Source organism: Lithobates pipiens, unplaced genomic scaffold (assembly GCF_037356315.1).
Source record: "Lithobates pipiens isolate NorthernLeopardFrog02 unplaced genomic scaffold, aLitPip1_a1.2 Scaffold_25, whole genome shotgun sequence".
In the NCBI taxonomy this organism is placed as follows: Eukaryota; Metazoa; Chordata; class Amphibia; order Anura; family Ranidae; genus Lithobates; species Lithobates pipiens.
In genome coordinates, this window is record NW_027507787.1 from 144985009 (window position 1) to 145057097 (window position 72089).

At 44.7% G+C, this 72089-nt stretch overlaps 1 protein-coding gene across 1 annotated transcript; it reads right to left on the reverse strand.

The window, feature by feature from the left end:
• Positions 1-30933: 30933 nt before the first annotated feature.
• On the reverse strand, positions 30934-59192 carry LOC143930546 (pancreatic triacylglycerol lipase-like). The gene is made up of 11 exons (XM_077454928.1): positions 59148-59192; positions 59013-59061; positions 55649-55803; positions 55246-55371; positions 51961-52095; positions 50521-50629; positions 40543-40662; positions 39801-39923; positions 38247-38365; positions 34339-34459; positions 30934-31017 (listed from the first exon to the last, which is right to left on the reverse strand). The coding sequence occupies exons 1-10, from the start codon at positions 59190-59192 to the stop codon at positions 34349-34351; spliced, it is 1092 nt and encodes a 363-aa protein (XP_077311054.1). The 3' UTR covers positions 30934-31017; positions 34339-34348.
• Positions 59193-72089: the final 12897 nt, after the last annotated feature.

Here is a 72089-nt window from a genome sequence, read left to right on the forward strand (position 1 = left end):
CCACCTTCCATTTGAGGATGCCCACAGATGCTCAATAGGGTTTAGGTCTGGAGACATGCTTGGTCAGTCCATCACCTTTACCCTCAGCTTCATTTGCAAGGCAGTGGTCATCTTGGAGATGTGTTTGGGGTTGTTATCGTGTTGGAATACTGCCCTGCGGCCCAGTCTGGTATTCATGGTTCCCTCAATGAACTGTAGCTCCCCAGTGTCAGCAGCACTCATGCAGCCCCAGACCATGACACTCCCACCACCATGCTTAACTGTAGGCAAGACACATTTGTCTTTGAACTCGTCACCTGGTTGTTGCCATGCATGCTTGACACCATCTGAACCAAATAAGTTTATCCTCATCAGACCACAGGGCATGGTTCCAGTAGTTCATGTCCTTAGTCTGCTTGTGTTCAGAAAACTGTTTGCAGCCTTTCTTGTGCATCTTTAGAAGAGGCTTCCTTCTGGGACGACAGCCACGCAGGCCAACTTGATGCAGTGTGCGGTGTATGATCGTAGACCACTGCTCTGCCTCTGTTGGAAACGGTCGTGGGGGCCCAGCGGACATCTGGCCTGCTGGACCCGCTGATTAGCTCTCAGTGTTTCCAATCACAGTAGCAGCGCGTCAAACAGCATGGAGACCCGCAAGTGCAGAGACAAGTACCTGTACGCGATTCTGCTCACAGGAGATGCAGCCCACAGTAAATGTGGTTAATGTGAGTTTATTTTTCTTTATTTTCTTAACCCTTTAAAAATTCTGTGACCAATGCATGTAATGTAGCAGTGCAATGTAAACGCGGGGCTTTGTGAGGGTGTGGCTTGTGTGTGGGTGTGTGGGGACAAAGGGTGGCCCATGATCCCCTATTGCCCCATGAGTTGTCGGTCTGCCCCTGGCTGTGTGTTGAGTTATTTTGAGAGGACAGCAAATTGACACTGTTATACAAGCTGTACACTTACTACTTTATAGTGTAGCAAAGTGTCATTTCTTCAGTGTTGTCACATGAAAAGATATAGTAAAATATTTACAAAAATGTGAGGGGTGTACCTACTTTTGTGAGATAATATATGTGGCTGGCCAGGTGAACCCGGCAAGGTGAGGGTGAAAAAAAATATATTCTTAAAATCAGCATAACTGGCTGTGCAGTGAGGTAAACAAAAAGGAAAAATGTCACCTTGGTTGGGTGTCTCATTTATATATAGTACAACCAGTACTGTGATTGGGGGGCGGGCAAAGCATATACCATGTGTGTATGTTGTCATGTTTGTATCACAAAAGTTGCTTTCTGTTCGCTCCAGGATTGGATAGGAAATGATCCAATGCACCATCAAAGGATCAAAATAAATAATAACTTGCCCATATTTTATCATACATCTACCATGCTAGATGTCTAAGAACTTTTGCAGAGTTTTATGATTGGAAGTTGTAGATTTGTACCCTTTTTAATTAATTTTTTCAAGATTAAACTTATTAAAAACTGTTTATAAGACCCTTTTCACACTGGGGCGGTTTCCAGGCACTTTATCTCTGGAAATAGCCTCTGCTAAGCGCCTGAAAACCATCTTCCATTCATTCACGTGTGACTTTACACACTGGGGCGGTGCGCATGCAGGACATTCCAAAAAGTCCTGCAAGCAGCATCTTTGGGGTGGGTTGGGAGCGCTGTATTTTGAGCTTTCAAAACGCCCTGCCCATTGGAAAGAATAGGCAGCGCTTCTGAACCGCCTGAAAAGTACTTGGGAAGCTTGGCAACACAGGAGTTTGTAGCCCCTTCTTTGTGGTTAAAAGTGCCCTCCTAGAGAGCTTAAAGCGCTGCTTAACCACTTCAGCCCCGGAAGAATTTGCCCCCATCCTAACCAGAGCAATTTTTGAGATTCGGCACTGCGTCGCTTTAACTAACAATTGTGTGGTCATGCAACGTTATACCCAAATAAAATTTACGTCCTTTTTTCCCCACAAATATAGCTTTCTTTTGGTGGTATTTGATCACCTCTATGGTTTTTATTTTTTGCGCTATAAACAAAAAAAGTGAAAATTTTGAAAAAAAAAGCATTATTTTTTACTTTTTGCTATAATAAATATCCCCCAAAAATATATAAAAAAAATGTTTTTCCTCAGTTCAGGCCAATACGTATTCTTCTACAAATTTTTGGTAAAAATAGTTGCAATAAGTGATTATTGATTGGTTTGCACAAAAGTTATAGCATTTACAAAAAGGGGATAGTTTTATGACATTTTTATTACATTTTTTTTTAAATGGCGGCGATCAGCGATTTTTATTGTGACTGCATCATTATGGCGGACACATCGGACATTTTTGGGACCACTGCCATTTATACAGCAATCAGTGCTATACAAATGCGCTGATTCCTGTGTAAATGACACTGGCAGTGAATGGGGTTAACCTCTAGGTGGCAGTGTAGGGGTTAAGTGTGTCCTAGGGGCGTGTTGCTAACTGTGGGGGCGTGGCTATGTTTTACAGATCACTGATCTCTGATCCAATCACAGGGAGCAGAGATCAGTGTCACTTGTTGCTAGGCAGAACGGGGAGATACGGTTTACAATGGCATCTCCCTGTTCTTCCTCTCCATGAGGCGATCGCGGGTATCCCCACAGCGATCGAGTCCGCAGGACCCATGACTGCCACTGCTGCCTCTTAAAGGGCAACGTACTTTTGCATGTACGTGCCCTTCTGCCGACGTATATAGGCGTGAGTTGGTCGGGAAGTGGTTAAACTGCGGTAAAGCGCGGCTGCTGCCCCAGTGTGAAAGGGGTCTTATAGGAAAGCAGAGGGACTGGCAGGAATACCAGGGAATTCACACAAAGGAAGCAATACAAAGAAGAACAGGATTTGTTTTCATACAAGTACAAGCAGGCACATATCAATAATATGAAATGTTAAGCCGCGTACACACGTGGCGGACTGTCTGGCCAACTTAGTCCGTCAGACAATCCGACGGACAGTCCGTCATACTTTCGAATGAACGGACTTGCCCACACACGGCACTTTTTGAGCGGACTAATACGGCGGACTAAGTCCGCCATACTATCCGCCCTACTTTTGAAATGAACGGACTCGCCCACACACGCGGAGGAAAGTCCGCTCATTTCAAGCGCGTCTCCAGGTAGGCGGGGCCCGCGAAGGAGACGTCGCTGACCCCGCCGCCTGGTATGGACTTAAAGGGGAACCCCAACGCCGAAAAAAATCGGCGTGGGGGTCCCCCCCAAGTCCACAACAGACCCTTGTCCGAGCACGCCCCCCCCCTCCTGAGCCATACCAGGCCGCGTGCCCACAACATGGGGGGGGTGCCTCGGGGAAGGGGGGGCCGCGCGGCCCCCCACCCCAAAGCACCTTGTCCCCATGTTGATGAGGACAAGGGCCCCTTCCCGACAACCCTGGCCGTTGGTTGTCGGGGTCTGCGGGCGGGGGGCTTATCGGAATCCGGGAGCCCCCTTTAATAAGGGGGCCCCCGGATACCGGCCCCCCACCCTATGTGAATGAGTATGGGGTACAATGTACCCCTACCCATTCACCTGTGAAAAAAAGTACAAAAAAAACACAACACAAGGTTAAAATATTTTATTGCACAGCTCCGGGGGTCTTCCGTCTTCGGGGGTCTTCTCGCCGGACTCCTCTGCTATCTTCTTGTAGCTCTTTTGCTAGCGGAGGAGTCCGGCTTTCTTCCTCACCGCCGGCCTCTTCTCCCGACTTTGGGGGTCTTGTCCCCCTCTTCGGTTCTTCTGCCGGGCCACCGCGCCTTCTTATAGCTCTTTTACAGGCGATGGCCCGATCTTCTGTCGCCGCCGCCGCCGCCCGTTCTTCTTCTTCTTCTTCTTCTCCAGGAGATGTTGACACGACGCTCTCTCCGGCCACAATGCCAGGGCCGTGCTCCGCTGCCACTTATATAGGGACAAGGGGCGGTGTCACATGGCTTTATGTCACATGGGTTGGTGTCACATGGTGACCCCGCCCCCTTACGATGTCATAGTCCCCATGTGACATCAACCCATGTGACCAACCCATGTGACATAAAGCCATGTGACACCGCCCCTTGTCCCTATATAAGTGGCCGCGCAGCGCGGCCCTGGCATTCCGGCCGGAGAGATCGTCGTGTCAACATCTCCTGGAGAAGAAGAAGGAGAAGAAGAAGAAGAAGAAGAACGGGCGGTGGCGGCGGCGGCGACAGAAGACCGGGCCACCGCCTGTAAAAGAGCTAGAAGAAGGTGCGGTGGCCCGGCAGAAGAACCGAAGAGGGGGACAAGACCCCTGAAGTCGGGAGAAGAGGCCGGCGGGGAGGAAGAAAGCCGGACTCCTCTGCTAGCAAAAGAGCTACAAGAAGATAGCGGGGGAGTCCGGCGAGAAGACCCCCGAAGACGGAAGACCCCCGGAGCTGTGCAATAAAATATTTTAACCTTGTGTTGTGTTTTTTCTGTACTTTTTTTCACAGGTGAATGGGTAGGGGTACATTGTACCCCATACTCACTCACATAGGGTGGGGGGCCGGTATCCGGGGGCCCCCTTATTAAAGGGGGCTCCCGGATTCCGATAAGCCCCCCGCCCGCAGACCCCGACAACCAACGGCCAGGGTTGTCGGGAAGAGGCCCTTGTCCTCATCAACATGGGAACAAGGTGCTTTGGGGTGGGGGGGCCGCGCGGCCTGGTACGGCTCAGGAGGGGGGGCGCTCGCTCGCCCCCCCTTTCCTGGTCGGCCGGGTAGCGTGCTCGGACAAGGGTCTGTTGTGGACTTGGGGGGGACCCCCACGCCGATTTTTTTCGGCGTTGGGGTTCCCCTTTAAGTCCATACCAGGCGGCGGGGCCAGCGACGTCTCCTTCGCGGGCCCCGCCTACCTGGAGACCCGCTCGAAATGAGCAGACTTTTCTCCGGGCGGGAAAAGTCTGCTCATTTCAAAAGTACGGCGGACTGGCACACACACGGGCGGATTGTCCGCCGAAATGCGGGTCCAGCGGACAGTATTTCCAACATTCCGAAATACTTAGTCCGCCAGACTGCACGCTGAAAAAGTCCGCTGAAGCCCACACACGAGCGGACTGTCCGCTGAAATGTGTTTCGGCAGACTAAGTAGGCCAGACAGTCCGCCCGTGTGTACGCGGCTTAACGGTTACAAATGTATTTTTTTATTTTATTTTTTCTACATTGGGTTAGGTTTCCTTTGATTATAAAAAAAATAATGGCCACTAAATGGTGACCCGTTTTGTCCTGGAAAAAAAACATGTTATAATTTGATATTTGGTATAGCCTGAATGTACTAAGTAGCTGTAAATGTACACTATTTTAGCAAAAGTATTTGGACACCTGTCTTAACAAGCACGTGACCTTTAATGGCATCCCAGTCTTAGTCTGTAGGGTTCAATATTGAGTTGGCACACCCTTTGCAGCTATAACAGCTTCAACTCTTCTGGAAAGGCTGTCCACAAGGTTTAGGAGTGTTTAACCATTCTACCAGAAGTGCATTTGTGCCAGTCAAGTTCCTCTACTCCAAACTCGCTCATCCATGTCTTTATGGACCTTGCTTTGTGCACTGGCCGAAATCATTTGGTGGAGGGGGGGGATTATACCGTGGGGTTGTTTGTCAGGGGTTGAGATGCACAGAATCCTGACCTCAACCAAATAGAACACATTTGGGATGAATTAAAGTGGTGACTGTCAGCCAGGCCTTCTCATCCTCATCAGTACCTGACCTCACAAATGGGCTTCTGGAAGAATGCTCAAACATTCCCATAGGTACACTCGTAAACCTTGTGGACAGCCTTCACAGAAGAGTTGAAGCTGTTTTAGCTGCGAAGGGTGGGCCAACTCAATATTGAACTTTATGGACTAAGACTGGGATGCCATTAAAATTCATGTGCTTGTAAAGGCAGGTGTCCCAATACTTTTGCTAATATAGTGTATATATGGTGGCACAAACACATGTAATGTTGCAAAACTCCAAAGTTCCCTTTCTCACTAATCAGTTTTTGATGCACTTTTGGTGTAAAAACCAGAACAAAAACACATAAAAAATATTTCTCTTTAAATTCTATGGAACTCTGCACACCAATGCGCGGTGGGTGCAGAGCATTTTTAAGGCTGCTTTCACACTGCTTTCACAGGTACATGCTGGGAGTCAGGCAATCAGAAAACACACCAAAAAACACAAACACATATATATGTGTTATTACCGCATGATTTTCCAGTGGAGCAGTAATTCCAGGTATGGATATTTATACATACTTAAATTTTTCAGCTTGGACAATGTAACTATGTATAGACCATTCCTAGAAGCTGCAAACCACTGTAGTAGACACCACTACACCAGTGATCTCCACTAGCTTATTGGTCTTGTGCCGAGCTGCTGCATTGTGAATACAGGTCACTCTTTCAGCACAGACAACCTTCAGGCAATACTTTGCATTTGCTCAATGAATGCAGCGCTAATTAGACAAGGTGGAGATTGTGACATCACTGCCCTCCTCCCCACCTTGTCCAATTGGAGAATGACTTGCATTGATTGAGAAAATGCAAAGAGTTCTCTGAATGGTCCCTGTGCCTCCTGTGTTCACAATGCAGCAAGGCAGTCTCTTGGCACAGGACCTGGAAGCTAGCAGCAATCACTTCAGTAGAGATCATCTTTTCTAGCATGTCTTCCTGTACCAATAGTAGTTTTTTTTATGTATTGTTCATTTCTTATGCTGTTTCTTATGTATATATTCATTGTTATTTTATGTAAATTCAATGAAATAACACACATTATATTGATTTAAATGCTCCTTTATTATGTTTTATTATCCCTGATGGACCCACAAAACACGTTGGATCTTCATTTGATCTTCTGGCTTTACGTGGAATAATATAATATCCGGACTGGGGCTTCCATCTCAGATCGACAGGAACAAAAACATGACAGGGGTTCTAACCCTTCACTACTCCATCCAAAACAAAGATACTGTTTGTGTTAGGACTAGCAGTAAATGGTCCTACTTAAAATTTCCGAAGATTGACCTCATATGTAGTCCATACATTTTATATCCAATTTTTTGTGATCTTATCAATCAATCTGAGAAATGGAGCCTGAAGTTCTGTCCTCTCACAGGCTTCTTCTCTTCATAGATACACAGCAACATAGTCAGGTTGAAAAAGGACACAAGTCCTTCTAGTTTAGGGATGAGCTTCGTGTTCGAGTCAAACATACGTTCGACTCGAACATCGGCTGTTTGCCCGTTCGGCGAAGTCCGAACATTTTGGTCCGTTCGCGCCAAATTCGTGTGGCGCTCACGGCCCACAATGCACTGCGATGGCGCAGTGCATTGCTGGCTCATGATTGGCCAAGCATGCACTGTGACCCCGCATGCTTGTCCAATCGCAGCACCAGCAGCGAGGAGAGCCATGATTGGCCACAGGCAGGATGCCTGTGGCCAATCATAGCTCAGGCTGTGTAGTGCACGCCCCACACTATATAAGGCCGCCAGCACGGCGGCCTTGTGTAGTGTGTTGGCGTCTGAAGCAGTTAGTGGGTGTTCTGTGTACCTTCAACACAGTACACACCGATCGTTTTCGGCCGATTTTCGATCTTGCTGTTGTGTAGTGGTTGTTGTCTGCATGCCCTGACCGCAGTATACACCGCTATATTCACCTCACCTATATAGCTAGTGATCTATCTTTTATAATAGAGCTTGCAGTCAGTAGTGTTAGGAGCTTGTGCGTGCTGTCTGCGTGCTCTGTACCCAGTACATACCGCTATATCCACCTACATAGCTCTTCTCTATTTGAGCCCACTTGCCATCTGCAGGAGTTATTGGAAGTTGTGTGTGCCTACAGCACAGCACAGTATACATCTGTATATTCCCCTTTATCTCTGGTGTTCTATAATAAAGGTATCTGCAGGAGTTAGTGGGTGTTTTGTGCCTCCAGCACAATATGCACCTGTATCTACCCTTTATTGCTGTTCTCTAATAGAGCCATCTGCAGGGCTTAGTGTGTGTTGTGTGACTCCATTACAGTATACCCCTTTATCTCTGGTGTTCTATAATAAAGGCATCTGCAGGAGTTAGTGGGTGTTGTGTGCCTCTAGCACAATATACACTACCCAACTGCTTTTTTACCCAACTCCCTTCAGGCCATTACCATGTCTGGAAGGCCAGCAAGGAGAGGCAGACAGGCGCGAGCCGATAAAAGAGGGCAAGCAGGCTCTGTGTCTAGAGACAACAGTGCTGGTCGTGGACGCGGTGCATTGTCATCAGCACATGGCAATGGGACACCCTTGTACTTCTTTTCGGCAGCTGAACATGTTGAGCCGCAACATGCCAATGACTTGGTAGAGTGGATGACCAAGCCCTCTTCATCCTCCTCATCCTCTCTCACCCAGTCTCAGGGTACTAGCAAAGCAGCTGCCAACGCATCGTCTTCCCTCGTCTCAATGTCATCATCAGTGACTCCTTCCCTAGACCCACCACGTCCTCCTGAGGAGTCTCCTGAACTCTTTGAGCACAGTGTTGGGTACATGCTCCAGGAGGATGCCCAGTGTTTTGTAGCCTCTGATGATGACACTCAGCTAGAGGAAGGCAGTAGCGTGAATGGAGAGAGAGGGGATGCTCAAGAAGGACAGCAATCTGGCAGTCATGTTCCACAAGCTGCAGCATACTGCCAGGTTTGCTACAGCGATGAAGAGGGAGGGGATGATGAGGGCACTGACTCCACGTGGGTGCCTGGTAGGAGAGAGGAGGAGGAGGAGGCACATGTCCAACGAGGCAGGATGCCCTCCGGGGGCCAGCTTAGGGGCAGCACACCGACTGAATCACACCGCAGAGCTCCGCCTGTGCAGGGCGCTGCCTCTGCACGTTATTCTAAAAGTTCTTTGGTGTGGGCCTTTTTTGAGACGAGTGCATCAGATTGCACCGCTGCTATTTGCAACATATGTCTCAAGCGTATCTCGCGTGGCCAAAACATCAGCCGCTTGGGTACCACATGCTTGACCAGACATATGTTGACCTGCCATGCAGCTCGTTGGCAAGCGTACCTCAAAGACCCACACCAAAGAACAAAGCGGACCTCTCCTTGCTCCTCATCAGCTGGCATCTCCAACCCCACTAGACCTTCAGTCCTCTCTGAAACCTGCTCTGAGAGGAATGAAGGTGTAGAATTAGGTGTGTCACAGCCAAGTGTTTCCGGTCACTCTGCTAGCAGTACACCCACATCCGATTATAGCAGGCAAATGTCCCTGCCCCAGCTGCTGGACCGGCGAAAGAAGTTCACTCCCAGCCATCCACATGGCCAGCGGTTGAATGCTAGCTTGGCTAAATTGCTAGCACTTCAACTGCTGCCTTTTCAGTTGGTAGACTCGGCCCCCTTCCGTGAGTTTGTACGATGTGCGGTTCCTCAGTGGCAGGTCCCCAAACGCCACTTTTTCTCACGGAAGGCGATTCCGGCTCTCTACCGGCATGTGGAAGGCAATGTCCTTGCCTCGCTGGACAGGGCGGTCAGCGGTAAGGTGCATATTACTGCTGACTTATGGTCCAGCAGGCATGGACAGGGACGTTACCTGTCTTTCACGGCCCATTGGGTCACTCTTCTGGCAGCTGGGAAGGATGCAGGACAAGGTGCAGTAGTGTTGGAGGTTGTTCCGCCACCACGCCTCCAAAATGCTGCTATTGGTTGTGACACACCTCTCTCCTCAACCCCCTCCTCTTCTTCTTCCTCCATGGCCTCTTCCAGTGCTCTGTCCTCAGAACCAGCGGTGCTCTGTAGGCGTTCCAGGGGCTACGCAAGTACGCAGGCAAAACGATGCCATGCCATGCTTGCGCTGGTTTGTTTGGGGGACAGGAGCCACACTGTGGCGGATGTTTTGTCAGCTCTGCAGGGGCAGGCCGAGAGGTGGTTGACGCCACGCCAGCTTAAGCCAGGAATGGTAGTTTGCGACAATGGCACCAACCTCCTCTCCGCCCTCCGACAGGGACAACTGACCCATGTGCCCTGTGTAGCTCACGTCCTTAATCTGGTGGTGCAGCGGTTCTTGGGCAGGTACCCCGGCTTACAGGATGTCCTGAAGCAGGCCAGGAAAGTCTGTGTGCATTTCCGCCGATCATTTAATGCCTGTGCTTGGCTGGCTGAGCTCCAAAAGGAGTTGAACCTGCCCAAGAACCGCCTTATATGTGACATGCCCACCAGGTGGAACTCAACGTTGGCCATGCTGCAGCAGCTGCACACGCAGCAGAAGGCCATCAATGAGTACCTGTGCGACTACGGCACCAGGACAGGGTCAGGGGAGCTCGGTTTTTTCTCACCACGCCAGTGGGGCATGATCAGGGATGCATGCACTGTCCTGTCACCGTTTGAGGAGGCCACAAGGATGGTGAGCAGTGACAGTGCATGCATCAGTGACACTGTACCTCTTGTCCACCTCTTGGAGCATACGCTGCGTGGAATAATGGACATGGCACTTGAGGCAGAACAGAGGCAGGAAGAGGAGGACTTCCTTGCCTCTCAAGGCCCCCTTTATCCAGACAGTGTTCCTGCTGTGCCACCCATCACACAGGAAGAGGATGAGGAGGAGGAAGAGGAGGAGGAGGATGATTGTGTCAGTATGGAGGTGGAGGCTGGCACTCAGCATCAGCAGCAGCAGCAGCAGTCTTGTAGGGATGATTTACAGTCCCAAGAAACACGTGGACTTGTACGTGGCTGGGAGGAGACAGCTGCAGATCATGTTGTCCTTAGTGACCCAGAGGACTCCGGACCGAATGCCTCAGCTAACCTACGCTGCATGGCCTCCCTGATCCTGCAAAGCCTGCGGAAGGATCCTCGTATTCTTCGGATCAAGGAGAGGGACCATTACTGGCTGGCCACTCTCCTTGATCCACGGTACAAGGGTAAGGTTGCCGACCTTATCTTGCCATCGCAGAGGGAGCAGAGGATGAGACATCTCCGGGAGGCCTTGCAGAAAGGTCTGTGCAACGCGATTCCAGAGACTGGGAGGTTACAAACTCCTGGTCCTGGACAACGTGTTGCTGAGGCATCGGTCAGAAGGAGCGGTGGAGAAGGTGGCCGTCTGACTGATGCTTTCAGACAATTTTTTAGTCCGCAGCCCCAAGGAATGATCGGTTCCAGCAACCATCGCCAGCGTCTGATTTACATGGTGCAGGAATACCTAGGGGCAAGGTCAGACTTGGACACCTTTCCCACCGAAAATCCTCTGGCTTACTGGGTCTTGAGGATGGATCACTGGCCAGAGCTTGCACAGTATGCAATTGAGCTACTGGCCTGTCCTGCATCCAGCGTTCTTTCGGAACGCACCTTCAGTGCTGCTGGTGGCTTTGTTACCGATCACAGGGTGCGCCTGTCCACCGAATCAGTTGATCGACTGACCTTCATCAAGATGAATCAGTCTTGGATCACCCACAGCTACCAAGCACCTGAAGCTGATGTAACCGAATAATTTTTTTTTAAATATCACATCCCTTCAAGACTGCCTATGCTGATGCTGAGTGACTGTCCTGTTATGTTGATTGTCTATCCTCTTCCTCCTCCGCTGATATGTTGGAAGAACATTTCTGGTTCTGGGTGATGCCATCAGCCCAATTTTTCTGCCCCTGTTTAACAGGGGCGTTTAAGTACAATTTTTGATGCAATGCTTTGCAGCAGGGCTAATTCCTGCAATAAAACAAGAGTATATGGGAGAGGTTGCAGTGTCGTGGCACCAGCACCAGTGCCTAAGGCCCAATTTTTCTGCCCCTGTTTAACAGGTGCATTTAAGTACAATTTTTGATGCAATGCTTTGCAGCAGGGCTAATTCCTGCAATAAAACAAGAGTATATGGGAGAGGTTGCAGTGTGGGGGCACCAGCACCAGTGCCTAAGGCCCAATTTTTCTGCCCCTGTTTAACAGGGGCGTTTAAGTACAATTTTTGATGCAATGCTTTGCAGCAGGGCTAATTCCTGCAATAAAACAAGAGTATATGGGAGAGGTTGCAGTGTGGGGGCACCAGCACCATTGCCTAAGGCCCAATTTTTCTGCCCCTGTTTAACAGGGGCGTTTAAGTACAATTTTTGATGCAATGCTTTGCAGCAGGGCTAATTCCTGCAATAAAACAAGAGTATATGGGAGAGGTTGCAGTGTCGTGGCACTAGCACCAGTGCCTAAGGCCCAATTTTTCTGCCCCTGTTTAACAGGGACATGTAATTACAATTCTTGATATAATATTTCACAGGAGGGCCCGTTCCTGTAAGGACTTATAGTGTTGTGGCACCAGCACCACAACCACCAAAGGTCAATTTTTCTACCACTGTTCAACAATGGTATGTAATTACAATTCTTGATATAATCGTTCACAGCAGGGCGCTCCAGCGCCCACCAAGAGTCACTTTGAGGGCTTACAATGTTGTGGCAAAACCAACACCTTGTTCCGCCATTTCTGCAGAGCATATAGGGCAGGCCCCTACTTTCAAACATCCAACTTACAAACATCTCCTACTTGCAAACGGAAGGAGACAACAGCAAGTGAGATGAAAAAAGATGGACGACAAAACAAATTATACAGGGGTGATAACCCTTCCCTATGTTTTCCAAAAAGCTTAAAAAAATTTTTTTTGACTGGAGCTACACTTTAAAAATGTACCAGTTGAAAATTACAAACAGATTCAACTTAACACAACAAACCTACACAGTCCCTGTCTTGTTTGCACCACCTGTATACTGCTGTTCTGAGTATATAGGGCCTGGGGGCCACACGCATTTCCTTTTTTTAATATGGGTACGGGGTTCCCCTTAATATGCGTACAAGACCCAAAGGGGCTGGTAATGGGCAGGGAGGGCTACCCATGCCATTTTTCTCAATGATTTTCAACCATATTGCAGGAACCAGATATAACATTAAAACCGCAAGCAGCTTTAAATGACGTTATTTCCGTTAAATGTCATTTTGTGCAGGGACTGTTCTAAACACGGGAAACACATGGCACTTCACAGGCATACTACAGACACCCCCCAGGCACCATATTTAAAGGAATATTTCACTTTTTTTTCCACTTTAATCATCATTAAAATCAGTGCTCCCGCCAAAACGGACGTTTTTAAAACTTTTTTTTGCATTGACCCATGTCCCCTGGGGCAGGAGCCAGGTCCCCAAACCCTTTTTAGGACAGTATCTTGCATATTAGCCGTTAAAATTAGCACTTTTAATTTCGAACGTTTGAGTCCCATAGACTTCAATGGGGTTCTAACGTTCGTACGAATTTGGGGTCCGTTCGAAAGTTCTGGTGCGAACCGAACCGGGGGGTGTTCGGCTCATCCCTATTCTAGTTCAACCAAGAGGAAAAAAACAAACAAACAATCTCATATACCCAATCCTATACCCACAATTGATCCAGAGGAAGGCAAAAAACCCCAATAAAATGTGCTCCTGATCCCCCCAAGAGACAAACAGATATTATCTGGATCAACATTACCTATAAATGTCAGTAGCCAGTTATATTATGTACATTTAGGAAATAATCCATTTTTTTTAAAGCAATCTATTGAGCGAGCCAGACCTACCTCTGGAGGGAGTCTATTTCACATTTTCACAGCTCTTAGCCCACGTACACACGGTCGGAGATTTTGGCAACCAAATCCGTCTGATTTTGCCCGTCGGATTTAGTCCGACGGATTGTGTCCGAAACTGTTGCATACACACGGTCGGGCCAAGTTGTCTGATTTAGCGGTTGCCAAGAATGCGGTGACGTAAGCCGTGTACGGCGGGACTAGAAAAAGGAAGTTCAGCACCACGTCCGGCACCCTTTGGGCTCCTTCTGCTGATCTCGTGTTTTAGTAGAAGTTTGGTGAGAGACAATTCGCGCTTTTCAGATTAGTGATTCAGATCGCTACCGCTCTTTAGTTTGTGCTTGTCTTTGCGTATCTGATAATCAGTGCGTGCAGTCATTAAGTATTTGCTTCTCATTGTGGACTATATCTTGGTATAGTACGCTTTGAAAGGCATTTTTTATTGTCTGCTTGCTTCTGCTATTCAGGTCGTCCTTTCAGGCCTTGCTGTTTATCGGTGTTTTCTGATGTCCGTTCTGACCAGCCGACCGTTTTCCAAACATGTTTCGTCTACGTACTCATCGTACAGTTTGTGCTGTGCAGGGGTTCTTACTTTGACTTTGACACAAGCCCAGTCCATGAACAGGGAGGGGAGGTGTTTGTGGACCAAGAATTGGTTGCCAGCGTCACCAGTTCTCCCACATGCCTTTGCTCCCTGAGATCCGCGAGAATAATCCTGATCATTTCTGGATTATTCTCAGGATGACGGACCCCGTTTTTCACTGTCTGCTGGCTTTGCTCACCCCTTATATCACCAGGCAGGATACCTGCATGTGGCAAGCCATCACTCCGGAGCAGAGGCTCATCACCACGTTGCTCTACTTGGCGACAGGGAGAAGCCTTCAGGACCTCAATTTCTCTACAGGCATCTCCCCCCAGGCTCTGGGGATCATTATTCCAGAGATCTGTTCTGCCATAATTCATCTCCTGAAGAAGGACTATATTATACTAAGTTTTAGCCTTAAACATCACATTCTATGTATTTCATGATTGCTAATGTCTTGCATTTCTTAATTACCATCATTGCAATATGCTCTAATTCATATGCTCTGCCCCTTTGTCCTCATGCAGATTTGCCTCACTAACTTCCCCACCATGCTCTTCTTGGCCCCTAAAACTATAGTCTAGTCACTTAACAATGTCTTTTGTCAGCTCCATAGTATTGCTTTCCCCTAAACACCCCCTAAAATCTCTACAAATGTAATGTGTGTGCTTCAATTCATGCAAAGTGACCTTTTTTTGTTTTTTTGGAGTTGTGCCAAACTCATTAGGAACCCCCTTCTCCCCAACTGCTACCTCAGCTGATAGCAATCTTCTGTCTGATGACTTGACCCAACCCAATACACACTCTAAATACCTTTATCATGATCACATTTATGGACAAATTCACCAAAGCATGTAGTGTAAGGGCCTGCCTCAATACTTTCAAATGCTATTTTTATTTTTTAAACACATTAATTTTCTTGCTATGTAATAGCAGAATGTCAAAATGTCCTTCCATTTTGTTATTATGACACTTCTTACCTGTCCGGTGGGCTGCCAATAGTGTAACTAAGGAGGGGCTTCACAAAGTATCACACATTATTTAGGCATTCAGCTCTCAATCAAGTGTAGAGCGTTACCTGTCCTAAACATCCCCCCTCATTTTTTAGCAAGGGCCCATCAGATGGGGGAGGGGGGGTTGGGGGGGGGGTTATGACTCTCATAAGGGGACCTTATACTTTAGGCTTTAAATACTAATTTCAAAAAATGTTATAGTAATTTTGTCAAAAAAAGTGGGTGTCTAATCTGCATGCAATGTTGATTTGTCAAATTACTAGTTTTTTTTCTTGTGTCACTACACAGTGTCCTTCAACGCCACAGGAAAGGCAGACTGTGGCCTCCCGCTTTGGCATTTTTCGTCAAGTTGTGCCTTTTTCACCAACAGTGCAAACCGAAGTTCAGAGCGAGATGAGGGGCCAGTCTCTTCTTCAGATAATATTATTATGTTGTGGGTCTGCTACACACACACCTTCTTTTTGTTAACTAATGTGTAGTGCATTACTGATCAAAATCATGCTCCTTTTCAGCACCATGGCAGGAAAATGGCATGATTGTCCAAATTTACACATCACTGTGGGTGCTTTTTACTAAAGGCACACCCACTATGCACTACAAGTCCACTGCAAAAGTACACCTGAAACTGCACTTGGAGTGCAAAGTGGAGTTGCCTTTATTAACCACTTAACCACTTTCAGACCGGACCATTTTGCTGGTCAATGACCAGAGGTCTTTTTACAATTTGGCACTGCGCTGCTTTAACTGGTAATTGCACGGTCATGCAATGTTGTAAGCAAACAAAATTTGCGTCCTTTTTTTCCCACAAATAGAGCTTTCTTTTAAAGGTATTTGACTGACTCTGCGATTTTTATTTTTTGCGATATAAACGTAAAAAGACCGCAAATTTGGAAAATTATGTCATTATGTCATTTTGTCATTATTCAATCCCTTGGGACAAAAAAAAAAATATTCAATGGTCTCAACATGGCCCTCAGCAAATAGCTTGGGGTGTCTACTTTCCAAAATGGGGTCATTTGGGGGGGTTTTGTGCCATCTTGGCATTTTATGGCCTTCAAAACTGTGATAGGTAGTGATAGGTAGTGAGGAGTAAAATAAAAAATGTATGCCCTTAGAAATCCTGAAGGCGGTGCTTGGATTTCGGGGTCCCGTACGCGGCTAGGCTCCCAAAAAGTCCCACACATGTGGTATCCCTGTACTCAGGAGAAGCAGCAGAATGTATTTTGGGGTGTCATTTCACATATGCCCATAGCATATCATTTAGTGACAACTTTTTGTAAATTTTTTATTTATTTTTTTGTCATTATTCAATCCCTTAGGACAAAAAAATAAATATTCAATGGGCTCAACATACCCGTCAGCAATTTCCTTGGGGTGTCTAATTTCCCAAATGGGGTCATTTGGGGGGGGTTTGTACTGCCCTGCCATTTTAGCACCTCAAGAACTGAGATAGGCAGTCATAAATGAAAAGCTGTGTAAATTCCAGAAAATGTACTCTAGTTTGTAGACGCTATAACTTTTGCGCAAACCAAAAAATATACGCTTATTGACATTTTTTTTACTAAAGACATGTGGCTGAATAAATGTTGCCCTCAATGTATGACTAAAATTTAGTTTATTCGATTTTTCTTATAACAAAAAGAAGAAAATATCTTTTTTTTTCAAAATTTTCGCTCTTTTTCCATTTATATCGCAAAAAATTAAAATCGCAGAGGCAATCAAATACCATCAAAAGAAAGCTCTATTTGTGGGAAGAAAAGGACGCAAATTTCGTTTGGGTGCAATATTGCATGACCGCGCAATTACCAGTTAAAGCAGCGCAGTGCGAAATTGGAAAAAGACCTCTGGTCCTTAAGGTGCTTATTGGTCCGGGGCTGTAGTGGTTAAATCGCACTCCTTCTCAGCACAAACTCAAATTTGACTACAAATACATTTTAAGCCCAATGAAAAAGGAAGCCACACATTGTTGAGAATTCAACTTTTTAATACAAGCACATTCATATGTGCGTTTATTAAAGGTTTTTTACAACAAACCAAGATATTTTGGGTATCCAAAACCGAGTTTAATCATATTTTTGTTTTACTTGTTTTTTTTGTGTAAACAGGCATGTATCAAAGCGTAAAATACAGAACACAGGAACTTACAAAGTTCAACTTGGAAAAGTGAAGACAATATCAGACATGAGTATGTACAAACTGGGCTGATATTGCCTTCATCACATGGGGTGTGACCCCTGAAAAATCCAAATTTGGAAGATGCACACAGTGTGTCAACATGTGCTAACTCCCATCATGGGGGATCAATTGTACATGCTTTGGGGCTGCAACCCCTTCATCTCAGACACTTTCCACAAAACATGTACATTGATCCCCCATGATGGGAGATAGCGCATGTTTACACACTCTGTGCATCTTCCAAATTTTTAATTATGCAAAATAACAACATTTTTATGTTAAAAAGCAAAAATCTAGTTTTTTATTTTTCACACTCTCCCCAAAACATCAATGCTGTTTTTCATTTTATTTTTAACATCATTGATGTTTTGTTGTACAATTTCCAAATCCCTATAGCACTCCATTATCTCCCCGATCAAGATCTGGGCACTTTCACTGGTAAAACGGGAATCTTCCTCCACATCACCTAGAAAACAAAGCAAACAAACACACCATGTAATCCAAATATGGTGATGTACATTGATGAGCTTACCGGAAGCTGTGTTCTCCGACACTCACCTGTTGTGGTGACAATTTGGCCAACCTCCAGGATCTCTCCTTCCTCCTCCTCCTCCTGCTCCTGCTCCTGCTCCTCTGTTTCTTCTTTTGGAAGTTGCCCTTCTTTGGGAGGGGTGTGGTCCCTGGTGTCCTCATGGTCCCTGGTGTCCTCATACTTGCTGAGTCTTCTCTCCCCTATAAGAATGTAAACAAAGATTAATTAGCACACAGAGGGCAGAAATAGGAATCCGAAACATTGCTTGGAAGTGTTGTACAATTGTGTTTTTGGGCCGAGTTACAAGGTGAGAACATTATTGGGGCCAGGAATACTTCCCTGCAGAACGATGTTTCATACGAACGAACGAAACCATGACCTTGAAAGTGGCCATTTTAAAATGCACAACATGAAATCAAAGCACATGGAGCATGTATGCAAGCAAGAATAATCATATGAACACACGACAACTACTTACTTTTTTTAAGAATACGCTTGATCCTTAGGTACTGCTCGTGCTCCCTCAGTTTCAGGTCTGACCAGCGTTTTCTCAGTTGATCCTTGGATCGGTGTACCCCAAAATTCTTCAGAAGACTCTTCACAACTTTATTCATGATTTTGGCCTTTCTGATATTTGGGTTTGGGTAAGGTCCATACTTCCCATCATAGTCGGTCCTGTTCAATATGTCGACCATCTCCAACATCTCTCCAAAAGACATATTTGAGGCCTTAAATCTTGTCTTCCTGGATCGGGACGTTTCAGGCTCCGGGCTTTCCTCACCCTCCTCCTCGTTAGTGGAACTATTAGTGCGCACCTGCGTTCTCTCTGCCATGTGCTCTCCCCACTGCGTGGGAAGTGAAGGGGCGGGGAATAGTCTGGAAAGAACGTCAGGGGCGGGCGGAGTTTCACGCATGCACACTGTATATAAAACGCCACACATGTGTATCGTCCGTACGATCTGGGAGGAGAGTGTGAGTCACGGACGCGGCGAACGTGGAAACGAAGGTAACATTTTTAACTTGGTGCTTCACTAGACTAGACTGCTTCTATCTAGGCCGATGTTGGGGCAAGATTAGGAGGGATTTTAATTGCGTTATTAGTATTTGAGGGTTTGTCTTGTGTTGTGTCTTGCAGACAAAATGGACCCATTCAACAATGCCAACTTTATGGGGCTATTCCTCGAACTCTACATGGAGATGCCCTGCCTGTGGCAGTTCCACAACAAGTTTTATAATGACAGATCAAAGAGGAACGCAGCACTGGAGAAACTGCTTGCTTTGGTGCAGATCAGGGTCCCCATGGCAGACATGACCTATCTGAATCGCAAAATTGTGGCCATGAAGCTTACATATTTCAGGGAGAGAAACAAGCACCTGGAGTCCTTGAGAGCAGGAGATCCAGATGCTGTTTATTACCCCAGGATGGTGCACTTTGACAGGCTGCATTTTCTGGTAGACCAAGGGGTACCCAGGCCACCACTCAGGCCACCACTCTCCAGGCTTCCTCCAAGGCATCCTTCACCCCCAGCTGAGGCTTCTGATGTCCAACCTGGGTCTTCCAGGCAGCACCATGTGGTGGGACCCAGCTTGAGACAGGTATTGCATTGTTGAACATATTTCTTGTGTTACATTTAATGATGTTAACTAGATGTTCTTATTGATCAGTAAGTTGAGATTTCTCCAAGTGGTTTACATCTCAATAGACAGTAGTGACCAAAAATGATTGGGTCGGGAAAGAAAAATGCTGGTGTCAGAATGATAGTCTGTTCTATTTGGTAACATTCAATTAGCAAAAGCCAGGAGCACAACATGTTGTGATTGATGATCAAAAAACTAAAACTATGTCCCCTTTTCATACACAGCATGACCTCAGTCGGGGGGAGGCTGTGGCAAGTGGCAGCCAGGAGGTCCACCAACGCCCTCCTTCTCCTGCCCCAGCTACAGGAGCCCAGCCACAGCCTGGAATGATGCCTGGTGGGAAGTCCCAAAGGAAGACCAGAGAGTGATGGCCTGGGTTGAGTCTGGTGTGCCAGAAGATGCAGCCTCTTGAAGATCACCATCCTGGGGACAGAAATGGCATCTGAATTTCCTGCTCTCTAGGACTTCGGGAGCAGACTTCTCTCACCCTGAGATATCTACTCCTCAGGCCACCAAAGTTAAGAAGTTTCTCCAGTGCTGCGTTCCTAGTTTTATTTTCGAGCAAACAAAATACATTTTATTTTTGTTTGATGAAATACTTGTGTAATGTGTTTTCCTTCAAAAAGTACAGCTTATTTGTGAGCAGGCAGGTACATTTCCAAAATACAAAGTGAACTAAATAACAAGGGGTACCAACACTAAACAACCTCCTGTAGATTAAAAAAGAAAATATAAAAAATACAATAATGTTGTTGTTGTAAGTTTACACCCCAAAAAAATAAAATAAGGAGAAATGAGCAAAGTGTCTTTAACCACTACAATACAGGGCACTTTCGCTCCCTTCCTTCCCAGCCCAATTTTCAGCTTTCATCGCTCTAGCGCTTTCAGTGACAATTGCGCGGTCATGCTACACTGTACCCAAATTACATTTTTATCATTTTGTTTGCACAAATAGAGATTTATTTTGGTGGTATTTATTCACGACTCCGTTTTTTATTTTTTGCGATATAAGCGCAAAAAAGCGGAAATTTGGAAAAAAAACAATATTTTCTTTTTTCTATTTTAAAAGAAATCCAATAAAATCAAATTTTGTCATAAATTTAAGCCAAAATGTATTCTGCTACATGTTTTTGGTAAAAAAAATTCCGTTAAGTGTATAATAATTGGTTTGTGTGATCACGGACATATGTACGCAAATGATCATGTACATATGTGTGCAGGTGATCACGTACATATGTGTGCACATAATCATTGGGACAAGTGATTTTAGTGGGACATATGTGGGGGACATGTTTTTATTATTAGGGACATGTGTTTTTATTTTTTGGGGACATGTATGTTTTGGGGACATGTGTGTTATGGGGACATATGTGGGGACTGTGTTTACACTGTGTGGTGTGTTGTGTGTTTACACTAGACTGAAGATCAGTGAGTAAAAAGCTGTAAAAAACAGCTCATACTCACTGATCATCAGCCGGCTGCAGCAATCTGCTCTCCTCTCCTCAGCGATGACTTCTGTGTGAGGAGAGGAGGAGCCGATTGCCTAGCAACCGGCTGTTTGTTTACATCACATGACGGCCGTGATAGGACACGGCCGTCATGTGATCAGGAGGGCCAATCACAGAGCCCTCCTGCCGATCTGAGATGCGCCGTGTCCCGGTGACACGGGCGCATCGGGATCGCGCCTCTGCGCGGGCACGCGCGCGCGCAATCCCGCTCCTCCTGATGGACGTTCCTGAACGTCCTATCAGGAGTAGACGGCTCCCACCCGGCCGTATATGTGCATTGGCCGGGTGGGAAGTGGTTAAAGGAGATTTTTAGGGAATCCCCCCCATAAAAACATCCAAAAAATAAAAAAACAAATCAAACATTGTGTAGATGTGACACAAACTAAAATTGTATTGCTGAAATGGTTAAAAAAGAGTAATGAAATCCGTTCGGGAGAAGTATGTGTGACTATGAGCATCAAAAGAAGTTCGTTCTTGCAGCATTGTTAAAGATCAAGAGAATGCGCTTGATGAATGATTTTTTAACATTGCAGCGTTACGAATGTGCTATATCGCTTACGAGCAGTAGTTTTACCTGAACGAGCGACTCCGTGTCGGAATTTGAATGTGAGCATGCGTTGCACTTGGTCCGATCAAAATGCTCTACACATGATTGGATTAGGTCCGACCGGCCCAGTTGGTCGGGAAATATTTCCAACATGTTGGAAAATTGGGTCGGACGGAGATTCGGATGGAATCAGTCCGATGCATACCACACACAGTCGGATCATCTGACGACACGGTCCGATAAGACGCAGTCGGATTTTAGGTGCCGAAAGTGGTACAATTATTTTGCATGGAAATTTGGCGTTTTATATTGTAGGCCTGTAATTCTTAGAAATAATTCACTTAAATCCATCCAAACCAGAGTCTAATAGACATCCCGGGTATGATAAAATTTGAAGTATGAAATCATAAATTATATTATAATATATATATATATATATATATATATATATATATATATATATATATATATATATATATATATATATATATTAAAATAAATAACTATAAATAATTATAACAAATAATCAAATAATAATATAATATAATAATATAATAATAATAAAAATGATTGAATAATGTAATCAAATTAAAAACTCTGAAATGTGCTGAGTTGCAGAATTGTCGCTGTCATTACTTTTAGTGTATGATGACGAATTTCCCCACAAATTACTACCGCTCAATTCTGCGAGTGATTCTAATTTATTATCGCTGTTTTCTGCCTGATCTATAGCCACTTTTGATGTAAACTGACATTTTTTGGTTGCTATGGACAATCTCCAGTTTCCTGGCATAAAGAACAGTATTTATAATATAAAACTGCATGCAGGACACTGGACAAACCACTAGGGGCAAAGGAGATGTGTAATTATTTGATACAGTACTGTAATCTGTAAGATTAGAGTATACTGTATCTATACTGTGTTTTTTACTTTTTGAATTTGGCGCCGAACTCCATCCTCGTGCGTCGCAATGTTCGCAGGGAATGGAGCTCGGCACTGTGACAGACCAAGCGAGACATCGCTGATCACAGCGGGGAGACATCGCTGGATCCAGGGGCCAAGGTAAGTAAACCCCTCCATGGATCCAGCAATGCGATCCTGAGTCTGGCTCAGGAATACCGCCAGGGAGGCTACAGTAAATAACTCAACACCGAATTCACTATATGGACACCTTATATATTTGTACATGGTGATCATATCCCCCCTTGTTCTCCTCTTCTTAAGAGAGAATAAATTCAGTTCCTCTAATCTTTCCTCATAACTGAGCTCCTCCATGCCTCTTATCAGTTTGGTTGAACTTCTCTGTGCTTTCTCCAGTTTCCCCATATCCTTTTTAAATACCGGTGCCCAAAACTGAATTGCATATAATACAAGAAAGGACTTTGCTCGCTTTGGAAACTGCAGCTTGCCATTGCATGCTATTATTGAGCTTATGATCTACCAAAACCCCCAGATCCTTCTCCACTACGGATCCCCCCAGTTGTACTCCCCCTAGCATGTATGATGCATGCATATTCTTAGCCCCCCAAGTGTATAACTTTTCATTTATCAACAATAAACCTCATCTGCAACATAATTGACCAATGAAACCGTGCATTGGTGTTGGTTTGTAAGTTGGAGACATCCTGTAAGGACGTTATTGTACTGCATAGCTTGGTGTCATCTGCAATGGCTGAAATGGTACTTTTAATCCAAGACCCTATATCATTTATAAAGTTATTAAAAAGTAAGGGTCCCAGCACTGAACCTTAGGGTACACCACTGATAACCTTAGACCATTCAGAGTAAGAATCATTGACCACTACTCTCTAAATTTGGTCTTTTAGCCAGTTCTGTGGTCTGACCCTGTCCCCTTATGATGTCACCGATTGGGGTATGCCTGGGCCAGTGACATCATAAGGGGTGGGGTAATCCGGTGATGTCGTGGAGTGGCCCCATGGCTTAGTTTATTTAGCGGCGGGGGACTGCTAAATAAACTAAGGGGTGGAGCCACTTGGTGAGGAAAAAAATTGTATACATTCTTCTGTCAGTGGAAAACCCACTGACAGCAGATGAGTCATGTTAAGGACTGCCTGCTCCTTAACAACCATACTATTTACTGGTTGTTAAGGATGTCAGCAGGTGCCGGTTCTTAAACCACTTCAGCCCCGGACCATTTTGCTGGTCAAAGTCCAGACCACTTTTTGCGATCCGGCACTGCGTCGCTTTAACTGACAATTGCGCGGTCGTGCGACGTGGCTCCCAAACAAAATTGACGTGCTTTTTTCCCCACAAATAGAAATTTCTTTTGGTGGTATTTGATCGCCTCTGCGTTTTTTTTTTACGCTATAAACAAAAAGAGTGCGACAATTTTGAAAAAAACGCATTATTTTTTACTTTTTGTTATAATAAATATCCCCCAAAAATATATAGAAAAACATATTTTTTCCCTCAGTTTAGGCCGATACGTATTCTTCTACATATTTTTTGTAAAAAAAACACAATAAGCGATTATTGATTGGTTTGCGCAAAAGTTATAGCGTTTACAAAATAGGGGATAGTTTTATGGCATTTTTATTAATCATTTTTCTTTTACTAGTAATGGCAGCGATCAGTGATTTTTATTGTGACTGCGACATTATGGCGGACACATCGGACATTTTTGACACATTTTTGGGACCATTGTCATTTATACAGCAATCACTGCTATACAAATAAGAGGAGTGAAACTTGCGCTTGGTAAAAAAATAATTGATATGGGAAAAAACAATTAAGAAAATAGCAGCTGAGCACAAGAAACCAGATACTAGGTCCAACTAACAGAAATATGAAAAACAGTGCAGCGCTTAATGTATAACACGTGACTGAATATAGTGAAACAATAAATCAGGGAAAAAAACTTTCAAAGATAATGTTTCCAAAAAGTAAAACATCAATGATAAACAATATACATGTGCATATTGTGCAATAAACAAAAATTGGCTATTGAACCAAAAAAAGGGTCAAAAAAAAAAAAAACACTTTTAGAAGGACAAAAAATAATTGTTTAAACTACAGCTTAGTGCTGTGAAGCACAACCTTGTGATTAAGTGAGAAAAACAAACAACAAAATTGAAAAATAAATCAAAACAAATCCCATGCTTTGGATAAATGAAGTGATTTACAAGGCCCCATAAATGTGAAGATATAAGTTCTTTAGATGGAACGTGAATGGAACTTTAAAGTTGAACGTGAATGAAACTTTAAAATTGGTCCCAGGTGTCACTGGTATAGGTGCTTGACCACGTAAAATCTTTCACTCTACAGTTTAAGTAAGTAGTAAAGGCTTACCAGAGCCACCTTTAGTGTGCGCAAATACGAACTCCCCAAATGTTGGGATCGGACAAGATCGTTCCTCCGACACTCCTCGTGTGGATGGATGACTCGAATCACCTTTCCGGATAGGAAGGTAAAGAATGACCCACACCTTCGGGTGTTCCTTGAACGTCGTCCGTTCCGGTCCGTTCGAGAAATGTTGGCGTGTCACCAAATGGATGAGAAAGGAAAAAACGCCCAATCGTGTAATAAAGTCTAAAACATATGTACTTTATTTTCCAACCAAATAGGCGTTGAAAGATACAAATGACTCAATGGAGTCGTATAAAATTGAACGAAAAAAATGCTAGCAAAAATGTAAAATAAAGCGGATAAAATTAGCACGAGGTGTAGACGTATCTACCCTAAGATACGTAGATACGTCTACACCTCGTGCTAATTTTATCCGCTTTATTTTACATTTTTGCTAGCATTTTTTTTGTTCAATTTTATACGACTCCATTGAGTCATTTGTATCTTTCAACGCCTATTTGGTTGGAAAATAAAGTACATATGTTTTAGACTTTATTACACGATTGGGCGTTTTTTCCTTTCTCATCCATTTGGTGACACGCCAACATTTCTCGAACGGACCGGAACGGACGACGTTCAAGGAACACCCGAAGGTGTGGGTCATTCTTTACCTTCCTATCCGGAAAGGTGATTCGAGTCATCCATCCACACGAGGAGCGTCGGAGGAACGATCTTGTCCGATCCCAACATTTGGGGAGTTCGTATTTGCGCACACTAAAGGTGGCTCTGGTAAGCCTTTACTACTTACTTAAACTGTAGAGTGAAAGATTTTACGTGGTCAAGCACCTATACCAGTGACACCTGGGACCAATTTTAAAGTTTCATTCACGTTCAACTTTAAAGTTCCATTCACGTTCCATCTAAAGAACTTATATCTTCACATTTATGGGGCCTTGTAAATCACTTCATTTATCCAAAGCATGGGATTTGTTTTGATTTATTTTTCAATTTTGTTGTTTGTTTTTCTCACTTAATCACAAGGTTGTGCTTCACAGCACTAAGCTGTAGTTTAAACAATTATTTTTTGTCCTTCTAAAAGTGTTTTTTTTATTTTTTTTTTGACCCTTTTTTTGGTTCAATAGCCAATTTTTGTTTATTGCACAATATGCACATGTGTATTGTTTATCATTGATGTTTTACTTTTTGGAAACATTATCTTTGAAAGTTTTTTTCCCTGATTTATTGTTTCACTATATTCAGTCACGTGTTATACATTAAGCGCTGCACTGTTTTTCATATTACTGCTATACAAATGCAGTGATTCCTGTGCAAATGAAACTGGCAGTGAAGGGGTTAACCAGTGGGTGGCAGTGTAGGGGTTAAGTGTTCCTAGGGGTGTGTTACTAATTGTGGGGGGCTGGGCTTTCATTTAGTGAACACTGATCTCTGCTCCAATCACATGGAGCAGAGATCAGCGTTACTAGTTGCTAGGCAGAATGGGGAAATGCTGTTTACAATGGCATTTCTCCGTTCAGCCACCCCGTGAGACGATCGTGGATATGCCCGCGACGATTGAGTCCGCGGGACCCGCGACCGGACTCACGGGGGTCCCGACCGGCATGCGAGCGCTCCACCGGTAGCGTGCTCACGATGGCAGGGTGGCATCAAAGATTGGACATACTTGTACGCCAATATGCCTGCCCATGCCATTCTGCCGAGGTACATCGGCGTGCGATGCTCGGGAACCGGTTAACAAGCAGCACTAATTGAATATATTCCTTGAATAAGGCATGGTTAGACCATGCCTTATTCAATAAATGGATTTATTTTGATTTGTGAATTTACTTTAGAGTCAGTTTATGTGGTATTTACTGTGCATTTTTTACTAGTGCAGTAAATACCACATAAACTAACAATGAATTGACATTTTGAATATCACACGAAATAACTGGAAAAAAATTGTCACAAGATCCACTTATCTAATGCAATATACTTTAGAGCCCTTTCACATTACTAGTGAGGCCCCATTAGTTGTGAAGCACCGCTAGTTTTATCGGTACTTTACTGTCGTTTTAACGATGCCTTTCAGCCACTAGCGGTGCTCTTTTAACCCCAGCTAGCGGCCAAAGAAAGGGTTAATAGCACCAGTGTAGCACCACTGTTGGAGCACATTGCAGGCGCTTCAGCAGTGCTGTCCATTCATTTCCTCCACCCCAAAGATGCTGCTTGCAGGACTTTTTTTAATGTCCTGCCAGCGCAGCGCCCCAGTGTTAGAGCATTTAGGCCTCCAGTGTGAAAGAGGTCTTAGTGAATTGAGCCCAGTGTGAGGCTTTTACTGTAATAAAGACCAGTTATTGATGCTCTCTCTCCTTGTGAAGGGTGACTGGTCTTGTCTAGTCTTGTCTCTGCCCCCTCCTGTCTTCTTCTGCAGGCAGCCTGTAGTGGGTGGGAACTGCAGCTCTGCTCTCTGCACAGGACATGTACAGCACAATCTGCAAAGGCATTTGGGGTACTCAAAGTGGATTTATATCCTTTGTGGCTATTGAGCAATATATTTAACCTCCCTGGCAGTTTTCCCGAGTGTGGCTCGTTGTTAGATTTCAGTACCATTAGCGGTACCCCCGAGCCACACTCGTGATCGCATCTCAGGATCCTGGTCCAAGTTACTTACCTTGTCCCCAGGATCCTGTGATGTCCCCCCGCTGTGTCTGTGGGTTGTGTCCTCCACCCGACTGATTTCTCTGTGTGCTGGGTTTTGTTCCCTGCAAGCGCTTATATGCACGAACACTTCAAAACTGGTATTTTTCATCCAATTTTCGTATTGTGTGTATGAAGCTTAATTGTTAGTACATAAAAAAAACAATCCTAAATAAACATAAATACGGTAATTCTCTGAATAATCAGCATTTGTTCAACTGTGCTTCCATGCAAATGTGAACATCATGTTCTGATCTTTATTGGGGAGTGTAATTTTGTATATAGAGTATTTATGTGGTGAGTTTACACTTTTCATTGAACAGAGTTTGGATAACACAGGGTTAAACGGAAAGGTCATAAATTAACTGCACATTATCTGGACAAAATGCTTGGGGAGATAGTGATGTGTTCCTGCTTAGGAGATGTATGTTAGCTTGGGGGGCTGCAAACTCTGCAGGGCTCCAACACACACTCGTTGCTATTCCAACCCTTCAGATATTTCCACATAAACTTCCCTCCTGGCATTAAACTTTGCAGGTATTGTGCTCAGCTTACCACCTCAAACTGATGTTCCTCCCTCAGCTCACCTCTCTCCCTGCATGTCCTGTCAGGAGAATAGCTGTGCTCCTCCTCTGGGTTCTTTCATCATATAGCACTGAAGATAAAGGGGGGGGGGGGGGTGGATTCAGCGGGACACACAGAGCAGGTATGCTGGAGACTGGGGGGGGGGGGGGGACAGAAAATCAGAAGGGGCTGGCGGGGAGGAGCGCATCACGAGAGGTCTGACTAAAAACAATCTCTTAGCAGCAGGGACCTGATCTACCCGTCAGCTAGCTGTGATTGACAGGTAGATTGAAGCGGAAGCTGTCATGGGGCCCCCTACTGGCAATGCCTGAATGGTCAGGTGTGCGGCACTTACTATTGCGAGCTAAGTTGGTGTAGCACCTGCCACACAGCTCGCATACTTCAAAGTCTTGCAGGACACGGCTGCTAAGGGGAACTGAGTTCCTGTTGTGGAAAAAGTACAGGAACTCCGTTCCGATGCGTTCCCGCAGGACTTGAGCCCTGCTTTTGTCCCTAATGCTTTGTCAGGTGCCCTGCATGTAGTTTTATATTACATATACTGATCTTTCTGCCTGGAAACTTGAGATTATCCATGGCAACCAAAAAGTGTCCCTCTATGTTAAAAGTGGTTTTAGACCAGCCAGAAAATAGCGATAGTAAATTAGAACACTTGTAGAATTGAGCGATAGTGAATTGTGGGGAAATTTATTTTGTTGTTATACTATTACTTTTTATAATTATTTATAGTTATTTATTATATTATAATTTATGATTTTGTGTTTCAATATTTATCATACCCGGGATATCTACTAGACTCTTGTTTGGACAGATTTAAGTGTGTTATTCCTTACAGGCCTACAATATAAAACGATAAATTTTGTGCAAAACAATGTACCGCTTTGAGATTCAAAAATATGACATAATCATACCGCCAGGGAGGTTAAGTGAAAATTTTTGTACTCGGAGTTCAGCTTTAAAGCACATGTAGTCTATAAGGAATGGCATCATTTATTTTTTTATTTTTTTTAATTGGTAACATCTCAGTGCTGCTGATCTCCCACAGCCCTTCTGCAGCCATTTCCTATCTACATTCACTCCAGCAATGACTGCATGGCATTTCTCAGGGCTGGCTTCCCAATGGTGACAAGTAGTAGCATTCCATAGCTCATACCTCCCAAGTGTTGCACCTATTAGCAAAAGTATGTAGACAGAACTAAAGGAGAACTAAACAAAGAAAAAAATATTTGTTAAACCCACAAGTGCTTTTTTTTTTTTTTAACCACTATTATTTCTTTTGAAATTTTGAAATTTACAAATGCAGCAATTTAGAAATTGGATGAAAGGTTTAGCACTGGGAAACACTTTTTGAAAGAGAAAAAGTGCATTTTATATACAACTATATGGATCAGACCAAAATGAGGGACAAATGAGGAGGGACAGAGGGACTTTCTTCCAAATCAAGGACAGTTGGGAGCTATGCACAGTCTTAAGCCATGAGAATACAATAGCACAGCAGGAGCGATCCCCCAGTTTTGAGGAAGCTATGTATTGCACCCTGCCAGCCCCTTTCACCAGCCATGGTCTGCCTACATTGCATAGACCATCACAGACACCCAGTGATGATATCATTGGATCTAAAATAAGGTATGTAATAAAAATAATAGAAAGTTTATAATTACCCTATATATATTCGAGTATAAGCTGAGTTTTTCAGCACATTTTTAGGCTGAAAACCCCCCCTCGGCTTATACTCGAGTGAGGGTGTCCATCTGCAGCTGTATATTTGATTACTAAAACAGTGGGTCTCTCCCGCTGTGTCATGCAGTCTGTTTGGCGGCCGTCCATTGTAACAAAGCCCTGCCTCCTCCTCGTCCATGACAAACGGAACGCTAATGCTGGAAAACTGTATCAGTGTTCCGTCTATCACAGGCGAGGAGGAGGCGGGGCTTTGTTACAATAGACGGCCGCCAAACAGACTGCATGACATAGCAGGAGACACCTGCTGTTTTAGTAATTAAAGGTATAGCTGCAGAGGGCACAGTGAGGCTGCAGATGGGAACAATGAGGCTGCAAAGGGGCACAGTGAGGCTGCAGATGGACACAGTGAGGGTGCAGATGGGCACAGTGAGGCTGCAAATGGGCACAGTGAGGCTGCATATGGGCACAATGCAGCTGCAGATGGACACAGCGAGGCTGCAGATGGGCACTGATGATACAGGTGGGCACAGTGAGGCTGCAGATGGGCACTGATGATACAGGTGGGCACAATGAGGCTGCAAATGGGCACAGTGTGGCTGCAGATGGGCACAGTGAGGCTGCAGAGGGACACAATGAGTCTGCAAATGGGCACAGTGAAGCTGCAGATGGGCACAGTGAGGCTGCAGATGGGCACTGATGATACAGGTGGGCACAGTGAGGCTGCAGGTGGGCACAATGAGGCTGCAAATGGGCACAATGAGTCTGCAAATGGGCACAGTGAGGCTGCAGATGGGCACAGTGAGGCTGCAGATGGGCACAGTGAGGCTGCAGATGGGCACTGATGATACAGGTGGGCACAGTGAGGCTACAAATGGGCACTGATGATAAAGGTGGGCACAATGAGGCTGCAAATGGGGACAGTGAGGCTGCAGATGGGCATGCATTTCCCACCCTAGGCTTATACTTGAGTCAATAAGTTTTCCCATTTTTTTGTGGTAAAATTAGGTGCCTCTGCTTATATTTGGGTCGGCCTATACACGAGTATATACAGTAATATTTTCATTAACATGTTGATGGAGGAGGGACCAGTGAAGGAAAGATTAAGATTAAACTTCAGCTTTAACATTTACTTTTGACACAGATCATGAGACAGTGATTTCACAGAATAAGATTTATTTCTCAGTAAAACTCAGTTGCCTTTTGAAAACGGTTCCTGGTTTGTGGTTGAAGGTGTTTTTATCTGAAAATAAATGCAAATAGTTCTATTAAACTTTCAGCAGTTAATCAGCCAATCGAAATCATGGTAAAACAAGAAAATAACAATAGTAGTAACATAACTTTGCATATAACACAGTTTTCTGGGAGGGGAACACCAGAAAAATTAGAACCATCAGTTTAAGGGCTCACGCACACAGGACGTTTAAAAAACACCAGCGCTGCTGCCATAAAAAAAGCAGCTTTAAAAACACGCTTTTAGCCATGTTTTTTGACTAGCGTTTATGCAGAGTTTTTTTGGCGTTCGTGTTTTTGGGCATTTTTACAGTAAAAACACTCCCTATAATGTAAAAAAGCCTAAAAATGCAAAAAGCGGCTAAACGTGACTAAAAGCTTGTTACAGCATTTAGTAGCGTTTTGGGGCATTTCAAATTTTTTAAAGCTCAACAGCCTCTGCTCCTGGACACACAGGCTGACGTTTTTTCTACTACTCCTAAATGCTTATGTCTCCCAATGCCTCTGAAAGTTTATGTTTGTAAGGACAAACAGGCCAACATGAAGGGTCACTTAGAGGCAGTAAAAAAAATAAAAAATAAAATAAACAGCAGCTGTAAAAATGTTCTGTGTGCATGAGGCCTAAATCTGTTAAATACAGATGTATCAAAAATGTTTTCAATGTCTTACAGTTCATCTTCTTTAAAAATCCAAAAATAATCACAGCCTGAGTAAAAGGCCTGTCCCCTGTCAACAGCTGAATGCCGCAGAGAGCGATACCCACCGGGATGAGTCAGAGCTGGAGCTAGTGGAAGTATGAGCTTTGCTGATTGGAGGGCTCTACAATATATTTTATTTTCTGCTATAAAACATATCCAATAAAAAAAAAAAAATGTAAATCTATTTTCTTCATCAATTTAGGCCAATATGTATTCTCCTGCATATTTTTGGTAAAAAAAATAAAATAAGCTTATATTGATTGGTTTGCGCAAAACTCATAGCATTTAAAAAATAGGGGATAGATTTATGGCATTTTTATTATTATTATTTTTTTTTACTAGTAATGGTGGCGATCAGTGATTTTGAGTGGGACTGTGACATTGCGGTGGACAGATCGGACACCTGACTTTTTTGTTCACTGTTTTGGGAACCAGTGACATTATTACAGTGTTCAGTGCTAAAAATATGCACTGAGATTGTACTAATGGCACTGGCAGGGAAGGGGTTAACATCAGGGGCGATCAAGGGGTTAACTGTGTTCCCTGGGAGTGTTTACTAACTCTATGGAGGAAGGGCTGCCTGGGATAACACAGAGATCTGTCTTCTTGCATAGAAAAAAGACAAGATCTCAGTGTAATCCCCTGTCAGAACAGAGATCTGTCTTGTTTATTTTGGCAGATCCCCGCTCTGTCTCTGTGGGAAACTCACTGATTAGCTCCCCCGCAGGCCAATAGGTGTGCGCGCGGGCCTCCAGTGGCGCGCGTGTGCTCACCCACAGAAGCTAGTGCACAAACTGCTGTGCACAAACAGCATTTTGGCAGGAGACAGGCTTTACTACACAGGCCGTGGCTGTTGCTGTCTTTGTCTTTAGTTGATCCAAAGTAGAAGGCAACACAATCACCCACCCTTTAAATATTGTCTCTGTTGCTGCTCCCATATTTCCTGCATACAGTTACTAATAAAGCTCAGTGCAAATACCTTTTTTTTTTTTTTTTTTTTCTTCATAGAGTGTGCTGGCTGGTGGGCATGAATTCTTTAAGGGATACAATGCTTAAAGGGGTTGTAAAGGTAAGTGTTTTTTTACCTTAATGCATCCTATGCATTAAGGTGAAAAACAACTGTCAGTCATCGGGCACCCAGCCCCCCGTTTTACCTACCTAAGCCCCTCTATCTCCTCAGCGGGGACACTCTCCAAGGGGTCCCGGCTCTTGATTGGATAGATTGATAGCAGCGTAGCTATTGGCTCCCGCTGCTGTCAACCAAATCCAATGACGCGGGCACCAGGGGGGTGGGGTCCATTCCAGCATTCATTTCCGTGGACGCAAATGCTGGACTCGGGATAACCCACTCCTAGGGGCTTATCTGATGTGGGGAGGAGCTGCCGGGGGACCCCAGAAGACAAGGTTCGGGGTCACTCTGTGCAAAACGAGCTGCACAGTGGAGGTTTGTATGATATGTTTGTTACTTAAAGAAAAAAAAATGATCCTTTACAATCACTTTAAGAGCTTTGAACACCAATGGGATCACATCACTGTTCTAAGGATTATAGAGGCATTATCGGCCCTGCACAGCAGACACACTTAGTAGAGCTTTGCTGTTGTGTGACCACTTGGAAAAAGTAGCTGTGACAACACCCATGGCCACATCTGCTTATTCTAATGTAGTGCAAGCAGGCCATGCTTACATGAGCATGGCAACTCTGCTCTGAATTCAAGAGCAGTGCAGCATCATTGCCAATAAACCAAATCTGTTACAGTGCAAAACAAGCCAGTAAACTCCAGAGAGGTGAAGTCCAAGCTGGGAAGTTCATAAGGACCATATAGGCTGTAACAGGTAGGCTCAGCTGGCTTAAAAAAAAAAAGTGCAGCTCTGCCTATTCCTATTCAAAGGAATATCTGTAGCAATGCAAAGAAACACAAGAGGGCACCTCTAAGTGCAGTAAGATCGATGTGTTAATAAAAAGCAAACAAACCACTCACATGTCATAAGCTCTGTTGCCATCATCTAGAACCCTGAGGGGTACAAAGATGATATAGAACAGAAAATGACAATAAGGGAGAATATACAAGCTCTGGAGCTGATTTGACAGCATGGGAACTTGTGTGATGATGTCACACACCTGGAGCCATGGAGAGGGCCTGGCTAAGTTTTAGGACAGTAAAGCTACCTGCCTTAAGGCTTTCAAAAGAAGTGTTACTGCCTTGAAACACATAGCCACACCCCTTCACTCCTCCGGGCATGTGACATCATTAGCCAAGTTGCCATACTGTCAGATCAGCTCCAGAGCTTGTATATCTGCCCGTTAGCATCTTTGCACTTGCCTAGGTTTCTGGATGATGGCAACAGAGCTTATGGCATGCGCTTTTTATTCTGCTAAATGCGAATGATTTATTCGCATTTTATTAATAAATAGATCTGACATACTGCACTTAGAGGAGCCTTCCTGTGTTTCTTGGTGGTATCATTGCCATCCCATCAGAGGAACCTACATTAGGTGGACATCTCTGGCAGGATCTACAGGTATTTGTGGTACTTTGCACGGAAAACTGTAAGTAAAGATGGACTCATAATTAATTTCTGTAGCACATATCTCCTTTTTTTGGGAGCCAATAGTTCTACTTGCATTACTTACCAGTCTATCATTATGCTGTACTGAGATAAAATACTTGGCTTGAATTGGTGACACCTCCGTAGGCATCAGCATAGTGACCCATCTTGGGACAGCCGGAACTGGGGCATGACCTGCAGTTGCCCTGTAACACCACAAAGCAAATGAAACAAATTAAATGAATCTATAACCTACAAAAGTGTGTTTGGCTGTACACTTCACTAATTAAATATGGTAGGGTCTATAGCAGTGATGGCGAATCTTGGCACACCAGATGCTTTGGAACTACATTTCCCATGATGATCACCTACACTGCAAAGTGCTTGAGCATTATGGGAAATGTAGTTCCAAACATCTGGGGTGGCAAGGTTCACCATCACTGGTCTATAGCATGCTGCTGAATGATTTTCTGTATGCACACCCTACTGGGACGCTTCAGAGATGGGAGAGCCATCAGGGGACCAATGGGTGGGGGCATTACAAGTTGTGGCAACAAGTTATATGATTTCCTCATAGAGATTATCCCGACTGTATATAATTCTGAGAGCACATTACACTCCAACCAAGCTCCACCATATGGGAGTGACTGCAGAGCCTATATGGTATAGATGTCAAAGAGATAGGACCCGGGGAGACCTTATCCATCTCCTTTAGAGGTGTCCTAAGCTCCACTATTACTTGACAGAAGTTATGGGAACCCTTAACATGATATTCCAGACCAAGGTACCCCTTGACCCCAAATACGACTTATTGAGCATTCTTAACAACATCATTTTTGGAAGAATCTACACGGGTGGCCTTTACTCGTGCTCTTTTTCAAGCCCGTAGAGTATTGCTGCTGCAGTGGAAAGCACCTGGCTCCCCTTCCTCTCAGCGATAGGTAACTCACATGGGCAACACACTCCTTTTTGAAAAATACGTATACCAACAAATAGGTTGCCTGGGTACATTTGAAAGATTATGAGCACCATGGCTAGATACTCCAGGTCATAGACCCCAAGAACTGGTTCATATGCGGGTGATGCAGTGTCTGGCTAGGCCTGCACAGGTATAATGGGTTGCAAAATGTACCGTAATTTGTATTTCTTTGGAAGCTTTGTCAGACAGCAATATGCAGCATGGTATTATAAAGTAAGGATTCCACTAACCCTAATTGCTAAAGTAGTATTATATACTGCTCTGTAACCTGTGAATCTGGAAATTGTTCAACGATACATTGATGTCAATTTAAATTTGCTGTTACCGCAATGTAATTGAAAGTGTTGTACTAAATAAACACCTTTTTGATTTAAAAAAAATATGGTAGGGTCAGGAGTTACATATTTATTATTATACGTTTTTATATCTCTGACAACAGAGCCAGTCCCATCAGTCTCTGCACCTGAGGAGTTTGCACACTAATTCCACCCCCCCCCCCCCCCCCCCATAGTCACATACTATTAAATTTACATTTACTCAGCGCGGCTGGTGCTCAATATTTTGGACGGGAATGTGGTGGAAATTCGAGGCAGATCAGGCAGACATGTATCTGGGCTGCAGCTCCTTTCTTTCGGGGCCATCGCTTCTCCTCCAGGCCAAACAGGAAGTGGGTCCTGATTGAGACCCAATTGGCCGGGAGTCCTAAGACTCCATGGCCAATCGTGTCTCAGGAATTGTTTCCTGATTGGCCAGGAGGAGACTCAGGAAGACAATCGCGAATATTAATTTGTATTGTCACACAAGTGCTCTGCGCTCCAAGCGCACCCTTTTTTGAAGCCAATTAGAGCCTCGGGCTCTAATCATTTGCTTAAAAAAAAACATTCAAATCCATGCCTCTGGTGCCCCGCCTGTAGATTAGGGGGCTGAATGCAAGGATGGGGGGGGGGGGGGGCTGTGCGGCCCCATGGACGGGCTGGCACTGCATTTACTGTTTATAGCTCTGACATATTTCGTAGTGATATACAGGGAACACTGATCCAGTCACATGAGTCTCTGTAACAGAGAAGCTTACACTCTAATGTCCCCATCACAGTCACACACTAGAATTATACATTTATATAGCTCTGACAATAAACTGCAGTGTTGTACAGAGAACACTGAGACAGTCATATCAGTCTCTGTACCAGAGAAGCTTACACTCTAATATAAAATTATTCAATTATACATTTATATACCTCTGACATTGCTGTACAGAGGACACAGATCCAGTCACATCAGTCTCTGTACCAGAGAAGCTTACACTCTAATGTCCCACCACAGTCACACGCTATTATTAATTTACACGTATATAGCCATTGCAGTGCTGTACAGAAAACACTGAGCCAGTTTTACCATTTTCTGTACCAAAGGAGCTTACACTCTAATGTCCCCACCACATTTACTGTATATAGCTCTGACATATACTGTAGTGTTGTACAGAGAACACAGAGACAGTCCTATCAGTCTCTGCACCATAGGAGCTTACACTCAGGACTTTGCTGTATGTATGCTGAGCTGTTGGTATGATGTAGAGCAGAGAAGGTGTCAGGTACTCGGAGGGAGAGAAAGGAGTCTACGGTTTTAACCCAACACCCCACTTCTCCTTTTAGGCCCGGTTCACACTGGTGCAACAAACACTCCGACATTGGGAGCTCATGTCGCATGACGTGTGAAAATCAATGTTTCCCTATGGGAGCCATCTTTACTGGTTCGATACATATCGGTCTGACTTTGAAAATGTTCCCTGTACTACTTTGGTCCGACTTTGATCCTACTTCAGCCCATTGAATATCATTGAAGTTAAATCAAAGTTGGATCGCCGTCTTACATGATCCGACTTTGGCATGCGACTTGTGCTCTGAAGATCTTGAGGGGGAACTCCCTGCCAAATTTAAAAAAAAACGGCATGGGTTCCCCTCCAAGAGCATACCAGACCAAGGTCAGGTATGGATTTTAAGGGGAACCCCTCTCTTTCACGAAAAACGGCGTGGAGGTCCCCCCAAAATCCATACCAGACCCTTATCCAAGCATGCAGCCCAGCATATCAGGAAAGGGGATGGGGACAAGCGAGCTGCCCCTTCCCTCCTGAACTGTACCAGGCCGCATGCCCTCAACATGGGGGTAGGTGCTTTGGGGCAGGGGGGTGCCCTGCGGTATGGGGTCACCAGATGACATCACCGGGTGACCACGCCCATGCCTATATAAGTCGTTGTGCACCGTGCACACAGCATTACAGCGAGAGAGAGCATCGTGTCAACATCGGAAGAAGACCAGAGGGAAGAAGACGATGGAGAAGACCGGGCCAATGCTAGCAAAAGAGCAGAAGATAGTGGAGGAGCCCGGCAAAAGACACAAGAGAAGTCGGAAGAGACCCCTGGAGCTGCATAATAAATTACTTTAAAAACCTGTCTAGTGTGTTTTTTTATTGACACTTTTTTTTCCCAGGTGAATGGGTAGGGGTACAATGTACCCCATACTCATTCACATAGGGAGGGGGACGGGATCTGGGTTCCCCTTTATCAAAGACCCCGTCAACCAACGGCCAGTGTTGTCAGGAAGAGGCCCTTGTCCTCATCAACATGGGGACAAGGTGCTTTGGGGTGGGGGGGCCACAGTGCGCCCTCCCTGCCCCAAAGCACCCATCCCCCCATGTTGAGGACATGTGGTCTGGTACAGCTCAGGAGGGAGGGGACCACTCGCTCGTCCTCACCTCCTTTCCTGACCTGCCGGGCTGCGTGTTTGGATAAGGTTCTGGTATAGATTTTGGGGGACCCCCATGCCGTTTTTGGAGTGCCCCCTCAAGATTCATACCAAACACAGTGCCTGGTATTGTCGGGGATCCAAGTCGGATCCCTGTTCATTGAAAGTCGGACGTATGTCGGTTTCAAGTCGCAGAGCAAAGTCGGATACAAAGTAGGACAAGTGTCACGTTGCACCAGTGTAAACCCGGCCTGGGACTAGAAACAAGCACTTACCGCCGTATAATTGTTCCAGCTGCTGCAGGGATAGCTGACGAAGGCGCTCGGATTGGTGATACTCTGGAGGTAATATACTTTGGCAGCATCATGGTTACACATGAGGGAGGCAAATGTTGCTGGAAAAAGTTCAGACAGAACTAGGTTAACACTGAAATCAGGCAGATTATTAATTATTATCTATTAACACTCATTGCACATTTTAGAGTTTTGGAAGGGACTCCTATCATCCCTAAGCTGAGTTCCCAGATCTGCCCACCTGTTGTGCCCATCTGGAAAACTATCGACCTATGATGGCCTGTTGCAGTATAAGATGAACAAGATCCATGGTACAAAAAGTGGTGGAGCTCCCCTGACCATAACATGAGAAAAAATAAAGGTGGGGGGAGGGACAAGAAAGGGAGAAGAAGCAGGAGGAAGATAAAAAAATTTTTTTGGGGGGGGGAGGGGCGCCAAAATAAAAAAAATAAAAAATCAATTGCAGCCACTGTGCCCATCAAACACTGCCACTGTGCCATCAAACACTGCCACTGTGCCATCAAATGCTGCCACTGTTCTCTCAAATGCTGCCACTGTGCCATCAATTGCAGCCACTGTGCACATCAAGCACTGCCACTGTGCCATCAAATGCTGCCCCTGTGCCCTCAAATGCTGCCTCTGTGCCATCAGTTGCAGCCACTGTGCCCATCAATTGCTGCCACTGTGCCCATCAAACGCTGCCACTGTGCCACCAAATGCTGCCACTGTGCCATCAATTGCGATTGTACCAAATGCTGCCGCTGTGCCCATTAAATGCTGCCACTGTGCCATCAAACGCAGCCACTGTGCCCATCAAACGCGGCCACTGTGCCATCAGACACTGCCAGTGTCCCCATCAAATGCTGCCAGTGTGCCCATCATATGTTGCCAGTGTGTCCATCAAATGTTGCCAGTGTGCCCATTAAATGCTGCCAGTGTGCCCTTGAATGCCCCCAGTGTGACCCCCACCTGCTCTCCATCTGCCCGGGACTTACCCTGGCTTGTCCTCCAAAAAGGGGCCGGGCGCCTGAATAGGGGGTGGCAGCGGTGGCCATAAATAGATTCATGCAATGCATGAATCTATCCATTGGTCATAGAGGGGTGGCAGGAGAGAGGGGGTGGCCCCCATGCGCCCTTAATGCATGGGTCCACCACTGTCTGGGAACTCAGCACAGGGATGGTGGGAACCCCTCCCAATGGGCACAACAGGTGGGCAGATCTGGGAACTCAGCTTAGGGATGATAGGAGTCCCTCATAATGGGTACAGCAAGTGTGCAGTGCCAGGAACGCAGTTCTAAAATGGTGGAATCTACTCACAATAGGCACAGTAGGTGTGCAAAGCTAAGAACACAGCACAGGGATCTCACTAATGGAATCTCCGAGAGATACAGACTGTTATTGGTTTCCAGCACCTACCAAACACTGACATACCAGTTCTGAGTGGACTGACCCTCAAAGCATGGTGCCACTACCAGCATTAATCCATTATGTGTACTCTGCATGTTAAAGACCTGTTAATATATGCCAATGACTTACTTGGATCATTTAAGATTTCTTCTTTGGTAATTTCAACATTTCTGTAGGACTGACATTCAGGCATTTCCACACCACCATTGGGGAAGAAATCCACATGACCGATGACCTGACTCATCCCCAAACCTGCAAGATACATTTTCATGGCAGTACAATGTAACACATGCAGGATACATTTGTATAAGAAGGTGGGATGTAAAGGTAGGGTAAACTCATTGGTGGAAGCGAACTTTTACCATAGTCTGCAATTACTGAACAGCACACTACTACTACCTACTATTTCTCTATCACTACTACTACCTACTACTACTCTACTACTACTACTACTAGTACTACTACTACTGTACTACTACTGTACAACTACTACCTTCTACCTACTACTACTTCATACTACCTACTACTCTTCTACTTTTACCTACTATCTACAACTATTCTTCTACTTCTAGTATTACTACTACTACTATCTACAACTACTACTGTTACTAATCTATTACTATTGCTACTGCTACTTCCTACTGTGCTGTTCTCCAGTTATAATGGGTCCAAGATCCTGTCACCACTGCATCCCCCATCATAGTCGATTTTTCTGGTGCCCATGGCACTCCTCTTTTGAAATTGAGTGGCCACTGATGATTTGTATGCACAGGAATTACATTCTCTACACGCACATTATCCTATTTTTATTTTTAATATTAATATAATATTATATAATATAATTATTAAATTATTGTTCAGTAATACTGACCCAAGTTGCTCAGGATACCTCCGGCATCGGTATGGATGACATCAACGAATGTAGCATCTGTCAGATCCAACCTGACCTCCGCGGGTGTGTCCTGGAAGTACGGCTCAGCAGGATCCAGACCTGCCCAGATAAGAAGCATACAATATGAGATTTCAGCACATTTCCTTATTAACATCCCCATCTATTGGGCTGTACAGTCCCTCTGATCCATGAGACCCCACCCCTGAGGACACATTATCTTCTACTAAGGGTTACATCAGACCTTTCCACCAGCCACAGTAGTATACTACACCCCAGTAACAACTGTGCAAAATGAAAGCATCAAAAGTTTGATATTTTTTTGACTGTAGATATGTCACCAGTAAAAGTGAACAATAAGGAAATGTAGGCACTGTTGGTTGGAAAGCCATGACCAAGCATTGGGCAACTGGCACAGTGTGTGCATACACCAACTGCCACCCAACACACATACCAGACAGTCAGTGAAGCCATGCAATGTGGAACTTTATATCAAGGGACAAGATAATAGCCTGTGGTGAATCAGACAAGGTTAAAAGATATCTAAACCAAAGACAAAAATATGTAATATATTACATCTCACCAGTCCTCAGAAGTGGTGACTGCAATACATTTATTTTTTTCAAGCTTTTTTAACTTTATTTCCAGTCTTCTATTTTAACTTTATTTTCATCTGGTAATGCTGTGATTGACACACTTTGTGTCACAGGGTGGCTACGCTCACGGTGCCACTGTATCTATGGGTGCAGCTATGCTTGTCACACAGCCTGGAAACATATAGAAGTCAAGTTTTTCCATTTATCGCTAGTCCTCTATAATGGATCACTCCCTTGGCTCCCTTAGCAAATGTCACGCAAAGGCTTGTTGTTGCCCTGAACTATAAGGCATCCAGAGAAAAACATCAAAGAGCACACAAAGTCCAATGTTTGTAATACTTTATTTTATCAATCACCTTGGGTTTGTGGCCTCCTAACTGACCCTTTTAACCCACCACTGGGCTTAATCAGAACATTGGGGGGGGGGGGGGGGGAGGAGAAGGTCCTAGGTGGGGCATCATGCAACTTGTCCTGGATTAATAATACATTACAAGGCATGCACATGTGTGGATTTTCCAAGATGGCCACTTGAGCCTGGAGCTCTGTACCACCCAGCCCAGACAGTACCCACAGCAACCCGCAGAATACACGCTACACCCGGCGATCTGGACCCCTAATCCTCTGGGGACACCCCCCATATGTCAGGAGCTCAGCCCGCAACGACCTTGAGTCGCAATTTGAGATGGCAGCGCTGACTGGGAGTACCAAGATGGCCACCGCGGCCCAGCAGCATGTACCAGGCATGGAGGGACAGACAAAATGCAGGCAAGTGATCAGCCCTGCTTCCCTCACATACACTCCGGCTGGCCAGAACAGCAACCAACAACTTCTGACATCCTCCCTGGCATCCACTGAATCACTGCTAGGTTGTGGTTTTGGGGACAGTGCCTTTTCTCGGGCTGGGCCTTCTTTTGCAACACACCAGGGGGTCTCCGTCCCTGCTCAGGACACTTACATCCAGGCAGGAAACCAATATCTTAAGCTTTCAGAATTGCTGGAGAGGGTCTTAGCCTCCAAAGCGGCAAAAATAACAGGGGATATTAAGACCAACTTCCATAACCTGGGATCCAGGGTGGAGGCCATTGAGAACAAACTGGACATAACGGTAGCAGCCACTAACCAAAACTCTGACGATATTCAGATCCTACAAGACAGGCTAAATTCAGCCATTTCTAGGATCAACGAGCTAGAAAACAGATCTAGAAATACAATTTTAGTATCAGAGGTTTACTGGAGTCCATCACGGATGTCCCCCCAAAAATGTTTTTTTTTGTTTTTTTTTTCTGTTTCCTAGTTTTGCTATGTTCTCCCTTTTTTTATTTTTCTTAGGTGGCCAGATAACTGTACTACTAAGTTTATGTTCTCTTAAAAGGCCTCTTGGACATGATAGTCACAATAAGCTGATGGGTCTAACAGGCAGTGAGTTCTTTTTTGGCTTAAAGACAACCTGATTAGTATCTTGGGGTTTTTACTGTACATCTTTACACTCCGGGGAAATTAATGTATACTTTGTTCTCAGTCATTCACCAGGTCTAACTCAAAATACCCACATGTGAGGTCGTCAAGTTGGCTGGTCCTTCATTTCTACAAAATGGTACAGGGTTCTTGTTTTTTTATTTTTTATTTAAAGATGTGTCAAAGGTACAATGAAAAAGCAACTTCTCAGAACAAACAATCAATGTCAAGCTTGTGAGGTACAACCAGTACTTCGTACTGTATTGTGGAAGATTGAAACAAATGTTGAAGGCAATAAAAAATATAAAACATTCTTATCTACAGTATATGTATGAAACCCCTCAAGCAGGTTATACCGAAGGTGGGCTCGTTCGAGGGGGAATTACCCTAACTTGCCAGGGAAATCTATCACGTCATAGAGGGAAGTCTAAAATGGGTAGAGAACGCTGTCTTGTACACACCATATTTTCAACTATTTATTTTAAGAGACTAAAGCCCCATATGCTGATTTTTTCCTTCAGATTTACCAAAACCATGTAGTGCAGGGGCTTGCCTGAGTGCATACAAATTGAAACTCCTTAGGTTTGACCTCATGTTATATGTGTGTATGGGGTTTTAGAAAAGAAGCAAAAGAAAGAGTGAGGGAGAGGTAGGAAGGGGTAAAAAGAAGAGAAGAAAAAAAAAAGGTGGGTACAGGGGGGGGGGGGGGCGGATGGGGGTTGGGGATGAAGGGATGGAGGGGTCACCTCCCAGGAGAGGGCATCAACAGCACCAATCAGGCAATGGGAACTTCTGTCGATGAATCTTAATTAGATATATTGGAGGAATTCATCTGAGAAGCTGAAGAGATCCCAGTGAATCCCTCTGGACTTGTGTTCCTCTGACCTATCCCGTAATGCCGCAGTCAGGTCTTCTATTTTCTCTATGTCCTTCATTACTGCGACAGTGTCCTTCTTAAGGTGGCGCAGTGTACGACAGTATCCACATACACCTGCTCCATGGCAAATGCTACAAGACCCACAAGACCCACACTCAATTTAGCCACACACAATGTTCAAGGCCTGAACTCCCTGATTAAAAAAAGAAAGATTTTCGATAATTAACAATCTCTCAAGCTAGATATCCTTATGATACAGGAGACTCATTTCCCTCAACGGTACAGCCACAAATTTCTCTACCATCATTATCCCTTGTTCTACCCAGTGCAGGCAGAAGGAAAGTCTAAGGGTGTCGCTATATTATTCTCCAAAACTTGTAATTTCACCTGGCAGGCTGATTATAAAGACCCAGAGGACAGATTTATTTTAGTTAAAGGGTTCATAGAAGGCCACTTATTCTCTTTTTGGCTATGCTTCCATTCTAGGAGGGGACTCTAACAAAGCTTTTGATCAAGTATTGGACAAGTCTAATCCATCCAAGGCACTTTTGACCCATCCCACTAGGGTTAGCCTTAAAATAGCTAGCATCTGCCGGATGTTTGGCGAGAGATGAACACATTGAAGAGGGACTATACTAATTGCTCTAGCCCCCACCATTCTTATGCAAGGATTGACCACATTCTGATAGCCACACACCAACTGCCCAGTGTCTTCAGCTCAAAAATTATAGACACCACACTCTCAGATCACTCAATAATGACTGTATCTCTAGTTAAAAATTCTCTCCACCCCAAACGCACACAGTGGAGGCTTAATGGGTCCATTTTATCTGACCGCCATTCGGGTCACCAAGATCAACAAAGCCCTACTAGAATATTTTCAACTGAAAAAAAGGATCCCTTGGGTTTTCCTATCACCCAATTAGATGCAGCTAGGCTGGAGCTGAACCTTGCTCTCATGGCATGAGCCCAGAAGGCAAATTCGCTAGAGTGGTGCTAAATTTTATACCTAGAAGCATAAACTTATACCAATGCTGCCCACCAAACCTTTCCCCAGGGCAGGGGTTCATTCTCTCCCCAAGATTCAAACCCATGGACAGTTCACCACATCTGACCCCACCAAAATCCTGGCAGCCATCAGAGATTTTTACGACAAGCTATATAGTGCTCCATCGCAGGGCAACAAAGACACCATATCTCAGTTCCTCGAAACCCTCCCAATCCCCGTACTCACTGATAAACATAAAATTATTCTGGAAAAAAACATCACTGTAGAGGAAATTTTGAAGGTCATTAAAAACCTGAAAAGAGGCTCAACCCCTGTCCCAGATGATTCTTAAATGCCAAAATGTCTGGGGACCCCCTAAGCCCCAGCCTTAATACAGCTTTCATTACTGTGATCCTAAAATCTGATAAGAACCCTGACAAGGTTGGAAATTACCACCCAATATCACTCATAAATAACGATCTGAAAATCCTCACTAAAATCCTAGCTGACTGACTAGCTTCTTTCATAAGTTCCTATATTCATAAGGACCAGGTGGGATTCATCCCAGGGAGACAAGGCCCGGACCAAACCAGAAGGGCCATAGATATAATATCCATCCTACAATCCAATTGGCCAAGAGGCACTAAACAACAGGGTTTACTGCTTTCCCTCGATATACAGAAAGCGTTTGATTCAGTATCCTGGCCATATATTCTAACGCTGTTGGAGCATTGAGGATTTGGTCAACTCTCCCTGGGCATCATGAGGGCCCTTTATTCCTGCCCCACAGCCCTAATACAGGGCTTTTATCACCACTAATTTTCGACATAGCCCCCCAGACTCTTGCAATAGCAATACGAGAAAATCCCAACATCAAAGGGATTTCATGTGGCCCCCAAACCGACAAATGCAATCTTTTCGCAGATGACTTGATTTTATGCATTACCTCACCTACCACCTCTCTCCCCAACCTCTGTCGGACTCTTACTTCTTTTGTGAACATTTTCTGGCCTTTAAGTCAACTATAACAAATCTCAAGTCCTAAACATCTCCCTAGACCCGGAGACGGTTTCACTTTTCTAAATGTGACACGTTATACTCTAGTCATTACCCTCCTATGTACCACAAACATGGTCCAAACAAAACCTCTTGTGGATAGGGAGAATAAATGCCATCAAAATGACAGTGCTATCTAAATTACTATACCTTTTCTGCTCTCTGCCCATTCAAGTCAGAAGGGACCACTTCAGGTCCTTTCAAAGCAAAATACTTAAATTTATCTGGGGAGGCTCCGGATATAGGATCCAACAACAGACCCTCTACCTGTCCCGTAAACAAAGAGGGCAGAGACTACCTCATTTACACAGAAACTATCAAGCTTCCAGACTAGCCCAGCTATCCACAATCTACTCTTAATGTGAAAAACCATATTGGGTCCAGATAGAATGCCAGGCTACACCGCAAAACACATTAGACTTTCTCCTCTGGAGCTCACCTAGAACCCACCCAACTATCCTGGCCCCTACACTCTCTCACTCCTTTGCTTTGTGGGACAAGTTAAGGGACGACTCATCTCTCATTTCAGACATGAATTTCCAGCACACCTCTTTTATAATCCGAACTTTCCTCCAGGTGTGGACATAAAGGCTGAATAGGACACTTCTATACATAAATAGGCTCCTCTTCACTAGCACAAACTTGAACTCCCCCAATCTAAACTATTCAGGTTCAGACAAATCTCAAATTTCCTCCACAGCATCTGGTAGGATAAACCGAAACCCTCCAAATTCACAACCTATGAGCTTTGGTGCGGTCAAGCCATGGAGGAGAGGGGTGACATTTTGGTAATTTACGCATCACTTTCCCAGCCGTCACAGAAATCCTTGTATATGTTAGCCTAGGAAGAAGATTTTAAATTTAAATGGAACCTGGAGACATGGCACTCTGCTTTTTCCACTTCATTTAAGGGCATTCTCAGCATATCTCTAATGGAGAGGAGCCTAAAAATCAGGGCTGGACTGGGAATAAAAACCAGCCCTAGAAAAAATGTCATACCAGCCCCACAGCATTATTATACCGGCCCAACAGCATAAAGTCATTATTTTCTTGTTCAGGAAAGCGAAAACCATACATTTTAAAGCACATTTGTTGACGAGCGTATTGCAATGCAGCCTCACTGTGCCTATCAAATGCAGCTTTACTGTGCCGTGAATGCAGTCTCACTGTGCCCATGAATGCAGCCTCACTGTGCCCATCATTGCAGCCCCTCCTGTGCCCCATGTCCCAGTCTGCAGTCCCTGTCTGTGGGAAGGTGTGTTGTTTATGCTCGGTATGGTACCTTGCATACCAGCAGGATATCCATGATGGAAAGCAGCAGGCAGGGTCTGTTCTCGTTTTGGATGGGGACGGTGCTTCTTCCAGAGGATCTGTTTGCTGTGAGATGGAGTGGTCCCTGGCCACCTGCACCTTCAGCCATCCTCATTTTCCGGCCCCAGTCAGACTGTCTTCTGGTCCTGGGGAAGTGGAAAGCACTGGGTGGGAGCTGGAGAGAAGGGGGAGCAGAGAGTATTGGCGGGGTTGGAGAACACATGGGTGGGGGAAAGAGCAGGGGGGAGCGGGGAGCTCTGGGTGGAACTTGAGAGCACTGGGGGGGGCAACAAAGAACAGGGGTGGAGAGCACAGTAGGCTGAGAGCACTGGGAGGGCTAAGAGTGTGGGGTGGCGAAGAGCACTGGGTGGGGCAGAAAAACAGGGGTGGAGAGCACGGGGGCTGGAGAGTACTGGGGGGTACAAAGAGCAGGGGGGAGTGGAGAGCAATGGGGGGAAGCTTGAGTGCACCAGTGGGGGCCAGAAAGAACAGGGGTGGAAAGCACGGGGGACTGGAGAGCACTATGGGGGGGTGAAGAGCACTGGCAGGTTTGGAGAGCACATGGGTGGGGGAAAAATGCAGGGGGGAGTTGAGAGTAAAGGGGTGGGGAGTGGAGAGCCCTGGGGGGAGCCAAAAAGGCGGTGGAGAGCACGGGGGGCTGGAGAGCGATGGGTGGAGCTTGAGAGCACCAGGGGGCTAGAAAGAACAGGGGTGGGGAGAATGGGGGGCTGGAGAGCACTAGGGTGGGGGCTGGAGAGTGATGGGAAGAGCTGGAGAGCACTGGGCGGTGAGAAAGAATGGGGAGGAGAGCACTGGGGGAGGGGAGAACACTGGGGGGGCACTGGGGGAGAGCACTGGGGGGAGCACTAGGGGAGAGCACTGGGGGGGAGCGCTGGGGGGAGAGCATGGGAGGAGCACTGGGGGGAGAACACTGAGGGGAAAGTATTGGGGGGGAGAGTGCTGGGGGGAGTGCACTGGGGGGGAGCACTGGGGGGAGAGCACTGGAGGGGGAGCACTGGGGGGAGAGCATGGGAGGAGCACTGGGGGGAGAACACTAAGGGGAAAGTATTGGGGGGGAGAGTGCTGGGGGGAGTGCACTGGGGGGGAGCACTGGGGGGAGAGCACTGGAGGGGGAGCACTGGGGTGAGAGCACTGAGGGGAGAGCACTGGGGGGAGAGCACTGAGGGGGAGCACTGGGGGGAGAGCCCTGAGGGGGAGCACTGGGGGAGAGCATGGGGGGAGCACTGGGGGGAGAGTACTGGGGGGGAGAGCACTGAGGGGAGAGTACTGGGGGGAAGAGCACTAAGGGGGAGAGCACTGAGGAAGAGTACCGGGGGGAGAGCACTGGGGGGGAGAGCGCTGGGGGGGAGAGCACTGGGGGGATAGCACTGGGGGAGCACTGGGGGGAGAGCGCTGGGGGGGAGAGAACTGGGGGGGAGAAGCACTGGGGGAGAAGCACTGGGGGTAGAGCACTGGGGAGGAGAGTACTGGGGGAAGAGCACTGAGGGGGGAAAGAGCACTGCGGGGGGGAAGAGCACTGAGGGGAGAGCACTGGGGGGAGTGGAGAGCAGGGGGGGCAGAAAGAACAGGGCTGGAGAGAACTGGGGGGGGTGGACTGCATATAGAGGAAATTAGCTTTCTATATTCCTACATGCAGCCGCTGAATGCTAGATTCTCCTCCTCTCACTCCTGCAAGCATTGAGAGGCTGCTTAGAGGAATATAGAAAGCTCATTTCCTCTATATGCAGCCCCCCCCCCCCCCGATCCTCCTATACAGGCACACGGGGCTGTACGGACGGCATCTCCTCCTATGGATAACACGGAGCTGGCTGGTCGTGCTGTAACACAGTCCCTCCCCCCAGACCTGCTCGTGTGATAGTAGATAGAATCAACGCCTATCACACAAGTAAGCCTGGGGGGGCAGGACTGTGTTACAGCGCGGCCACTGAACACAGAGCCAGCCCGCTCCGTGTTATCCATAGGAGGAGAGAGGAGACCAATATATGCAGCCGCAACTAAAAGCAGCCCCAGGGCAGGCAGCCTACCGGGAAATCTCCCGATATCCCAGTAGGCCAGTCCAGCCCTGCTAAAAATCATGACTCTGTGGTATATGACCCCCGCCAGACTAGCAACAATTTATCCCTCAGCGGATCACCTAGGCTTTTGGGGCTGCCAAGTAATAGCCACGTTAGCCTACATATAATGGGAATGCCTTAGAATCAGATCTTTCTGGAGAATTTTTCTTAACCTTATTCGAAGGATCACGGGATGCAAGATCCCCAGGTCTCCAGAGGTCGCTCTACTGAACTCACGTATCCCAGATATATATATATATAATATAACTGAGAATGTATACAATTCATACTCTTAGGCACCAAACTAACCATAGGTAATGCCTGGAAACAACCGTCAGTCTCAATAAACGCAGTCAAACAGAAAGTAGCTACTATCCTGTCAGACACGGCTTATAAGTTTGAAACTATCTGGGAACCTTGTGCTCAAGTTGTAGAAATCTCTATCATCCCGGGTGCTGAACACCCCCAGGGTTTAGCCCAAATTTGCGGTGAATGACTCTCCTTCCTTCCCCTCCCTTCCCTGCATTTTACTCTATTTCTCCTCTCTTTATAGCCTTCTAACCTCTATCTATTTACTGGAAACATACTAGGGCTCTCACCTAGCAAACACCTTTTTTTAGAGGAGAATGGGTAGGGGTATACCATCCAATTTGGAGGGTACGCTCCTACCCAGTTTGGATGGCACAGATTGATCCCATTGGGGGTTCCGGTGGAGTCGATGCCCTATCCCTCCCTCCCCACTCCCAAAGGGGGTTTATGCCTCCAAGCTTAAGAGCCACTAACACAAGGCAATTGTTGCTGCCTGGGGCGGATTTACTACAAGTCTGATAGTTCTTCAGAGATACATAATTAGCAATTTTCAGTCATTAGTTATAACCTATACAACCATCTCTTGTTTTTGATATGTTTGCTCATGATTTTATATTCCAAACATCCCTACTTTGCCTTTGCTTTTCTATTCTCTTTTGTAAAAATGCTACTTGTGAAAACAAAAATCTTTGAAAGTAATAATACATTACAAGCATTGGACAGTGTGCTGCCAGACATTTTTAATCTGGACTTCAAACATGTCTACCTTTTTTCATCAATATAACAAGAGGGCTGTTGAGATTAGTATTTTACACAGAGAACAGAAGGTTTTTATGTTATCTTTTAAGCTATCAGTAAGTGTTAATTTTCTTATCCTGGAAAAATAAAAAATAAATGCAGCCACCACCCATGACTGGTCAGCTGCATTTTTTTCCTTTTGGGTTTAGATATGCTTTAATGTGGCCTTGGGTTATGGTACAATGCATTTCAACCCACAACTATGGTAGGTGCCCAACTACATTTCTTTTGCTTGTTGGATGAGTAGGTTTTTGTGGTGACGCTCACCGTTATATTATTGATTCTGTTGGGTTCCATTTGTGGAGTCCTAGGACCATATTTGGATTAAAGTGATAGGTGCCCAGACACCCTGGCTACAGCTAAGCCTGATGAACATACTGTGAATTTTGGTTAAAAAATGCTACAAGGCATGCATTAAGGTCAAAATACCACGACAGAACATTAAAATGTAAAGGGTTTACACTTTAGTTAGCCCCCCCTCCCGTCAGTTGTCACCTGTGATTCGGCTAATGCCTTTCATTCTCTTTCCGGCCTCTCCAGCAGCATGTGACCCCAGACTGTGTCCAATCACATGGACATTTGAAGGAGAATATCTAAGGTTTTCCTAATAAGAAATTAGAAATATGAAAAGGTATAAAAGCGTTCTAAAAAAAAACAGCTTATTTCATTTCAAGAACATTTGCCGCTAATAGTAATAAAATTAAGGATTAGCAAATCTCCCCAGATTCGATTGGCAACCAGTTTTGCAAAGCTTTCTGCCAATTTGTAAAATCTAAACTTTACCCAGAACCTCACTACTTATATTGGCATGGAGTGGGGTAACAGGTGACATCACTGGAGGCCCCGTCCCATTATGACATCACTGCCCTGCATGATGGGGCAGTGATGTCATAAGGGGAGGGGCCTCAGGATGATGTCACCCAGTGACCAAGCCCCATGCCAATATAAGTAGTGGCACACTGCGCACCCAGCATTGGTGCGGGAGAGAGCGCAGAGTCAACATCGAAGGAAGAACAGAGGGAGAAGACAGCACTGAGAGGAGACCTAGCAGAGGAAGAAGACAGAGGAAGAAGAACCATAGAGGGCTAGAAGACATCAGCGGAGAAGAACCGGAGAGGGGAGAAGAACCGGCAGATGCAGAAGGCATCAGCAGAGGGAGAAGAAAAAGGAAGAGACGTCAGAGCTGCCTTAATAAATTATTTTAAAAACCTGTGTCCTGTTTTTTATTTTTGACACTTTTTTAGGTGAATTGGTAGGGGTACAATGTACCCCATACTTATTCACATAAGGTGGAGGGCCGAGATCTGGGGGCCCCTTGTTAAAGGGGGCTTTCAGATTATGATAAGCCCCGCACCCGCAGCCCGGTACAACCAACAGCCAGGGTCGGGAAGAGGCCCTTGTTCCCATCAACATGGAGGCAAGGTGCTTTCGGGTGGGGGGCACAGGGCTCCCCTGCTCCAAAGAACCAACCCCCCCATGTGGAGGGCATATGGCCAAGTATGGTCTAGGAAGGGGGGGCTCGCTCGTCCACTCCATTTTCCTGACCTTCCGGGCTGTGTGCTCAGATAAGGTTCTGGTATGGTCTTGGAGGGGGAACCCATGCCATTTTTTTTTAAAAAAAATTAATTTGGTTTGGAGTTTCCCCTAAAGATTCATATCAGACACAAAGTACCAGGCATTGTTGGGGTTAAAGTTCATTGAAGTCGGACGGATGTTGGACTTCAAGTCGCAGGGCAAAGTTGGATCCACAGTCGTACGACTATCGTGTCGTAGCAGTCTGAATACGGCCTAAGGGTTTGAACTGTTGTTAAATCATAAACACTCATTAGGAAGCAATGAAACATCTTCAAAATCACAGAACAAGTCCAGTTGAATGTGGCCAACTACTATTAAACATATACTAACTTGGAAATATAAGAACCTTCACAAACTTACCAATAAATAGTTAATAAAATAGGCAATTTCTGCCCCCACAAGGCGGATATTGTTAGCGGCCTGGGAATAAGTAGTGCGGGATCCTCCGCCCCAGTCTACGGCAATGCAGTTCACATCTTCAACCTGAAACAGGGTCTGAGCAGCAGAAACAGAGTCTGTTACACTTTCTTCCTCTAATGTACACAATATGGCCAAACATATGTGAACGCCTGACCCTCCCACCTATACTTTAACATAGCACGCATGTGAAGAATACTGTTAGTAACACATCATACAAAGACATTTTAGACAATTCTGCTCTTCCATCCTTGTGATAACGGTGCCCCTGTGTACAAAGTCTTTCTGTACAAGACATAGTTTGACTAGTTTAGTGTAGAGGAACTCGAGTGCCCTGAACAAAGCCCTGACCTCCACCCTGCTAAATGACTGAATTAGAAATCTGATTGCGAGCTGATCTGACCTTACAAATGTTCTTTTGGTTGAATTACATAAATTCCCACGGATACACACAGATCTTGTAAAAAGCCCTCTCAGAAGATTGGATTCTGTTATTGCCACAAAGGTGGGGGAGGGAGGTTCCAAATGAACTGCCAAGGACACATGTTTACCAGTATCAACCTCTTTCAGGCCCTAGCTGCATTGAAACAGACAATGCAGAGGGGCTTTGTGGTTGGCTAGAATTGTCACCAAGACCACAAGTCCCTACCCCAGATCCTGTCCTGCTAAAACACTGTTCCTACTGCTAAGGCTGAACCCTCTGCCATAGGGTGCCCCACTCAGTACCACAAGATGATCCTGGCCATTGACCTTTATAGGCCAAGGAAGGAATTTCCACACAAATTAGTAAATTTGCTGCACTTTACTAATGGAATTCAGGGGATGGCATAACAGTCACATCACATCAACATACATTCCAGAGTCACTACACTGACACTACTGTCACTACTGACAATACATAGGGAATTACATTTAGTGGATGGTTTGCAGTAGTCACATGTGAAAGCATATGCAGAATTTTAAGCAGCCATCTCCCTCCATCTCTCATTCCATCCAGGGACATTAGTACTGACAGGACTGGGCTTACTGTAGCCACCTCCTCCACAGGTACACTTCTCTTGGGGTCATCCAGGGAAATAGCCTTACTCAGGTAACTCTTGGCCTGGCCTAAAAATCCTTTTGCAATCCGCCCTAGCCCCCACCTCTATAAGGGTCTAAAATTCTACAGCCAGTTTTCCTGGGTGCATGTCTACTCCTCCCCAGCCTCCTGCCTTGTACAGGGCCTCCATGTGCTGGTTACATCTGTGCTAGTGTGGGGTGCTTGGCTCCCATGCTCCAAGTGCTCATCCTTTTGTTCCCCTTGTGGGTTCTTGAGTATTGTACTTCAGGGATAGATACCCTCTATATTAGGGCATAGGAACCTAGCTTCATACAATGCTAGGGTTGCTGTTAATGCTTGGGAAAATGGCAAATTCATTCTGTCTTTTACAGGATAAGTTCTAAAAAGCTAGAACCCAGCAACTATAATATTGTCACTGCTCTAGGAACTGCTGTAGGGACTGCTGCAATCAGATTAAATTCTTCAGTCACCATTTTGGAACCTGCCATAATGAAGCCATTGGTATTCTTTTAAATGTCTCTAACCCTAAGGATGGGCTTTCAGAAGTTAACAAAGACTCTTAAAGGGCTCCTGTGTTCCACATGTGTTCCTAGCAAAGCTATTGATTTTACGAAAAATTAAGAGTCAGCAGCTACAAATACTGCAGCTGCTGACTTTTAATATTAGGACACTTACCTGTCCAGGAATCCTACAATGTCGACACCCCAGCCAATCTTCGGATTGGCTGTCGGGTGCAGCCACCGCCATTCCTGGTAAGGGAATCCGGCAATGAAGCCTTTCAGCTTCACAGGCGGTACCCTATTGTGCATGTGCAAAGCGTGTTTCTAATTGGCTCGGCGGTGGAGGAAGGAGGAGGGGGGCCGAATTTCCGAGAGACAGGGCTGCGGCGCCGTCTCCAGAAGTGGGGAATGGTACCTGTCAAAGTGTTTTGGGAATTCAGGCCAATCAGTGGCTAAGCTGTCAATAAGGCTCCTTTGGATCACCACAGATCTCACAGAGGCCATGGCAGTCTTTTAGATTACCCAAAAGCCTCCCTGAATTCTCTCTTCATTGACTTCAATACTGTTTGGACTCAGGTTCAGGTTGTTTGGTAATTTTCAGCATACTGTTGATGAATCAAACACAGACATGTTCAAGCAACAGGGTCTTCTACACCTTATCTTCTGAGGATGAGAGACTTTGGATATCAAGGTTTATATTTTATAGTTTAAATTTTGTCCGTTTATGGTTCCTATTTGTTGAAGGCTGTAGTATCATGAACTAAAGTACAGCCAGATATAAGGGGCTGACAACCAGGAAAATATGCATGCTACATGCTAATGAGAGCTATCCAAACATTACCAGTAGACATGTGTGTGTATTGGGCTTCTGTGACCTCAGTTATATTTTTTTCTACATTTTATATCATCTCTTCTTCTTTCAGTATTGAACAGAGTGGTCAAGAGTTAATGTTTCTGTTAAGTTTGAGAGGTATTCCTCCACTTCCTGTCCATGTGACACCCATACAAGAAACAAGGAGGATGGTTGTCATTGAGACAAGAAAAAAAGAAGAACCCTTCCCCACTCTACTAAAGGTACATTAATGCTAAATATTTTTTAAATCTATATGCTGAATCAGCACCCAAAGAATCTCCTGAAGAAGCTGCTCTTTGTTGAGCTAAGTTATTAATTGAAGGATATATAGACCTTTTCACTGAGATCAGTGTTTTAATGATGTATCAGTAAAGTTGGTTTCGTAATTGTTTCGTAATTGTTTATACACTCAAGTCTTTATACTTATAAAGTCCATGATTTCTGGTAACCTTATTATTGCTTAAAAATTTGTTTTTTTTTTGTCTTTGTTACCACCAGAGCAATTTCCTATTACTTCCTGCCATTACAAAATACCCCCAAAGGGAACACAGAAAGCAATAAAACCATTATAAATTCTCTAATCCTTTTCTAGTCTCTCATAAATTAAATTAGAATTAATGATATTGGACTTGGCTTGTTTTCCATTGACCTCCACTCCCCTCAATTCCCATCCTGGGGTCACAAGGGTAAAGTGATAGGGGGAGGCCCCCCAATGAAGTCACAGACAGCAACAAGAAAAAAAAAATATTAAAAACTTAAAATGAGTTCGACATTAACAGTAGAGATGGCAATGACTTTGAAGGAGGTCCACTTACTCTGCAGGTTTCAGATAGCCAAGAAGCCTCTCCACTACTGGTGAAGCCATGGATGACAAAGCGGGTCTTCCTGGAGGTGCTGAAGTTGGAGGAGGAGATGGTGGAAGGATTAACAGCACTGATCACCTGAATGGTAGAGACAGAAAAATAAACACAGTATATATAATATAATGTATATTATATTGTGGAATATTGAACATGGTACATTGTGGAAATATCACCCGAAAGGGATAAGGTAAAAAGTCCCGTTATCTCCACTAGGGAGATTCACCCTCTCTATTTGCAATACTGTCCATTTTCAGTGAAACAGAAAGTGAGGACATTTAGAATAACTAATTATCACTTTAGCAAGAACTGATCCTAATAAGTTTACAGAAAAAAATGGCAGAATTGAATTTCTCACTTGGTAGCTGTTCTGGTTGCTTCTAGTGTAGAGGAAGAATCGGACGTTGATCTTCTCTGGGGACCAGGGTAACTTGGCAGAGGGTCTCTGAAGAGAACCTGAATAGGGCCAGGCATCCGAGAAACATCCAAGCCTGTCATAACACACCTCACCACCTGAAGGGAGGCACAAAGAGACATCAGTTAGGAGAGACTCCCAATGCGCTCTGTTTAGTAACATTCAGGGTCAGGGTCAGACCACCCAAAAGGCCACCTAAAACTGCATCAGAAGCCCGTGGGTGCTTAAGGACCTCTAACATGCACGATCACCTTCAACCAGCAACTCTGTGCAACTCTAGGCACAATCGTTTTGTGTCTATAGGTAGCACAAACTGCACATTTTCTTAGTTCGGCCCAAACCCGCAGAAAACTTTCACATGATAACAGGTCACAGGTCCAATCAGTGGCAGCCATGGAATTCTGTCCCGAAGCCATATGTAGCACAGTGGAGGGGATGATGGTAACATCATTGACCTAATATGGCCATATATTCCTACTGAATTGGCTGAATTTTGATCCATCTATGACCAGCATAAGTGTTATTTCAATTTGGCTACAAAAGTGCAAATACACTTTAAATTCTACTGTCCTGATGAAGGCGGAACGTTGTTAGCCCCTTAAATGTGTTGGCTGTTTTATGTGATCTTTTTATGTGATCATGATTAACTTATTTGTTCATTGCAGATGATTATCAGTATTCTGCTATCTGCAGGTACAATCTCAGGGTAATTTCAGGAGCTTTTATCTCCGTTACATCTTATCAACCTCACCTGATTTATCTACAGACAACCTTACCCTCCCATGTCCCATCATTAACAACAGCTCAAGATTCAACGCTAGCAAAGATGGGACACAAAGAGAGGTGGAAAGGTGCTGCTCACCCCAAAAGTACAAAAAAAAAGGAAACATTTCCTCAAAGTGGGGTTTTTAGGCAGCAAACTAGAATAATTGATGCAATGTTAAATGAAAAAAAGTAATTATTTATTTATAGTATCAAAAAGCATGACATGATCGTTAAAACAACATGAGCTCCAGTAGGAAATAAAAACAAAACCGAAAATACACTTGCAGACAAAGAATTTTTCATAGCAACATTAGTAATAAAGATTTTGACAATTTTTGAAAATTATTCTGACGTGTTTCAACCCAGAATGCAAGGGTCTTCTTCAGAGGTTTAGTCTGCCAATCGTGTATATTTCACCGGAAGAGTACTTCCTACATGGAGATCCTTTAAAAACCTTTTCTCTCCTCGGGTAGCTCCAAGACACTCCACATCTGCACGAACCAGACTGGGATAGTAATCAGGCAATATGACTTACGAGAAGTCACACTCAGGATAGCCCCCCAGAAAGGTGGATCGAGCGGCAATCGAGTGGGGGACAAATCACACCTTGGATATTATTAAGGACATGTATGGCTGCACTTTACTGCTCAATATAAGAAGACTGTTGTCTGTGACCTAACCTAGGATTGGCCACAGACACACTGATAAACTCTATGGATTAGAATCCAAAGGACATTGACCAGTTGTGCAGGAGCTGCGTGTGTCACTAGCCCTCTCAATAGAGATAAACGAAAGATTTAACTCTTGCCCAGCTTGCAGTTCACTTTTTGTTTAAGGCTGGCCATGCACGGTTTGAATCTCGGCCGGTTCAGCAGGAACCAGCCAAGATTCAAACCGTTAATGGGCAGGCTGAATATACCAAGTTGATCGATTGATCAACTTGAGTAATGCCAGCCTGCTGGATTCTCTTGTGATTATTGCTAGCGGCTGCAATAGATGCTAGCGATAATCATTGTCTACCCCTGGCAGGAACAGCTTCAACCCCACTTGCCTAAGTCAGCCAGCCTGCCCATACATGGCTCAGAATTCAGCTGGTCCCTGCTGAACTGGTCAACATTTAATCCATGTACGGCTGGCTTTGGAAAGGCAATCATGCACAGGGGTGCTGCTAGCTAAAAAAGTTTTAGTTTTTAAATGTTGTTTTTTAGTCTTTACCATAATAATGAAAAAGCCAACACAAAAAGATATGGATATTTACTTTTAAAAAGTGAAAGTTATTTTCAGATTTGTCCAGTGAGTTTTAAGAATGACTTGACTGACACTAATTAAGATCCTCATCCCTGTATAATTATTTCTGAATTAAGCATCTTTCTTCTAATTTAACTTTCTTTGAACAGTACTTCATTTTCTAAATATGTGTTTTTTTTTATTTATTTCTTTATTCAAGTGCAAATTGGAAAAAAAGAAATAATATCAGTACTGTTCATGGATGGCTGAATAAAAGAATGTATAACATAAAATAATTATGATAAATGGTCAATGACTAGATAGGTGTTAGGCTGACTATACACTGCAAGCTAAAGGCTGTATGAGAAATATCTATTGACCCCCTGTTTATGTGAGACAGCATGGATGAAGGAATCTCCTTTGCCGGCTATTATATTCTGACAACTGTCAAAATATCTGAACAGTTGATGCTTCTGATTGGATGCAGATGTAAGAATGTCAGTGGACGGGTGTCAACAGGGCCACCTTGAATTTTGGTTGATTCTATTTGAACTGTTTGAAAGTCACAATGTCTGCTGTTGCCATTACAGTATAGCTACGAATGAGCAGGTTCTTGTATCATCCTAGGAACTGTTCTGAATGGTCCTTTAGACCCTCATAAACCATTGACTTCAATGGAATGTATCTTTCAATAATCCAAATTTTTGGACTTTTTAGAACATGCCTAGCACTTTCTTTACCGTACAAGCAATGAAAAGCAGATAGGTATTTTAGCCTTTCCCTTTCTCCCTTGCTGCCCATCTTGCAACCCAAGGACCACAAGCAGGCTTTTGACACTTGTTATAGGACCTTCAGGTCCGATAGTCTGTAGTGAGAGTGGGAGCATTGATTTATAAAGGGGCATAAGCAGTGATCGCTACAGCTTCATGTGACATGTCCCCAGTCTCTGTCTTCTGCAGCATGTTTCCAACATAACCTATGGCATTTCCAAAGTTTCTGGGCATATTTTTTTCAAGTTTATCTGCACTTTCCCTAACCTTTTTCCAAATTTCCCTAATTTTCTGTCTAGTGAACTCAATTTTACCAGCAAGTAGGGGGAAATTTCTCTAGCAGAGCCCCATACCATCCAAAACTAAAAGAAAAAAGTTTTGGCAAAACATACATTTTAAATATCCTTATTTCTATCTCATTCAGTAAGAGATCTGCACTTAATCTGTAATGTTTTAAATGTACATCAATTCAGATTCAGAATACTTTATCATAAAGAACCTTGTTTGTGATCATTATGAATAAGCAAATGAATAAATTCCTTTACCTTTTACGGTGCCTAGGAGGAAAATACCGATGATCCAGGCGAGCAACATCTGCAAGGGAAAGAGAACTGATTTAAAGCAGAAATTTGGGCGTACTTCATCCCTGGGTGATGGAATACAATGAATTCCACTCTCACCTCCGTCCCCACAGCACTCCACTCAGCTGCACTCATATCTGACATTTCGGTGTATATATAGAGGGAGGGAGGGGTCACTATACACAATGACCCCCAGCAGTATTAATCATTAAAGAGCATATTTTCTTATTGCCACTATAAGTGTGTGTCATGGGATAATATCATCAAGAAAAAAATCCCTCAGGATCAAAAAAACAGAATGTATTTTTGTATTTTATTATTTTATTAGTTCTACCTGTTCTATTCTTTAGGCTGTGGATGCACTGGTCATTCTTAGTAAATCAGTTGTCATGAGATTAATCATTACGTTTGTATCATGTTACTTCAAGGTGTTGCACAAAAGATTTGAAGTAGAACAATAAAAGTAGACAGGCATAATTGTGCTCATTCCTGGATGGGCAAGGTTGGGGATATAGCAAATTAGGTTTTACAACTATTCTAATTTGTCAGATGTGAAGGGGATGGGTGCAGTGGGTGAGGCGAGGGGGCTGAGAGGGATGAATGTGAGAGAAGGGGGAATTTCAGAGGAAGGGGATTCAAGTATATGCAGGGATAGGCACGGACCAAGGCTGTTGAATGGTGGACATTTTCCAAACCATCAAAAAACACTCTGTCTATTAGCAGGGTCCCCATAGATCTCCCTTTAGAGCAGGCCAGGATCCCCATAAATCCCCTTTTAGTCTTATCTTTTAACCTATATTCCCCGTGCTACCAGGTTTTCCTGTACCATCAGGTACTCCAGGCTCTACCTGCAAAGAATATACATATTTAGCCAACATGACCCCCTTTAGAGCAGACCAGGATCCCTCATAGATCCCCCATTTAGAGCAGGGTCCCCATAGATCCCCCTTTACAGGTATACCCCACTTTTAAGTACACAATGGGACCAGAGCATGTATGTAAAACATAATACCTTTTTTCACTTCTCAATGCATGTAAATACACTAGCTCTATGGGAAATCTTGGTCAGCTTGACATGGCACTGCTCCCGGTTTTTAACATTTAACATTGACGTCTATGGGAAATTTTGGTCGAATTGACACGGCACTGCTACCAAGTCATAAGTGACAGGGACACCAAACTTGGGGGCACGTTAAGGGGACCCAGGACTACAATATGGTAAATTACCTAGGCAAGCTGTCTGACTCCAACATTGGAAATGTTGTAATCCTGGGTCCCCTTTTGGTGCCCGTCCAAAGTTTGGTGTCCCTGTCACTTATCGTTCGGGAGCAGTGCCATGTCAAGCTGACTAAGCTTTCCCATGGACGCCAATGTTCAAAACCAGGAGGAGTGCCATGTCAAGCTGAGCAAGATTTTCCATAGACGCTAAAGTTAAAAACCAAGAGCAGTGCCATGCCTAGCTGACCAGTGGCCTCTGACCCTGCAAGGATCGCTCACAGACACCGTCCGTGTACGGACACCTTGCTGATCCCTGAGTATATGTGACCCTCACATTGTAAAACAACCCATTCAGTTTAAAATAGAGATGAAAGGCAAAAGCATTTGTGTATGCATATAAACACATTATAAATACTTGTTGTGAAGGAAACGCTTGCCACCCCGTTTGGGCATTTCCTTCTGCTAAATAGGGCATCCTGCCCTTCAAACTGTTCCGGACAAACCGAGAGCTAATACCATCCCTTTTTACCCCAAGCATCGTATACAGACAAGATGTTGGGAATGGGATAGAACCAAAGGAATGTTTATTGAAACTCAGATTCATACTTTATACCCCACAGGAGGCCATTCCCCTCTTGAGGATATTGCATGACAATGCAAACTTCAAACACCAATCTAATTAAAAGCTAACAACTAACAGTGATCTTAATTCAACAGTAATCTAATTAAACAATAAGTTAATCAACAAACATATAACATCCCACAGTAATTCAGTAACAAGGTGAAGTGGGCACAATACTAGCAGACAGACAGAAACAAAAAGTTAACACAATTAAAGTGTAACTCAACTTTTGTTAAGGAAAAAACATTGCCCTCTGGGTGATCTATGTACAATGCAATGATTTTAACAACCTTTGTTGCAGATTCCTACCTTTTGTTATTCTGAAGAAATCCCTGTGTGTTTGTCTGTGCCTCTCTACTGAGTGGGTCTAATGGGAGTGGTTTCATAATTATCTGTCATCTGTGGCACCTGCAAGGCACTAATGAGGAAATATGCTGGGCCTGCATCCCTTTAGATGTGTTCCTATTGAAAGTATCTCTCTAAAAATAAATTTTTTGTTGCAGGGGATGCCTTAAATCTGTCTTGTATCTTAGGCAGACTTCTGGGAAAATTGGTGAGCCAATCACACAAGCAGGAAATTATGTTTCTGGGGGTGGTCAGTACACATTCTGTGTACAGAACACCTCTAGGTAGCCATGTTGCAATGGATTCTCAGAAAATTACAGCAGCTGCAGATTGAAAAGGAAAGGTAACTTTTAATAACATTCAATTACAATATGATTAGTGTCGTAATTATATGCACTATATTATTTTTCTTTATTTGCTATTTTTTCCCACCACAAAAGTAGAGTTACTCTTTAACAATGGGAGTGCACAACTAGGAGGCACACAATGGGAGAGTCAAAAACTTCTGTATTCTGTCCACTATGCAAGTCATCAACAAACAATATTCTAGCAGTGTGATAAAGGGGACTTAATTTATCTTTGTAGATCTCTTGAGGAATCTTGTTGATAGATATTTCTGTCCCAAGTGAAGGAGCCTCTCTAACCCAGTCTACAGGAGGGACACCATATTCCCTCTAACCATTAACCAGTACAGGATTAATATTACACATTTCCATCCGCATAAAACAGATTTCCACCCGAAAATTGAACTTCCACTTTTCCAAATCCCCCCCCCCCCCGCGGTGTCACATTTTCCACCTTTCAGGGGGAGGGGGGAGCATATACCTGTCTAATACATCTATTTTGCTCCCACTTCCAGGCATAGATACCCGAGCCACCTGCAGGTATCTTTTCAACTTCCGGGTCCTTCTCCATCTCCCCCGCTGTCTTCTGGGGGACACACAGGTCCCAGAACACAGAAGGGGCCAGTGGGATAGTGCAGCGCAAATCCCTTCCTGATTCCTGATTCCCTTATGGAAGATGGCGACGGGGTACGCCGGGCACCCGCGATAGATTGTGGCAGAGCAAGAACCAGGATCTGTGTATGTAAACACACAAATCCCGTTTCTTTCAGGGGAGTAGAGACAGATTGTGTGTTCATACTAGCAAGCCCCATCCCGCTACAGTTAGAACACAGTGAGGGAACACAGCTAACCCCTTGATTTCCCCCTAGTGTTAAACCCTTCCCTACCAGTGACATTTATACAATAATCAGTGCATTTTTATAGCACTGATCGCTGTATATTTGTCAATGGTCCCAAAAATTTGTCAAAAGTGTCCAATTTGTCCACCAATTACAATCAAATTTATCCCCAATTTTTTAGGTGCTATAACTTTTGGGCAAACCAATCAATATGAGCTTTTTATAATATAAGATTTCTGTTTACCAGACAAATATTTCGAAGAATACATATCGGAGGAAAAAATGTGTTTTTTTTTTTGTTTTTTTTTGTTTTTTTTAATTGGGATATTTATTATAGCAAAAAGTAAAATATGTTTTTTTTCAAAATTGTCGCACTTCTTTTGTTTAAAACTGCAGAGATGATCAAATACCACCAAAAGAAAGCTCTATTTGTGGGAAAAAAAGGACGTCAATTTTGGTTGGGTACATAATCGCACAACCGTGCAGTCGTCAGTTAAAGCGACGCAGTGCCATATCGCAAAAAATGGCCTGGTCATTAGCAAACAAATCTTCCGTGGCTGAAGTGGTTACTGATAGAAAGGTACTATTAAATTGTTGAAGGTCAGGTTGGAGTATCCATTCATCTATTAGCAAAAGTATGTAGGCATCAGACACGCTCCCTGCCACGCCCCCTTAAAGGAGAATTGTACAAAAGAAATTGATTGCTTAAACCCACAAGTGCTTTTTTACCACTACTACTACTACTTATATTGACTTTTGGAATTTAAAAATGCAGCAATTTAGAGATTGGATGAAAGGTTTAGCACTGGGAAACACTTTTTTAAATATAAATAGTGCATTTTATATACAACTATATAGGTCAGACCAGAATGAGGGACAAATGAGGAGCTATGAGGGACAGAGGGGCATTGTTCGAAATCAAGGACAGCCCCTCGAAATCAGGGAGATATGGAAAAGGAAAGCTTTATTGTTCTTATTCAGAGAACTAACTCAAGATTCACTCTCAGCAGCCATTAGGTTGTTTTCCATCATTATAGAATTATCTGCTCTCTTTATGGGCCATAATCAGTGGAAAGGAGGCTTGCCCCTAGTCCTCTCCAAAAGCCCCTGTCCCGGTTGGGACTGTCATACTTGTTTTCTCCCCTCTTTTTATAAGTGATCACATAACCTCTGTTCTCGGCTGCATAAGGATATTAGAGAGCTGGGGGGGGGGGGGGGCAGCAGTACACTAGTCTTTCAAGTGAATGGCTCTGCAGGGGGGCATATCAGTACAAGTCTGGAGAGTTCCAGCACAGCTAGAAAACTGAAAATGCTGTACTCTTGTGCCTAGTGTGGTCACTTTGTAATAGGAAAGCAGGGGGGCTGTCAGGAACACCACAATTTCACACAAAAGAAGCAATACAAAGAGAACAGGAGACTTTATCATACAAGTACATGGTACAGCAGGCACATATCAGGAATATGAAATGTTGGGTTTACATATTCTTTAAAGAGGGCTGGGGAGGTGGATGTAAGAGAAGTGGGGCAATTCAGCCAAGTGAGGTGGCCTGAAAAGGGTGGATGTTAGCAGGGAGCGGAAGAGGAAGCTAGAAAGGGATCTATGTCAAGAGAGGGGGGTGATGTGACTGGGGATGAATGGATGTCTGTGATGGGAAGGCACGATTATGGGGAGAGATGGATGTAAGCAGAGGTAGGGTGAAGCGACTGGGTAGGGATGGATATCAGTGAAGGGCAGGACAGTGGAAGATGTCAGAAGGGGTTGATGCGGCTGGGAAGGGAATTGGATGAATGATATTGCAGGTGGATTACGTAACCGAGAAGGAATGAATAGTGGAGGTGGAGTGAAGTTGCCAGGGTAGTCAGAGAGGTATGGATGTCAATGGTGGGGGATAAGGTAGCTAAGGAGGGATAAATGTCAGTGGAGAGGTAAGAGGTGGCTGGGCAGGGATGAATGTCAGCTGGGGGAGGGGGAGTGACAGCAGAATAAATTGATGTCAGCAGAGGGTGAGGGGGAGTCTGTACTGATTGGGAGATTAATCCTGAGGGGGGGTCTGTATTGATGGAGGGGGGGATTTATCCTGAGGGGGAGCTGTACTGATTAGGGGAGGATTTATCCTGAGGGGGGTCTGTACTGACTGGGGGGGTAGTTTTTCCTAAAGTGGGGGGTCTGTACTAATGGAGGAGGGAGCTTGTCCTGAGGGGGGATTTGTACTAATAGAGGTGTGGGGTGGTTTGTCCTGAGGGGGGTCTGTACTGATGGAGGAGGGGGGTGGTTTGTTCTGAGGGGGTGGTTTGTCCTGAGAGAGAGACTATACTTAGTGGAGGGGGTCTGTACTGAGGGGGCGACTATAGTTGGTGGAAGGGGGTGGCACCATGTTTTACCACACCAACCCTAGTGACACCACTGTGTGTGTGTGTGTGTGTGTGTGTGTGTGTGTGTGTGTGTGTGTGTGTGTGTGTGTGTGTGTGTGAAGAAGAGAAGTATCGCTAATTGCCGCCCAGCAATGGCATTACCTCTCAGCCTCAGTGTTGTGGCTGCCAGCCGGGTGGGTACAATAGGCAGGCAGCATTAAAATACACCGCCGGCACAGTACAGCCTCTGCCTCCAGTCAGACCAGCACACAATGTGTGTGTCACCTCCTCTCCTCCTGTGTACATTGCTGCTGGGAAGAGGGACGAGTGGCATTGGTTTGGAGCGGCATGGGGTGGGCCTGGCTTGTGCGGCCGAGCCAGAGCGGCGGATGGGTTAGAGAGTGGAGCGGAACAGGTTTCCCAGCTGGAAGGCCCAGAGCACATCACATGACAGCATAGCACAGCACAAGTACCCACTCATAACCGACACCACCAGTGCTGCAAGACAGAATAAGAGGCTCAGGTACCACTTTGCCAGCTGGTGAGTCCTATGGTCCATATAATAATGAGCACAATCGGGACCAGGACTACCAGGACTACAAGAGATCAGGAACAGCAGCAGATGACATATATGTCCCCAGGCTGTGGTCATACCACAGCCTGCGTCTTTTGCCAGACCAGACTGAACCCAGGCCATCACTCTCTTGTCTTCCTTACACTCTTCCTTCCAGGCTGTGGCTATCGTGTTGGAGTTGTGGGCGGAGGTGGAGGAGGAGAAGGAGGAGGACCATGGTTTAACTCACAAACATGGCTTTGGCTTGTGTGTTTGACCCTCAACCCCTCATTTAGGGCATGTAACATTACTTCCTCACATAAGAGGTGTTGGCCCTCCTCCATTTCCAGTATTTTTCAGGCTGTCATGTAGGCACAGTCTTCTTGAAGACTGCTGCTTCCTAGAGGTTACTCCTCTACCTCATCATTCTGACCCCGGCATGTTTCATTCTTGTCTCAATCATTTGTGGCCACAACTGTCTATTGATATGTAAAACACTTTGTGAAATCAGAAATTATTTATCCCAACTTACTGTACATATATTTAACATCATTAATTTGACAAACAGAAATATTTTGAAGAATGCTATAGCTGACTCAAGCTGGACTCCTCCACATGTTGCTGGGTGGAAGGCCCAGGTTGGTCATCGGAAGCCTCAGCTGGGGGGGAGGGGGGGGGCCTTGAAGGCAGACTGGAGAGTGCTGGCCTGGGTTCAGTCTGGCCTGGCAGAAAATGCAGTCTGTCATAGTACCACTGCCTGGGTATATACATGTCACCTGTTGCAGCTCCTGATCTCTGGGAATCCTATACCTTCTTGTGCTCCCTATTATAAGTGCTCCTCATTTCACCAATTAGGGCCTTCAAATAGGGGATGTTTGCTGTGGGGATCACCAGCTTCACAAATTCCAGCAATTGCCTTCTTCTTTGGTTTATTGTTATAAAAGGGGTGGTTTACCCGCCACAGACAGGGCAGCTCCCTGTACATATCAATGAATATGGGGATAAAGTCCTTATCATTGAATAGATCCATTTTCTCTGCAAGACACAACACAAGACAAACTGTAATGTCAGGTGAAACTCTCCTAATCTTGACCCAATATAGGCCTCAATCTATAAGCAGTATAGGCCACTGATGCACCAACTTAAAATTGTACCTTCATTATAACGATTGTTGCTTCCATTACTTCAGCCTCCACTCACAGATTGTACGTACAACGCACACGTGTTCCACTTTATATACACTGTGCATGCATGAAACTCTGTCCGCCCCTGACGTTCTTTCTATTCTATTCCCTGCCCGTAGTCTTTCGGTGCAGTGGGAAAGCACATGGCGGAGAGATAACAAGTGCAAAGACAAAAGGCTGGAGCCCCGAACCTCCCAATCCCAGAGGAGATTGAAGGCCTCAATTATGGCCTTTATAGAGATAGTTTAGATGGTGGTCATCTTCAAGATGGCCGACTATGATGGGAAGTATGGACCGTACCCAAACCCAAATGTGAGAAAGGCCAAGATCATGCCTAAAGTTGTGAAGAGTCTGCACAGGAATTTTGGGGTATGGCAATCCAAGGATTAACTGAGGAAACGATGGTCATACCTCAAATTGAGGGAGCACAATCAGTACAGAAGAATCAAGAGAGTGCTGCAAAAAAGTAAGTATTTTGTCGTGTGTTTCTATTCTTCTTTTTTTTTTTTTAATTATTCTTTATTTTCAGATTTTTCAAAGTATACAAACATAAACTATTCAACATATTGATAGGTACAACAACATTTCTTTAAGAATGTTCTCCCTTATCCCTCCCTCCCCACCCCTCACTCGGTCCCTTCCCCGGGCCTTTTCCATTTTTTCCTTCTCTGTCTTGTTTTCCCCTCTTTCTGCTTTTTCCCTTCTTCTTTACTAACAGTCAAGCAGCCTTAAATAACCTTCAGTTTTTCCAAATTGTATCCACGGTCGCCATTTATATTGATATCTCCCTTCTAGGTTATCCAGTTTATAGATTGTCTCTTCAATATTTCGTGTCCTTTCTAACCTTTCTACCCACTCCTTCATCGAGGGGGGGTCGGGTTTCCTCCATCTACGCGGGATCAGTGCCTTAGCGGAGTTCAATAGACCAGGAACCAGGGAGTACCCATACTCTCTCTCTCCTTTTTCCGAGTCGTGGAATAAGCAAACCCATGGGTCTCTTCTAATCCCTTCCCCTGTTATTTCAAAGATAGCTTTTATAATTTTCTCCCAAAATATCTGTATCTTAGGGCAATCCCACCATATATGAGCAAAGGTCCCCACCGCTGAGCAGCCTCTCCAGCATGTTGCGGGGGTCTCGCTACTAATTTTATTTCCTTGCTGTGGAGTTATATACCACCTTGTTAAAAGTTTATATGACATCTCTCTAGTTTGAAGGTCTTTGGCCACCGAGTACGTTCGTCTAATAATCCTATTTCTATGGAGATCATTATTCAGCGGTCCCAGTTCATTTTCCCACTTCTCCATATAGGGGGGGTATTTTTGCTCTTCTACCTCTATTAAGATGTCATATATTTTTGAGATCCTTTTTACAACGCATTGAGGGTTCCCTATTAGCTTCTCCAGAGGTCTAAGTTGCTCCGGTCCTCGTAGTGGTTGTGTTAAAGACTGAATAAAATAATATAATTGTGAATATCTCCACTTATCTAAAGGCTTGTGCCCCCACTTTTCTATTAATTCCTCATATGTGCATACCCTATTCCCTTCCATAACCTCTTGTAATTTAATTTTATCTTTCTTAGCCCATCTGCTATAATATACATATTCCTCTTGCCCTGGTAAAAAAAATTTAGTGTCTAGTAATGGCATAAATGGTGAGTTGTGTTCCCACTTGTGTCTCTTATTTATTGTGTCCCATATTCGCAGTGACCCTTTTGTCAATAAATTTGTGCTAATCCCTAATTCTCTATATTTTGCGGGTATCCATATTATCTCCCCTAATTCCCTTCTGCTTAACTTAATTTCTAATTCCACCCAATCCTTCCCCTTTTTATTGTGTGTCCAGTCTGTGATTCGTGAGATTGCTATGGCCTCGTAGTACTTCTTGAAATCGGGCATTGCTAATCCTCCTCTGACTTTACTTCTTATCAAAGTATTAAGGGCCACCCTCGCCGCTTTTTTTTTCCATATGAATCTTTTAATCATCATTTTTAATTTATTAAGATATCCCTGTGGTAATAATATGGGGACCATTTGACATATGTAAGTAAACATTGGTAAAATAAACATTTTAACTATATTTATTCTCCCTATCCATGATAAAGCTTTGTATTGGATCCTATCTAAATGCTGTTTAATTTTGTTCAGTAGGGGGATATAATTAGCCTCATACAAGTCCCCCATCCCTGCTGTAAGCTTTATTCCTAAGTAGGCCAATTCCCTCCCACTCCATCTAAAAGGGTATTTAGTTTGTAGGGTTCTCTGTTCTTCTACTGGTATATTTAAGTTTAGAATTTCGGATTTAGTTGCGTTAACCTTAAAATTGGAGACTTTCCCATATTTTTTTAGTTCTTCCATAATCGCCGGTATAGAGGTCTCCGGGCTAGAGATATAGAGCAGAAGATCGTCTGCAAAAGCAGCAACCCGATAATCCCTCTCATCTACCCGTATTCCCTGGATGTTTTGATTCTTCCTAATAGCAGTCAGGAGGGGTTCTAGTGCCAGAATGAATAGTATTGGGGAGAGCGGGCAGCCCTGTCTTGTCCCGTTGCACAGTTCAAGGGGGCAGGACAGGGTCCCGTTTATTCTTATTTTAGCTTTAGGCTTAGTATACAAAGCTTCTATCCACCCTCTCATCCTCTGTCCCAATCCATATCGCTCCAACACTTCGAATAAGAATCCCCAACTAACCCTGTCAAATGCCTTTTCAGCATCTATAGACATGAGTATCGAGGGGGTCTTCTGTCTTATGGTTTCCTGGCTTAGCATAATGGTCTTTAATACGTTATCCCGACCTTCTCTCCCCTGAGTAAAACCTACCTGATCCTGCTGTATCCACTCTGGGACATGAGGTCTTAATCGTTCAGAGATAATTTTTGCAAAGAGTTTAATATCTGAATTTAGCAAGGAAATTGGCCTGTAGCTTTCCACTGCCAACGGATCCTTTGCCTCTTTCAAGATCAGGACCACATGCGCCAGTAGTGTCTCTTCTCGAAATTTTCCATCCCTCCCCACTGCATTAAAATACGCGCATAATTTTGGGGCCAGCTGTTTTTGAAATTCCTTGTAGTATGATATCGGGAAACCATCTGGCCCGGGGCACCCTCCCTTAGCTGTATTTTTGATCGCCCATTCGACTTCCAACTTTGATATTGGGGCTTCTAGTGCTTCCATTTCCATTTGTTTAGCCTTGGGGATATCTATCCCTTTCAAATAGTCCTTTATTGCATCCCGGCCTCCATTCTCTAAGGTTTCCTGTTGAATATTATATAGGGCTTTGTAATATGTATAGAACGTGTTCACTATATCCTCCGGCATATTTTGTATGTCCCCCGCCTCATTTCTTACTTTTGGGATAAAGGTTCTGCTTTTCTTATCCTTCACCCTCTTGGCCAGCCATTTACCGGCTTTGTTTCCCCATTGATACATCTCTGTTCCCAGAATGTGATAGGCGGCCCTCCTGTCCTGTTCTAGGTAGTCTTCTAGTTCTCTCTTTTTTTTTACTAGATCCTGGGTATCGTGTAGTCCCCTTGGTCTGCTACCCAGCTCCAATCTCTGGATTTCTTCATACAGTAGGGTTTTCCTCCTCTCTCTCTCTCTCTTTTTTCCTGCTCCAATCCCTATTAATACCCCTCTTATTACCACTTTATGCGTTTCCCATAGTATAGGGCTTGAAATTCCCGGTGTATCATTTAATCTGAAGAACTGTTCTATCTCCCTCTCAACCTTACTTACAGAATCCTTATCCTGTAACAGAGATTCATTCAATCTCCAATTCAACCTCGGTCCATGATCCTCTCCTATCTCCAACCCAATCATAACTGGTGCATGATCTGACACAGTTCTAACTTTTATTTCCGCCTTCTTAAGTGCTTTCAGAAATGAATGCTCCAGGAAGATATAGTCTATTCGAGAGAAGGAACCATGGACCGAGGAGAAGCATGAGTAATCCCTATCCTTTGGGTGAAGTACTCTCCAGGTATCCTGTAGTTGGAATGCAGCCAGCGCCCTTAAAAACATTCTCTGCTTATGTACCGATGTCCTTGGGCCTCCCGCTGAAGTATCAATTTTAGGGTTTACACTCCAGTTAAGATCTCCAGCAAGAATTAATTTCCCCTCTTTAAAATCCCCTAATTTGTTCAATATTTTCCTTAGGAATATGTCCGCATTCTCGTTTGGGGCATAAATGTTTACAATTGTGCATTTAAGGTTAAACAACATTCCTTTTAAACACAGGTATCGTCCCTCCGGATCCACCAGTCGCTCCTCTAAATTAAACCTCGTTGTTTTACTGAAGCCTATTGCAACCCCTCTGGAGTACGAGGATGGGGAATCCCCATAAATCCATACCGGGAAATCAATCGAATTCAGTCTGACCCCTGAAGTGCATGTTAAGTGCGTCTCCTGGAGACATGCTATATTTGCCTCCATATGCTGCAACTCATCGTTTATTCTATGTCTTTTCATTTTTGTATTTAAGCCCCTTACATTATAAGTAATAACGTTAACTATCCCCATACCTCTCTTCCAAGGGGCATTCTCCCTCTCTTTTTGGAGCGTCTAGTGAACCCGTTGGTGACCATACCTGCTACCCCTGTAGAAGGACCGAGTGAGATCCCATAAAAAACCCCCAAAAAACCAAAACCCCCCTCCCTCCCCCCTCCCTCCCCTTGTCCTATAACAAAACGTCTCGTGAGACTGGGTAGGACTCCCCTTTTCATGTTAAACCTATGGGACTGGTAGGCCAGTGTCGGTGGTCTCCTCTCCCCCATAGTATCCCTGGGGTTCGCCCCCATGTCCGTCCGAAACTCCCCCAAGCCTCCCCCCTCTCCTCCCCTCCTCCCTCCTCCTCTTAGTCCCCTGTTCAAATTTATCTCAGCTTCAGGTAATTGGATTCTTTCGACTCCAATCGCTCGGCCTATCCTGTCTAATAGTCCTTTGGGTCCTACTCCTCTCACCCCCTAGAACCTCTTCAGTGTCCCATTCTATCTGTGGAGCAGGATGTATCCCTAACTGTTCACAAAATTCTTGTAGGTCCTCCGGGAAACGTAGAACCGCAGATCGACCGTCTTTCTTCCCTATGAGGCACGCCGGAAAACCCCACTGATATGGGATGTCGGCTGCTCTCAATAGTTCCGTTAGCGGTTTCAACCGTCTCCTTCTTCCAAGCGTCTCCCCCGCTAAGTCGGAGTAAATCTGCAATTCCACGTCTCCGTAGAACACCCCTGGCTGTGTTCTAACTTTTCTCATTACCTGCATTTTTTCCGCTACATGGTGGAATCTCGCTATGACATCTCGTGGGGCTTCTGATCTAACTCCAAGAGGTCGTGTCATCCTGTGTATTCTATCTAGCTTCAATGGGGTTATAGCTTCTCTATCTAATAAGGGATTGAGAATCTGTTGGGCTATCTCTCCAAGGGCAGATGCGCTAATTGTCTCAGGGAGACCTTTTATTCGTATGTTCTTCCTTCTGCTTCTGTTCTCCTGGTCTTCTAATTTGTATCTAATTGTTCTATTTCCCCTACGGAGGGCTGTTACCTGCTCTAAGATTCCATCTATTCTGTGCTCCTGGGCCTCTACTTTGTTT

What these genes read in the sequence shown, in the direction of transcription:
- LOC143930546 (XM_077454928.1), bottom strand. Translation starts at nt 59,192, where the DNA reads ATGTCAGATATGAGTGCAGCTGAGTGGAGTGCTGTGGGGACGGAG. An exon ending in GCAACCAGAACAGCTACCAA is followed by an intron (nt 55,372 to 55,648) that starts GTGAGAAATTCA and finishes TCTACCATTCAG; the next exon opens with GTGATCAGTGCTGTTAATCC. An exon ending in AGGTATCCTGAGCAACTTGG is followed by an intron (nt 39,924 to 40,542) that starts GTCAGTATTACT and finishes TGTATCTTGCAG; the next exon opens with GTTTGGGGATGAGTCAGGTC.